A 60,948-nucleotide genomic window follows, 5' to 3' on the forward strand; every position below is an offset into this window, starting at 1 on the left:
TTCTAGCTTCTCGCCTTCTGGTTACAAAGTGGCTGCTGTACCACCAAACATCATGTCTTCAGTCCAGGGAGGGAAAAGGGGTTAGAGAGAGGGAAAAAATGAATTCTCCAGTCAAAACTTTGTCTTTTCACTTGGGAAGAGGAGCCCTTCCCAGCAGACTTCCCCACGGGAAGGTGGAAACCAATGTGCTAGAGACCAATGGCACCAAAATGGAAGCCTTATCATCTTATTCATACATCCCACACTCTTGCCTGATAAAATCTTTGACAGTCAAATTGATTTAGGCTATTATAAGGGGGTTGTTCCTTTCCCATCTCCACCTGCAGCTGGGGCAGGACAGGGTGTCCCCCCGACAGTGCCCCAAGCCTGTAGCACCCATGAGAAAGTTCTCATCACTGTCTCCTTATCCAATTAGGGGCAGATTCACTTGCTGGGAGCTGCATCTGTCAGTAAGCAGGCAGGAGACAGTTAGAACCTAAATCAGGACCACTGGGGTTGGCGGGTTGCTACACAGTAACAGTAACCAGCTTACTGCCCATCCCACCGGATTCCACAGGCCATTTCTGTGCTCCTGGCGGCTGCTGTCACTTGCAGATTTCTGATATCTCCCAAACCTTTCTCAAGAGGCTCCTCCATGTGGATGGGAAGGATGGTGGGAGGTTTCTGAGTGCTAGGGTCCCACCTCAGGCCCTCCAGGTGCAAACTGGGTCACATCTCCCTTTCCTCCAGACCCCAATGGCTTCTCATAACCTTGAGAATAAAACTCAAACTCTTTACCTTGACCTACAAGTAGGGTGACCTGTTATCCGAACATTATTATTAGTAGCACCCCTTTCGGTCTCAAATGTGTCTTAGTCTGGATGATAAATTATGTGGTCACCTTATCAAGCAGTAGGCTCTGCACGTTCCCTGTCTTTGTCCCCAGGCTCCTCTCCTCCGCTCCCTCTGGCTCACACACCTCCCTCCAGCCAGGCAGAGGGTTCACTGAAGGGGCCAATGCCTCAGGACCCCACCGGGAACACACTGTCCCTGCTCCCTCTCTAGCCTAGTTCTATTCAGCTCTCAGGTCTCATTTCAGTGTTCCTTTTTCAGAGGTGTCTTCCTTTACTTATCCCCCAGGAACCTTAATTCTATTATACCAATGCTGTTATTTTTCTTTATTGATAGAATCATCCATTTGAATGACATGTTTGTTTAATATCTGTTTCCTCACTAGACTGTAAGCAGAGACCCCTGCATCTCCAAACCCTAGCAGAGGCTGTTGACCCACAACTGTCAAATGAATGAATGAATGAATGAATACATGATGTTTCTCCCAAATGCATACCTCCACCAGGTTCACTGCGATCGTCTGCAGTGAGAAGTAATTCTGGCACAACTGGAGCTTCCCAGCAACATAACACATCACTCTGAGCTGCCCGTCACAGGAGGAGCTTAAACAAAGGCCATCATAGAGTGAGAGATACTGCACTGTAAGGCTTTCCCTGCACCTGGTTCTCATACCCCCTCAGGCAGGATATCAGCCAGATTGCCGCCAACTCCACAGCGCTATCTACAATGCCTCAGTGAACATGTCCATGCCCCTTATGGATCTGTGAGAAAATTTCCCTGGAATACAGATTTCTCAGGTCATTAGGGATTTTTTACCTAATATACTTAATTGGATTAAATCCCCCCCACCCCTTTTCTTGGTCTGTACAAGTTCTAGAATTTTAGGGCCAATTATCTGTCCTGACAAGTGGGGCCTTAAACCAAATTTAATTTGATTTTAAAAATACACCTTTCTTCTATTCCAAGTATCACGGAAACTTTGCCACCTGCTATGGACACAGCTTTACGTGCTACTGTCCACCCTTAGAAAAAAAGGCCTCAGAATGAGCTGGATGCTGTGGAGGTGGCCTGGGCAATGTCAGCCCTTGCTTACCTCCTGGCATGAGTGACAAGAGCAAAAGAGGAAAAGCAGAGAGTTCTGGGAAAGGCCGGATGGCCTGGAAGTGTGATGGTACTGGCTCTCCTGGAGGCCCATGGAAAAATTCACAGTGCAAAACACCAGGTCGTGCTCCTCCAAGGCCTGGCCTGGGCTGGGCTGATAGCAACAACCAGACCCATCCTATGCCCAGAGAGACCAGCACTCGAGCCAGGAACCACAGAAGGGTCAGCCTGGGGCCTATGGGATTTCTGTGTAAGGGAAAGGAGAGACAGGGCCCCTAGATCAGCCCCAGCTGACTCAACACAGGAAAACCATTCTGCTCCTCACCCCGTCTTCCCAACCTGACTACAAAAGGCAACGTCTGCTGGCCTCATCTTCAGGCTGTACCCAGGCCAGCGCAGGCCGAATGGACTCTGGTGTGGGACATCCAGAAATTTGGCAGAGTGATTGTATGAGCAGCCTGGAGTTTCACCTGAGCAGACAAAAGGAGGGACCCTGTTCCAGGGGGCCAGCCACAGACAGCTTCCCAGACTCCAGCAGAATGCATTCAGACGTGCAGACAGACGTGCAGACAGATGTGCAGTCAGGGATAGCAGATACATAGCTACGGGTACAGAGATGCTCACCCTTTCATATAAACTGACCCTTCTTCTTCCAGCCAACCCCATAACACACCTCAGACTCCTCCAGAACTGCTAGCCTCCCGGTTTGACGGCACTATTGCTAAAAGCCAAAGGGCACTGAGCGCCCTCCACTTCCAGCCAAGATAGAACAACAGGGAATGGATTTACCCTCCCACGTGAAACAACTAAAACACTGTACAAAGTATATGAGACAATTTTCGAGCCACTGAACATACAGCAACCGAGATGGGAAATCAGCGAGGTGAGCCATGCACTTTCCCCAGATCGCTGCCTTGAGAGAGTTTCCAGGATACCACAAAGGGAGGAGGAATCCCAGACAGAGCTTAGTTAATATGATGAGTTAAGGAGATGGAGCTAAGATGGTCTCTGAGGAAACCCGGGCACCTGGCATTTGCAGGATAGAGCCCTGGAGAGGAGAGGGTTGCACAGAGAGACAACCCAAGAGATGAGCACTCCCCCTCAGGTACTCAGCAGAGTACTGAGCAGTGCGTGGTGTATAAGGATGCTACCCGAGGCCAGGGAAAGAACTACCAGAAAAGATTAGAAGGCCAAGAATATTTTTGGTTTCCAATAGGCATTGGGTACTTAGACGGGTCTAGTCTCAGCAGTGAGACAAGATTAGCCCTAGATTAACACTACTCTGGTTCTACCTATCAAATATTAAAAGCAAGACTCAGAATGATCAAACTGTTTCCAAATAACATAATGGCATCTAGAACAAAGCTCAAGAAGACTTATAAGAACACAAAGCACGCGAGAAAGTAAAATTCAAAATGTCTGGCATCGGGCTTCCCTGATGGCGCAGTGGTTGAGAGTCCGCCTACCAATGCAGGGAACACGGGTTCGTGCCCCGGTCCGGGAAGGTCCCACATGCTGCGGAGCGCCTGGGCCCGTGAGCCATGGCCGCTGAGCCTGCGCGTCCGGAGCCTCTGCTCCGCAACTGGAGAGGCCACAACAGTGAGAGGCCCGCGTACCGCAAAAAAAAAAAAAAAAAGTCTGGCATCCATCAAAAGTTACCACACATGCAAAAAAGTAGGAAAGTGCAACTGATGAAGATAAAAATCAATCAGTAAAACCTGGAAATGATGCAGATATTAGAAGTAGCAGACAAGAGCACTAAAACAGTTATTATAACTGTATCCATATATTCAAAAGCTAGAGGAAAGAGCAAACATGTTGAGAAGAGACACAGAAGACATAAAAAAAGACCCAAATCAACTCTAGAGAAATAAAATTGAACTAATCCTCAATAAACTGTGGAAAAACTCAAGCAGCCTTATATATATATATATATATATATATATATACACACACACACATATATATGTATATGTACACATACATACATATAATATATATTATGTGAATATGTATATGAATATTATATGAATATTATATGAATATATCCCTAAAGGAAAGGAGAAGGGAAAGAAGAAATAATGGCCAAAATTCTTCATCAACTTACTAAAGCTTACTCAAGAAGAAACAGATATCCTGAATATTCCTATATCTATTATAGATACGTATTGAACTGGCATTTGTAGTTATAAACTTCCCAGGCACAGAGACTGCACTGGTGAATTCTTTTTTTTTTTTTTAAAATAGATCTTTATTGGCGTATAATTGCTTCACAATACTGTGTTAGTTTCTGTTGTACAACAAAGCGAATCAGCCATATGCATACACATGTCCCCATATCCCCTCCCTCTTGAGCCTCCCTCCCACCCTCCCTATCCCACGTCTCTAGGTCATCACAAAGCACGGAGCTGATCTCCCTGTGCTATGCTGCTGCTTCCCACTAGCTAACTATTTTACTTTCGGTTTCACTGGTGAATTCTACCAAACATTTAAGTAAGAAATAATACCAATTCTACACACTCTTCCAGACAACTGAAGAGGACAGAATACTTCTGAACTCATTCTATGAAGCTAGCATTACTCTGATACCAAAGACATTACTAAAAAAGAAAACGATTGACTAATATCCCTTATAAAACTTGATACAAAAATTCTTAACAAAATTTTAGCAAATTGGATCCATCAATACGTAATATTGATCCATCAATATGTAAAGATAAACCCGGGAAGGGTTTATCCCAAGGATGCAAGGTTGATTTAACATCCAAAAATCAATTAATGTGATACACCACATTAACAGAAAGAAGGGGCTAAAAACCAGTTGATTATCTCAATAGATGCAGAAAAAGAATTTGACAAAATCCAACACCCACTCATGATGAAAATTCTCAAGAAACCAGAAACAGAAGGAAACATCTTTGATTTGATAAAGGGCACTATGGAAAGTTCACAGCCAGCATCATAATTAACGGTGAGAGGCTGAATGCTTTTCCCTTAAGATCAGGAACAAGGTAAGGATGTTAGATTATGTCACTCCAATTCAACATTGTACTAGAGATTCTAGACAATCCAATAAGGCAAGGAAAGATTTCTAAGAAGACATCTTGGAAAAGAAGAAGCAAATTGTCTTTATTTGTATATGACGCGATAATCTATATAGGAAATCCCTTGGAATCTACAAAAACCTACTACAACTAATAGGTAAGTTTACCAATATTACAGGATACAAGATCAATTTCAAAAAAAAAATTGTGTTTCTATATACTAGCAATAAACAATTGGAAATTAAAATTGAAAAATATCATTTACAATAGCAGCAAAAATATGAACTACCTAGGGATAAATCTAACAAAAGATGTGTAAGCCCTGTGTACTAGAAACTACAAACCACTACTGAAAGAAAAATAAACAAGATCCAAATAAATATAGAGAAATACCATGTTCATAGGTCAGAGATGGTTAGGATGTCGCTTCTCCGCAAATTGATGTACAGAATCAAAGCAATCCCAATCAAAATCCTTGCAGGCTTTTTTCTAGAAATTGACAAGCTGATTCTAAAATCCATATGGAAATACAAAGACTTAGAGTAGCCCAGAAAACTTGGAAAAAGAACAAAGTTGGAGGTCTAACACTACCTGATTTCAAGACCTATTATAAAGCTACAGTTATCAAGATAGTGTGATGGTGACATCAAGGTAGACAAATAAATCAATGGAACAGAAAAAGATCCACAATAAGTGAATAATTAATCTTCAACAAAGATGTAAATGTAACTTAGTGGAGAAAAGATAGTCTTTTCAACAAATGATGCTGAAACAACTGAATATATGTAAAAAATGAAATTATTTTACATTTTTTTACATATATGTAAAAAATGAAATTCAATCAATACCTCAAACCATGTGCAAAAAATCAGATCAATTAACACCCATCCTTCTGAAACTATTTCAAAAAATTGCAAAGGAAGGAACACTTCCAAACTCATTCCATGAGGTCACCATCACCCTGATACCAAAACCAGACAAAGATACCACAAAAAAAGAACATTACAGGCCAATATCACTGATGAACATAGACGCAAAAATCCTCAACAAAATACTAGCAAACCAAATCCAACAATACATTAAAAGGATCATACACCATGATCAAGGAGGATTTATCCCAGGGATGCAAGGATTTTTCTGTATCTGCAAATCAATCAGTGTGATATATCACATTAACAAATGAAAGAATAAAAACCATATGATCATCTCAATAGGTGCAGAAAAAGCTTTTGATAAAATTCAACATCAATTTATGACAAAAAAAAAAAAAACTCTCCAGGCTCTTCCTAGAATAATTCATATGCACACATTTTTCATCTACAGACCTCAGATTAAGAGCTTATGTTGGATGGGATGAATTGGGAAGTTGGGATTGACATATACGCACTATTGATACTATGTATAAAATAGATAACTAATGAGAACATACTGTATAGCACAGGGAAATCTACTCAATGTTTTGTGGTGACCTAAATGGGAAACAAATCCAAAAAAGAGGGGATATATGTATATGTATAGCTGATTCACTTTGCTGTACACTAGAAACTAACACCACATTGTAAATCAACTATATTTCGATTAAAAAAAAAAAAGAACTTATGTTGGACGCATTAAGGGAATCCATGAAAAAAAAAAAAAACAAAACCTCTCCAGGAAGTGGGCATAGAGGGAACCTACCTCAACATAATAAAGACCATATAGGACAAACCCACAGCTAACATCATACTCAACAGTGAAAAGCTGAAAGCATTTCCTCTAAGTTCAGGAACAAGACAAGGATGTCTACTCTCACCACTATTATTCAACATAGTTTTGGATGTCCTAGCCATAGCAATCAGAGAAGAAAAAGAAATAAAAGGAATACAAATGGAAAAAGAAGAAGTAAGACGGTCACTGTTTGCAGATGACATGATACTATACACAGAAAATCCTAAAAATGTTGCCAGAAAACTACTAGAGTTCATCAGTGAATCTGGTAAAGTTGCAGGATACAAAATTAATATACAGAAATCTGTTGCATTTCTATACACTAACAATGGAAGGTCAGAAAAAGAAATTAAGGAAACAATCCCATTTACCATCACATCAAAAAGAATAAAATACCTAGGAATAAACCTACCTAAGGAGGCAAAAGACCTGTACTCCGAAAACTATAAGACACTGATGAAAGAAATCAAAAGTGACGCAAACAAATGGAAAGAGATACCGTGTTATTGGATTGGAAGAATCAATATCGTCAAAATGACTATACTATCCAAAGCAATCTATGGATTTAATCCTGTTCCTATCAAATTACCAATTGTATTCTTCACAGAACTAGAACAAAAAAATTTTTAATTTGTATGGAAACATGAAAGACCCCAAATAGCCAAAGCAATCTTGAGAAAGCAGACCAGAGCTGCAGGAATCAGGCTCCCTGACTGCAGACTATACTACAAAGCTACAGTCATCAAAACAGTATTGTACTGGCACAAAAACAGAAATATAGATCAATGGAACAGGATAGAAAGCCCAGAAATAAAGCCACACACATATGGTCAATTAATCTACAACAAAGGAGAAAAGAATATAACATGGACAAAAGACAGTCTCTTCAATAAGTGCTGCTGGGAAAACTGGATAGCTACATGTAAAAGAATGAAAATAGAACATTCTCTAACACCATAACAAAAATAAACTCAAAATGGATTAAAGACCTAAATGTAAGACTGGATACTATAAAACTCCTAGAGGAAAACATAAGCAGAACACTCTTTGACATAAATAGCAGCATTATCTTTTTGGATCTGTCTCCTAGAGTAATGGAAATGAAAACAAAAATAAACAAATGGGACCTAGTTTAACTTAAAAGCTTTTGCACAGAAAAGGAAACCATACACAAAATGAAAAGACAACCCACAAAATGGGAGAAAATATTTGCAAACAATGCAACTGACAAGGGATTAATCTCCAAAATATACAAACAGCTCATGCAGTTCAATTAAAAAAAAAAAACAATCAAAAAATGGGCAGAAGATCTAAAAAGACATTTCTCCAAAGAAGACATACAGATGGCCAAAAGGCACATGAAAGGATGCTCAACATCACTAATTATCAGAGAAATGCAAATCAAAACTGCAATGAGGTACCACTTCACACCAGTCAGAATGGCCATCATCAGAAAGTCTACAAATAACAAATGCTAGACAGGATGTGGAGAAAAAGGAACACACACACATTGTTGGTGGGAATGTAAATTAGTACAACCACTATGGAGAACAGTATGGAGGTTCTTTTAAAAAATCAAAAATAGAACTACCATATGATTCTGCAATCCTACTCCTAGGCATATATCTGGAGAAAACCATATTTCGAAAAGATACATGCACCCCAATGCTCACTGCAGTGCTATTTACAATAACCAAGACATGGATGCAACCTAAATGTCCTTCGACAGAGGAATGGATAAAGAAGATGTGGTACATATATACAATGGAATATTACACAGCCATAAAAAAGAATGAAATAATGCCATTTGCAGCAACATGGGTGGACCTGTAGATTATCATACTAAGTGAAGTAAGCCAGACAAAGACAAATATCATACAATATTGCTTATATGTGGAATCTAAAAAAAGGATACAAGTGAACTTATTTACAAAACAGAAGTAGACTCACAGACATAGAAAACCAACTTGCAGTTACTAATAGGGAAGAAGGGAGAGGGATAAATTAGGAGTTTGGGATTAAAATATACACACTACCATATATAAAATAGATAACCAACAAGGACCTACTGTATAACACAGGGAACTATACTCAATATCTTGTAATGACCTATAATGGAAAAGAATGTAAAAAAAGAATATATATACTTACGTATACATATGTAAAAAAATTAGATCAAAATAGATCATGACTTACATGTAAAATCTAAAACTATAAAAATTCTAGTGGGGGAGGGTGTCCACGCTGGGCTCACTGCCCACTGACCAGCAGGGCGGAAGCTGTCAGGGAAGGACGTGGAGAGCCACGGTCACCCGCGCTCAGGTTCAGCAGTCGCTGCCTCCCACCTCCGGGAGTCGGGATCCAGAGGGAGACAGTCTGACCCTGTCCACCCGTGGATGGATGGCTGCCAAAAAGAAAAAAAAAAAGACATTAACACATCCCCTCACCCAGGCTGGCAGTTCCAGGGGATATTTGCAAAACGTATGGCCTTTTTACTTTACTTCCTCGTCTCTAACTCCTTTCTGTGCTATAAAAGAAACTGGCATCCAAACCCCGATAAGGTGGTTTATCAGAGACACTAGTCTGCCATCTTCTCGGTCTGCCGGTACTGACTTCTTTTCTCTCTTATTCTCTACCTTGCTAAGGAGAGATGAGAAACTAGGGCTTCCTGTACAGTGTGAATTCCAGAGAATCCTGGAGTTTTCCATAAATACACTCCTCCAAGGCTATCAAGTGATATGTTTTGCTTTCCAGTTTGGTGTGATCGTGATGAAATGCCTACTGTTTTGTTTTATTACATCACCTACTCCATTCCTTCCCTAAAATGTGACAATTAAAAGGTGGAGCCCCAAAGAAAAAAAAAATTCTAGAAATTTTTGTCACTTTGGGTAGGCAAAAATTTCTTAGATATGACATTGAAAGCATATACATAAAGAAAAAAATAATAAATAGGACTTCAACAAAGTTAAATTTTTCTACTCTTCAAAAGATACTGTTAAGAGAATAAAAAGACAAGTCATAGATTGGGAGAAATGTTTACAAATCACATATGATAGAGGTCTTATATCCAGAACATACAAAGAACTCTCAAAACTCAATAAGAAAACAAACAGCCTAATAAAAAAATAATCAGCAAAAGATTTGAACACTTTCCCAAAGAAGTGAAAAATAATGAGAAATGAGAAATAATGGTCAATAGGGAAATGCAAATTAAAACCACAATGAGACACCACTACACACCTATTAAAATAGTTCAAATAAAAAAGATTTGTCATACCAAGTGTTGGTGAGGATATGAAGGAACAGGAACTCTCGTACATTGCTACTAGGAATGTAAATTGGTATGACCACTTTGGAAAACAGTTTGACAGTCTCTTTAGAAAGTTAAATATACACCTAGCATATCCAGCCCACTCCCAGATATCTGCCCAAGAGAAATGAAAGCATAGGTCCATATAAAGACTTGTAGACAAACATTTATAGCAGCTTTATTTGTAATAGTCAAACCTGGAAAATAGTCAAATATCCATCAACAAATGAATGGACAAACAAGTGCTGTGTTAAAAGAACAAAGTACCAAAGAGATATATACCCATGTTCATTGCAGCATTACTCACAATAGCAAAAAGGCAGAAGCAACCCAAGTGTCCATTGATGGATGAATGGATAAAAAAAAATGTGGTATATACATGCAATGGAATATTATTCAGCCTTTAAAAAGGAAGGAAATTCTGATGTGTGCTACAACATGGATAAACACTGGGGACATTATGCTAAGTAAAATAAATCAGTCACACACACACACACACACACACACACAATACTGTATGATTCCATTGATATGAGGTACAAAGAGCTGTCAGATTCACAGAGACAGAGTGTAGAATGGTAGTTGCAGGGGCTGGGGAGACGGGTGAATGGAGAGGTACTGTTTAGTGGGGACTGAGTTTCAGTTTTGCAAGATAAAGAGTTCCGTCGATAGATGGTGGTGATGGTTGCACATCAGTGTGAATGTACTTAACACTATTGAACTGTACACTTAAAAATGACTAAGATGGTAAATTTTATGTGTATTTTACCACAATTAAAATTTAACTTTTTTTTCAGTGCCAAGAAAAGGAAGAGATTCCTTATACCTTGAAAGAATCCTAGAAAGCTTCCTGGAGGAAATGTCATTTGAGTTAGACCCAGGAAGGAGAGTAGGATTTACCTAGAAAGGAGGAATTGGCCATCCCAGGCAAAGGACAGCTCAAACAAAGGAAGGGGGGCTGGAGTGGGCTGAAGGGTGTGGGGTCAGAGAGCCAGCAGCCAGGAACCTGGGGTTGGAGGGATGAGGTTGAAAAGTAAGACGGGACCCACCCCACGAGGGCCTCCCAGCCTCTGTTAGAGAAGAGAGACATTTGTAAACATCAGCTCTGAACAAGCCAGACCCACAGCACCATGGCTCCATCAAGACGGCCATTCGGAAGGAAAAGACTTGGGGTCGGCTCTGGATAGTCGTCGAAAAATAAACATGTCCCTGGACATTCAGGAAACGCTCTGCGAGGCTGTGTCCAGGCAGGGCTGTTTGCTTATTTGTGACTTTCCTGCTTTCCATCACCCTGTCAGCGGCCACCCTGCCCCCATCCTGACCCTGACACCCGGCTGGCCGGGCCTCCGCCATTGGCTTCAGAAGAAAACTGGTCCCTAGGAGGGGAAGGAAGGCAGGAGGGGCAGCAGGAGCGCACGTGTAGGGTCAGCAGTAAGTGTGTGTGTCAGAGTGCATTTGCACACAAACTGGTAGCACCGTGAGTGGCACAATGTGTGTGTGTACATGCATATGTGTCACACCAGAGTAGATGGGGGCCTGGGTGAAGCAGTGTGGACTCTAGGCCCAGATGGGCTGGGTTCAAATCCAACTCAGGCAAGTGACTTAGTCTCTTTGTGCCTCAGTTTCTACATCTGTTAAATGGGAAAAATAATATTACCTACCTTACAAGGTTGTGGTAATGACTGAAACCAATTCATGAGTGAAAAGCACTTGATCAAATGGTGCCAGTACACAGGAAGTACCTAATAAGTGCTAGCAAGTATTATTCAAAAATAGACGTGTGTGTGTGTGTGTGTGTGTGTGTGTGTGTGTGCGCGCGCGCGCGCGCACCAGTGCGTGTCGATATGGGTTCTGAGTATGGAAACGTGTGCAGCTTTGCAGTGAATGGGCATGAGTGCCCTTGAGGGCGCACATGCTAGGATTCGGGGAAAAGCAGCCACACCCAGTCAGGGGCTGGTCCCCTGGGTACTGCTTCCCAGCCTGGCCCCCAGCTCTGAAGAGCCTGGAACCAGCCTCCCCATGGAGGCAAGCAAGGCCTTTGGGCAGCTCCCTTCTCCACAGCCCCCGTGCCCTGGGGAGCAGCTCCCACGCTGGGCTGCCTTCTTCCTGCCTTGAGCTGCTCAAGCCTCCTTTGTCTTTCCACTTCCTCAGGCTGCAGGAGTGAGGGTATTTTTTTTCTATCAAAGGCCACTGGCCCTAAAAAGGAATCAAGCAAGGGTCAGCTACAAAGTCAACTTAATCTGGGGGCTGTTTTTCCTTAAAAATACCGAAGGATCTCAACTCTTCTGCTTTTTAAATCAAGAACAATAAGTAGCACCAATTCTAAAAAGAAAAGTCCTCAACTTTATATTATATGAAATTGCTTTATAAAGGGTAAATCACTTTACAGATGTGAGGAATTCTTCTCTTTTAGAGGCACAGCACAACCCACCAGCGCAGTGGAGGAACTAGTAAGAGGGGGAAGAGAGACAGAGAAGAAAACCCCTGATCCTGGCTGGAGCTGAGAAGTTCAACCGGGATGAGAACTTCAGATCTAGCCTTCAGCGTGAATCTAACCAGTGTTGGTCTAACCACGGCTATCTGTTCTTGAACTGCTCTAACTCTCAAACCTTTAGAGGCTAAATTCTAGATGGAAACAGTGGGCTTTGGAATCAGGCTGGCCTGGATTCAAATCCCAGCTCTGCTGTCACCAATAGAGCCACCACGTTAAACACCATGTGTCGGCAATTGTGTAACCCAGGGACCTACTTACCAGGTTTGTGAGTTGGGTTGTAGTGGGATAAAGGCTGACCCCCAAAAGGATATGTCTATGTCCTTTCTGAGCACCTGAGAGTATTCCCTTATATGGCAAAAGATGCAACTAAGTTAAGGACCTTAAAAAGAGGAGCTTATCCTGTATTATCCAGGTGGGCCCTAAATCCAATGCCGAGTGCCCTTATGAGAGAGCAGCAGAGGGAGATTCGAGACAGACACGAAGAGGTGATGTGAAGATGGAGGCTGAGATTTGGAGATGGAATAGTGATAGTTCTTTCCTCCTAGAATTTTTTTTGAGGATTAAATAATGAAATGACCATACAGCTAGCTGTGGAACTTGGGGATCCTGTTGTAAGATTTGGGGTGGCAATATTAACCCCTCAGTTGTGCCCCAGGAGACACAGAGTGAGCAAGATACAGGATCAGCAACACAGTGAGAATTTGGAGATTTATGTCTGCCTTGGAGGTCTCAAAAGCTAATTCTCTGCTGTCCCCACCTCCTGGCAACAGTCTAAAGCTACCCAGTTTCCTTGTCTCTAATTATCCACCAATATCTATTCTCCCTCTTCTTCCTTTTAGTAGCAGCAACTGCTCTCCAGCTAGAGACTTCATTTCCCAGACTCCCTTGCAGCAAAGCCTGACCCTCTAAGTTCTGGCCAATGGGAAGGGACAGGAACTGATGTGTGTCATCAGAAGGAAGCTGCTTGCCCCTCCTCCTTCTTCCCATCCTGAAATCTACAAGGTAGATTGGTAGAGTCTCTTTCACAGCCAGGCAGATGAGGACAACTTCTAGACATATGCTGTCTGACCCTGGAGCCATTAGCCACATGAGCCTAAAGTAATTTAAATTTATTAATTAAGATCAAATAAAATTTAAAGGTCAGTTCCTCAGTCGCTCTAATCACGTTCAAGTGTTCAATATACACATGTGGCCAGTAGCTACTGTACTGGACAGCACAGGTAAAGAACATCTCCATCATCACCAAAAATTCTACTGGACAGCACTGTCATGGAGGATACAGAGCAACAAGACAGAAGGAACCTGGGTCCTTGGACAACTCTGAGGAGCAGAGTCACCCTGCAGCCTCCCCTGCTCCAACTGCCTATCATCTTACATTTTTACAAGAGAGAAATAAATGCTCTATCTTTATCTGTCAGTACAGGCAAACCAACATCCTAATACATACTTCTTAAAAAATCAATCCTTTTTCTATTTAAGTCAGCAGAGGTAGTTTCTGTTGCTTGCAACCAAGAATGTTGACTGTTGCCAAAATGAGTAAAATAAGAAATGTAAAAGAGGGGCTGTTGATGTGGTCTGGGGGAGCACTGAGGGCTTTCTTGAGAAAGTGCTATTTATGCTGAGACCTCGGCCACTTGCTCTGTCCGCACTAATGGGACCACATTGAGCTCTTTGAGTCATGCAGTGCCCAAGCCAAAATGGTACACAGGATGTAAGAGAGGATGCTCCTCTCCACAAACGTACCTAGGTTTATTCACCCACAGGAAATGGCTGATCCCAATTCTGAGGCAGGGAATGGACAAGATGAGCCATATCATATCAGCCAGGGAGGACTCTTCAAAGACCACTACGGTGGCGTCAAAAGGACTCGGGAGCCAACTGAAGTGTTCCCATTGGACAAAGATGGGACAAGTAAGACATCAATAATAAAACTAACTGCAGTGGATTGAAATTCACCAAATATGTTTAAATCTATGAGTTCATAATGATACTGAAAGCAAACAAACAAACTCAGGAGAATGATAGGAAACTAACTCGTTCTTTTCAAGACTGGTAGATAAAAGGATAAATCCAGCTTTATCCTGCCTTTCCTATATGAATTGTACCACTGGGAAACCAAATAGTAGATGAGGAGAAGTTTCTCTTTGCAACAAATGCAGAAAGAATAATGATAATTTTTGCAGCCCCTTATGAATTTATGGACCTAGACATTGAGTATCACAAAAAGAAAGACAACCAGATACTATGTGTCTCCTGATGGAATAACATACCACCACCGACATAGCCTTGCCAAAAACAGAAAAAAACAAACAAACAAAAAAACTGAACCTGATCAAACCTCGAGACCCAACTTTCAGTTTACAGGAAATTCAGAGTCCAGAGGAGCTTGCTAAACATACAATGGGAAAATTCAGCCTGTGAGAAACTTTTCTGAACAAAAATCCAGTTTCTTCAACAAACCAACTTCAAGAAAAAAAAAAAAAAAAAGAGGAGGAACTTATGGATTAAAAAAAGACTCAGATGGGGCTTCCCTGCTGGCACAGTGGTTGGGAGTCCGCCTGCGAATGCAGGGGCCACAGGTTCGAGCCCTGGTCCGGGAAGATCCCACATGCCGTGGAGCAACTAAGCCCGTGCACCACAACTATTTATCCTGCGCTCTAGAGCCCATGAGCCACAACTACTGAGCCCACATGCCACAACTACTGAAGCCCATGCGCCTAGAGTCCATGCTTCTCAACAAGAGAAGCCACCACAATGAGAAACCCACGCACTGCAACAAAGAGTAGCCCCCACTCGCTGCAACTAGAGAAAGCCTGTGCACAGCAACCAAGACCCAACACAGCCATAAATAAATAAATAAATAAATTTATTAAAATATATATATATCAACTAATCACAATGTGTGGCCTTATTTAGATCCTGACTCAGACAAACTAAAACTTTTAAAAATAAGACATTAATGGAGCATTTGGAAATCTGGATAATAACTGGATATTTGATGATCTTAAGGAATTACTATTAATTCTTTTAGGTATAATAATGTTATTTTCAGATGAAATATGATGTGTGGGATTTGCTTCAATATAAGCTGGAAAGGGCAGAAGTGAACGGGGATGTGACTGAAAAAAAAAAATGGCCATGAGTTGATAATTGTTGATGTCGGATGATGGGTACGCAGGAGTTCATTATACTATTCTCTTTTGGGATATTTAAAACGTTCCATTTGACATTTTCTTAATGAATCCTTTGGTATCTTCATCTGTTTGAAATTTTCTAAAAGTATATTAAAAAAAATAATTTGCTACACACAAAATCCCAGGACACAAACCAGAACAACTGGACTGAGGCAGATTTTCATCTCTGCTGCCTTCTCTGCCCCACGCAGAGCCACCAGCCAGCCCACCGGTCCCAAGCCTGTCCCATGATGATTTTTATCTCAGGGACCTCAATAGCCTTCCCTGCCACTGGGTCTTTTTGGTGTTGTTTTAATAATTACTTTATTGAGATACAACTCACACATCCCACAATTCATCCGTTGTAAGTGTTCAATTCAATGGTTTTTGGTCAAGTCACAAAAATGTACAACCATTGCCAAGTTAGTTTCAGAACATTCACAGCATTTCACGTACACGCTCCCAGAGCTCTGAATACCTTCAAGTCTTGGTCCTTCCTCTCCCAGAAGGTTTCTGCAACTTTCATGCCAGTTTTCCTGCCATGATGCCAGTTCTCTGTCTCATTTATCCCCCGACACACACACAGTAAGTGTCACGTCACTGGCCGCCCCACCACAGAATGGTGGCCTTCCAAGCCCAGGCTCAGCATGAGAAGAGACCTGGAGGCATGAAGCTGCGAGCACTTAGGGTCAACAGGAGACCTGAAGTCATTCAGAGGTGAAAGAGGAAGCAGAGGATGGAGAAATCCAGGCGGGGCTGAGGAGACTGCACCCGAGTGGACCCCTAGCACTGCACGGGATGCAGGTGCCCCTGCCCAGAAGGAGGGGCGCCTCCCCCTCTGCCCTCCTCCCAGGCGGAAAAGCCATCACCACCCCTTTCCTGTCCTCCCGCCCTACTCCTGAGGCCTGCAAATCACACGAGCCACTAAGCCCGTCCAGTCACACCTTTCAAAGCAGTAGTTTCCTTTATTCAAAGACAAGAGACGTTTCCACTGGGAGCAGACAGGCCAGGAGCCCTTTCTCCTTCCTGTTCTCCCTTCCCAGGGAATCAATCTTCTTAAACCTTATTCTCCCAGAGACCATCTGGATGAAAACTGCTCAGGAAATTCAGTCGGGTACTAAGCCCAGTGCTCTCATCCATCTTGCCCTGTCACAGCCCAGCACTTCGGCCTTAAAGAATCCTTACAGCTCGGGCTGCCATGGGCCTCCTGGCCACAGGAGCAAGCCCTGCCTGCACGCAGAGCCACACCTTCCAGACATCTCAGGAACTGTAAACCACCTTGCAGTTTTCTCCAGCTCTCACCCTCTCTCTGGACCCTTGGTCCCACTCTGCAGTGCCACCCAATTGTAATGTCCAGAGAAGTAATGTGGTACAGCGGGAAAAGTTCACAGAGGCACAGGGCTGGAAGCTTTCTCTGCTGTGTGATTTCGGCCAAGTGACCTGACCTCTCTGAGTCTCAGTATTCCCATCAGTAAAACTATGGTTAATAACGCCCACCTTGGGGAACTGTGGTAGGGTTCAAATGAGATAATGGACTTTAAAATCACTTTCCTCCTCATTTATTCTGCTCTGGCTTTCTTGCTTTTTTCCCAGACTCTCCAACCATCCTCCCACCTCAGGGCCTTTGCCCTTGCTATTCTCTAGAACTGGAAAGTCTCTTCCTGAATATCTATATGCATAGCTCACTTCCTTCCGGTCTCAGCTCAAAATGTTACCACAGGGCTTCCCTGGTGGCACAGTGGTTAAGAATCTGCCTGCCAATGCAGGGGACATGGGTTCGAGCCCTGGTCCAGGAGGATCCCACATGCCACGGAGCAATTAATCCCGTGAGCCACACCTACTGAGCCTGCGCCCTAGAGCCCACGAGCCACAACTACGAGCCCGCGTACTGCAACTACTGAAGCCCGCACACCTAGAGCCCATGGTCTGCAACAAGAGAAGCCACCGCAACGAGAAGCCCACACACTGCAAGGAAGAGTAGCTCCCGCTCACCGCAACTAGAGAAAGCCCCTGCGCCGCAACGGAGACCCAACGCAGCCAAAAATAAATAAATAAATAAAATTACATATTAAAAAAATGTTACCGGGCTTCCCTGGTGGCGCAGTGGTTGAGAGTCCGCCTGCCGATGCAGGGGACAGGGGTTCGTGCCCCGGTTTGGGGGGATCCCGCATGCCGCGGAGCGGCTGGGCCCGTGGGCCATGGCCGCTGAGCCTGCGCGTCCGGAGTCTGTGCTCCGCAACGGGAGAGGCCACAACAGTGAGAGGCCCGCACACCGCAAAAAAAAAAAAAAAAAAAAAAAAGTTACCATGTCAGAGAGGTCTTCCTAAACCAGCCTATCTAAAACAGACACCAGGGAAGTGGGTAGGGCGAGGGCGGCCCACCCGACCCCCGGCTCATGGTCCTGTTCTCCCCACAGTTCACCATGGATGACGATATTGCTGCACTCCTGGTCGACAACGGCTCTGGCATGTGCAAGGCCAGCTTCGCGGGCGACGACGCTCCCCGGACTGTCTTCCCCTCCATCGTGGGGGAACCCCGGCACCAGGGCATGATGGTGAGCATGAGCCAGAAGGACTCCTATGTGATGAGGCCCAGAGCAAGAGAGGCATCCTGACCCTCAAGTACACCACCGAGCAGGGCATCGTCACCAACTGGGAGGACACGGAGAAGATACGGCACCACACCTTCTACAAAGAGCTGCGTGTGGCCCCCGAGGAGCACCCCGTGCTCCTGACTGAGGCCCCCCTGAACCTCAAGGCCAACCGTGAGAAGATGGCCCAGATCATGTTCAAGACCTTCAACACCCCAGCCATGTACGTGGCCATCCAGGCTGTGCTATCCCTGTACACCTCTGGCCGCACCACTGGCATCGTGATGGACTCCAGTGACAGGGTCACCCACACGGTGCCCATCTACTAGGGGTACGCCCTCCCCCACGCCATCCTGCATCTGGACCTGGCTGGCGGGGACCTGATGCACTACCTCATGAAGATCCTCACGGAGCATGGCTACAGCTTCACCAACACGGCCGAGCGGGAAATCGTTCATGACATCAAGGAGAAGTTGTGCTACATCGCCCTGGACTTCAAGCAGGAGATGGCCACCGCGGCTTCCAGCTCCTCCCTGGAGAACAGCTGCGAGCTGCCCGATGGGCAGGTCATCACCATTGGCAATGGGCGGTTCCACTGCCCTGAGGGTCTCTTCCAGCCTTCCTTCCTGGGCATGGAATCCTGTGACATCCACGAAACTACCTTCAATTCCATCATGAAGTGTGACGTCGACATCTGCAAGGACCTCTATGCCAACACGGTGCTGTCTGGCGGGACCACCACATACCCAGGCATCGCCGACAGGATGCAGAAGGAGGTCACCGCCCTGGCTCCCAGCACAATGAAGATCAAGATCACTATTGCCCCTGAGTGCGAGTACTCCGTGTGGATCGGCGGCCCCATCCTGGCCTCGCTGTCCACCTTCCAGCAGATGTGGATCAGCAAGCAGGAGTACACTGAGTCTGGCGCCTCCATCGTCCACCGCAAATGCTTCCAGGTGGGCTGTTAGTTGCGTTACACCCTTTTCTTGACAAAACCTAACTCGTGCAGAAAACGAGATGAGACTGGCATGGCTTTATCTGGTGTGGTTTTTTTGGTCTTTTTTGATTTGTGTGTGTGTGTGTGTGTGTGTGTGTGTGTGTGCGCGCGCTTGACTCAGGATTTAAAAACTGGAACAGTGAAGGTGGCAGCAGTTGGTTGGATGGAGCATCCCCAAAGTTCTACAAGGTAGCCGAGGGCTTTTTGCGGAACGCAGGCCTCTCACTGTTGTGGCCTCTCCCGTTGCGGAGCACAGGCTCCGGACACGCAGGCTCAGCGGCCATGGCTCACGGGCCCAGCCGCTCCGTGCTATGTGGGATCTTCCCGGACCTGGGCATGAACCCCGTGTCCCGTGCATCGGCAAGCAGACTCTCAAGCACTGAGCCACCAGGGAAGCCCTCATTAGGCATTTCTATTCTCACTTTACAGAGAAGGAAAGAAGTTCAGAGAGGGTAGTAACCAGCCCAAAGCCACCCAGCTGGGAAGAATCAGATCGAAACTGGACCCAAATCTGCTGGTTGTAAAGCCCTATTTTAACCACCATCTAGAGGATGCACGTAAGCCCCCAGCATGCAGCCAGGCACACAGATTCCCAATTTGTGAATTTTCTTCTTCTTCCTTGAGCTTCAGGTCTAGAGACAGATGAGCCCAGCTATGGGGGCTGAAGGGACAGGAAGCCAGGTGGCCCTTGGGCTGGGCTGAAGCAGCAGCAACAGCCCTCACCTCACTCCCGGCCAAGCACAAGCAGCCCGGGCTGGCTTCCTGCTCCCCACAGTTTGCAAGAAACCCCTTCCGAACACCTCCTCCCCGGCCCGGGCAGGCTGGGGTCATCCTTGCAGAGGAAGTTCAGCCAGGTCAGGCCTACCCCTTTCCCACAGCCCCTCCATGGCTTTTCCACTCACCTCTGGGCTGAGAATCCCCCAAGGCCCCCCACCCAGGGCCTGTGGGGTTATGCTGCCATTGGCGTTGCTCCCTTGATAGGGGACAGCCTAATTCATGTCTGACCCACGCCAATAAATCAGGGAGGGGTGCAGGGGTGGGGACATTCATAAATCTATATCAAACAGCCCCCAAATTATGACAGATGACATGGCAGTCATAAAATTGCACAAGCAAAACTCACCAAGTCATTAATTTCATGGCCGTAGAAAATAAACAGACACATTTTTTCGCGGCCCTAATAAATTTTTAAAAACTCAAAGAATGGTCCATCTGCTTCGAATAATTTTTAATTTCCTATTCTGTCTCATTCCCATTAGCTATTCCACTGAGATATTTGCTAAATTCTTTCATTTACCTCCTCCCATCTGTATTCAATTACCCTATTCCCAAATAGAGTGAGTTTTTGTTTCTCCTAAGCACGGGACAAAATACCCCTGCCTGTACCTTAAAGCAAATGTTATGTGTGTTTTATTATCTGTTAGACCGTACGAGTCATTCTAACTCGATTGCCTGTGCGGAAAGTCTTGGAGAGCAATCTGATTTTGATGTTTTCTGGCTTGGGTGGAAAACACCTGCCCGATTCTCAAAGCTAATCTATTAACGTGGTAAATGCTGTAGCAGATGTTCCTGAGTGAGCGAGGGGCCGCAATGGGCTGTGACCAGACCCAGAGTATCGGGCACAGAGTGGAGATCAGAGGCCAGCAACACCACTGGGGGCCGAGCTGTCACATTTTCCGGCCGGCCCCCAGGCTCTGGCTGCCTGGTGACTCCCTACCGCCTCCCAGGGCTCTCAGCAGCCACTCGAGATGGAAGGACATTTCAAGGTCATCTGGTCCACCCCCAGCAGGCCCGTGTTTTTTTTTTAGGCCCATGTTTTTTATAGAAGGAAGACTAAGGCCCAGAGAGGAGGTGTGATTGCCCAAAGTCACACAGCATACTGAAAAAGGAGAACATCCTTAGCGTCTCTAGTGGGTGCAAGGAGCTGAGACGGGAAGAGGAGGGGAATTCTGTGAGCAACTTTCCCACCAGTGCCTTCCACCTGAGGAAACAACATCACTTAGGTCTTTTCTGTCTATCAGTCTTCGCAAGTCATCTTTCCTCATCCTGCAGGAGCAGTGACAGATGCAGAGAGTAGGAAGTGAACTGAGGGGCTAAAGCCTTGCTCGGGGGTGGGTTGGTTTCAACACAGTGGAACCTGCAAAGCCCCAGGAACGTGGAAGTCCAGGCCAAGCTGCAGATCTGGGAAGGAGCTGGGGTCTCCAAAGCCTCACACAGCATAATCCAGGTAGCTGCACTATGGGGGCCCACATCCCTGCAGCCCTCATTATTTCCACGCATGCTGGTGGCTTCTTACCATGGGTAGTTTCTCTGCTGCCTGAGAGCTTTCTCTGGCCTAGGATTCGGGAGACCCTCAGGACAGGCCAGAAGTGCAGGGATTTGACACCTTCAGAAGCAGCCTTAACGATGATTGGGAGTTGGTGTATATATCCCCCCCACCTTCTCCCCTCTTGGATGGGACAATTCTGAGACAAATCTATACCAGTGATTCTCAACCAGGTACAATTTTGCACCCCCAGGGGACATGGAGCAATATCTGGAGACATTTTGGTTGGATGGTTGCTACTGGCATCTGGTAGAGGCCAGGAGGCTGCTGAACATCCAACAACACCCAGGACAGCACCCCACAACCAATAATTATTCAGTCCAAAATGTCAATAGTACTGAGGTTGAGAAACCCTGTTCTCTACGCTCTCACAGAGGTCCTCAATGGGATTGAGCCCCAGATGCCCATAGCAATGACCTGCTCATTTAGACACACACTCCTGACTTCTCTCCCCTCCTTGGACACCTTCCTCACTCCCCTTCCAGAACTTCCTGACACCACCTCCCACAAAACTACTTTCACGTGAATCCTCGCCTCAAGGTCTGCTTCTTGGGGGACCCAACCTAAGATCATCCATTACTACAGTCATGAGGACAACCTTGGAAAGGTCTTGAAGAGTTGGGTTCCTATTTCAGTCATTTACACACTTACTGCACACATTCAGTCCCAGGGATACCCACACTGAACGTAGCTTCTTGAGGACACGTACATGGGGGCACACCAGACCAGCTTGGTCAGGAACGTCCTTTGGCCTTACTCTCGTGGACCAGCTGATTGGAGATACGCTCACTTCGCAAAGAGATGTGAGACTTGAATACAGATTCAATGCAATCCCTGTCAGAATCCCAGCTACTTCTTTGTAAAACTGGCAGGCTGATTCTAAAATTTACATGGAATTACAAGGGACCAGGAATAGCCAAAACAATCTTGAAAAAGAAGAATGAAGTAGGATGACTCACACTTCCCGATTTCAAAATTTGCTACAAAGCAACAGTAATCAAGATAGTGTGGTACTGGCACTAGGATAGATATATAGATCAGTGAACTAAAATTGAAAGTACAGATATACCCATATATCTATGGTCAACTGACTTTTGACAAGGGTGTAAAGACCATTCAATGGAGAAAAGATAGTCTTTTCAACAAATGATGCCAGGACAACTGGATATCCACATGCAAAAGAATGAAGTTGAACCCCACCTCACACCATACACAAAAATTAACTCAAAATGGATCAAAGACCTAAATGTAAGAGTTAAAACTATAAAACTCTTACAAGAAAACATAGGGTTAAATCTTCATGATCTTGGATTTGGCAAAGTATTCTTAGATATGACCCTAAAAGCATGAGAAAAAAGAGAAAAAAAAATGATAAATTGAACTTAAAATTGAAAACTTTGGTGCTTCTATGGACACCATCAATAAAGTGAAAAGACAACCCACAGAATGGGAAAAAAATATTTTGAAGTCATATATCTGATAAGGGACTTACATTATTAGGTATCCATGAATTTAGAACTACTATTTTCTCCTGATAAATTTAAATTTCATACATTGACCCTCTATATCTCTAATGATGCCTTTTTGCCTTAAATTCTATTTTGTGTGATAGTAATATAACTATGCTAATTTTCTTTTGGTTAGCATTTTTCTGATTTTTTTTCACTGTTTTACTTACAATTTTTTATCGCTTTTAGACGTGTCTCATGTAAGCAGCATTTGGCTATTCTTTTTTCAATCCAATCTGAGAGTATATAATTTTAACTGGAGAGTTCAGTCTATTTATATTTATAGAGCTTACAAAATATATTTGACTTTATTTCTAGGATCTTGTTTTTGTTTTGTTTTTATTTTAATTTGTCCTGCTTCCTAAGGATTTATTTTCATCTTCTTTGTTGCATTGTTTTGAAGTTTTTTACTCATCCCATTTCTCCCCCTTCTACTGTGTAGAGGATAGGTATTCTATTATTTTTTTTTATTGGTGACTTAGTATTTTGAAATTATTACCTAACTTAACTTAGTCTAAAGTTAATCAATATCTTACCCTTCTCCTGAACAATGCAAAGTGCTTTGAAAGCTTTAATTCCATTTATTATACTTACGGTCCAGGATTTTAGTTCCATCTCCTGTTTAAACCCACAGAATAGACATTGTTTTGGACAATCAGTGTGTTTGTTTAGATTTACCCATATTTTTATTATTTTCTCAATTCATCATCACTTCTGGTATCTGAGATGTTTTTCCTCAGATCATTTTTCTTCTCAAGCTCATTCTTCAGAAACTCCTTGAATGGGGGTCTGTTGTTTATAAATTCTCTCAGTTATAGTAAACGGACATACCTTTTATTGAGTTTCATTTTATTGTGCTTCGTTACTGTGTTTTTTTTACAAATTGAAGGTTTGTGTCAACCCTGCATCAAGCAAGTCTATCTGCGCCATTTTTCCAACAGCATTTGCTCACTTCATTGCTCTGTGTCACATTTTGGTAATTCTCACAATATTTTAAACTTTTTCACTGTTATTATATTTGCTATGGTTATCTGTGATCAGTGATCTCTGATGTTACTACTACAACTCATTGGAAGGCTCAGAAGATGGTTAGCATTTTTTAGCAATAAATATTTTTAAATTAACAAATTTAATAAATTATGTACACTTTTTTGACATAATGCTATTACACACTTGACAGAACATAGTATAGTGTAAACATAACTTTTTTTTTTTTTTTTTTTTTTTGGCCACGACACACAACTTGTGGGATCTTAGTTGCCCAACCAGCGATTGAACCTGGGCCCTCATCAGTGAAAGTGCCGAGTCCTAACCACTGGACCGCCAGGGAATTCCCAAAACATAACTTTTATATGCACTGGGAAACAAAAATCTTTCTGTGACTTTCTTTAATGCAATATTCGCTTTATCGTAGTGGCCTGGAACTGAACCTGCAACATCTCCAAGGTATGCCTGTAAGTGAAAATGTCCTTATTTCTACCCTTATTCTTATTTTTTGCATTTTTATTGAGATATGATTCACATACTATAAAATTCACCCTTTGAAAGTGTACAATTCAGTGGTTTTAGTGTACTTATAAGATTTAACAAACATCGCCACCATCTAATTCCAGAACTTATCATCACCCAAAAAGAAAGCCCATGCCCGTTAGCTGTCACTCCACATTCCCCTCCAGCCTCTGGCAACCACGAATCTACCTTCCATCTCTATCGATATGCCTATGTTTTCAAGGTTCATCCATGTTGTTGCATGGATCAGAACTTCATTCCTTTTTATGGCAAGTAACACTCTACTGTATGGATATACCACATTTTGTTTATCCATTCATAAGTTGGTGGATATTTAGGTTGTTTCCACTTTTTCACTATTATAAATAATGCTGCAATAAACATTTGTGTACAAGTTTTTGTATGAATATACGTTTTCAATTTTCTTTAGCACATACTTAGGATCTACATTTATCCTTAAAAGATAAATTATCTTTTAAGAAATTATTTCAGGGCTTCCCTGGTGGCGCAGTGGTTAAGAGTCCGCCTGCCGATGCAGGGGACGCGGGTTCGTGCCCCGGTCCGGGAAGATCCCACATGCCGCAGAGCGGCTGGGCCTGTGAGCCATGGCCGCTGAGCCTGCGCGTCTGGAGCCTGTGCTCCGCAACGGGAGAGGCCACAACAGTGAGAGGCCCGCGTACAGCAAAAAAAAAAAAGAAATTATTTCAGTCTTATTAGGGGCTGGGGTATACAGTCCCTAGTTGGTGTGAATTTTAAAAGCCCTTTAAAGTCATCATTATTCTGTTTTTCATTGTTACTATTCATACTATTATAACTAGTCACCATTAGTCTAATTTCTTCTAATTAGAGAAGTTGTGAACAACGAAGTTTTTTCCTGTTGGGTATTTTTAAGATCTTCTACTTCTCTTTTATTTTTTTCTATTTGTCTTTGATATTCTTTAATTTGATTATGACGTATCTGTGTATGGACTTCTTTTTATTTACCCTTTTTGGGATTCACTGGAATTCCTGAATCTGAAGATTCATATTTTTTAATAATCATAGAAAATTCTCAGCTGCTATCTCTTTGAATAATACCTCTCCCATTATTCCTATAATCACTTTCCAAATATCTGATTAGACATATATTAGAGCTTTTCACTGCACTCTCCATGTCTCTTAACCTCTTCTTCATAGTTTCATTTTTCTTTCTGTACTGCATTATGTATAATTTTTCAAATCTATCTTCCTGTTTACTAATTCCCTCTCCAGCAGTGTCTATTCTATTTAACTGTTCCATTGAGTTTTAAATTTTGTATGTGATATATTTAAATTCCTAGAACCTCTGTCTGGTTCTTTTTCAAATCTTCCTGGTCATGTTTATCATCCCTTGCTTCATCCTTGTCTTTCTTGTGCCACAGAAGCTCAAGGTGTGGAAGTTGTAGGCTGCCCAACAAGGTAGAAGTCCTCAGGGTGTCCAGCAGTCTTTACTTCCCTGGACTGATGTTTCCAATTTGTTCCTGGCCTCTTATGATTCCCTTATTTGCTTACAGGCTCTTCCATTAACAGAAAAGAATTTCAAATTTCAAAAATATTTTTTTCTAGCATCCTTAGATGTTCTGTAGCTGATATATTTATACACCTTTCATCATCATATAGATTTTAAGTCCCTTTTTTCCTTTTCCAACATCCATGCTTTCAGAGACTAACTATTAAGCACCTACTATGTGCCAAGAACTGTGCTGGGGATTCAGGAGAGAACAAGACATAGCCTGTCCCTGCTCTTAGGGTTGCTTCCAGTCTATGGAGAAACCAGACACTTAACCAGGCAACTGTAGCCCACAGTTAATCAGTGCTCTGACAGGGTAGGTGTTAGTAAACAAGGCCATGCTGAGATATATGGAGGCCAGGAACACTCTAATAATCATATTGATTCTCTTTAAGTAAATATTCAACATTTATTTAAGGGGGAGGAATACAAAGCAAAACTCAAGCTCTTTTCCCACATTAGAAGGCTTTAGCGAAGCTGTCTGTTTTTACTCAAGCACATGTTGTTGCTGGAACATCCATCTTTTGTGGGGAGGATCCAGACTCGACCCCAAGCTACTTAGAAAATCAATTATCCCAACCACATACAGTAGCCTCCTAGAAGTATGTTCTGGTAAATTACATTTCCACTGATGTTTTAGTTGCTTCCCTAGCCATCCTTTAATTCTCATGTTCTGAGTAACTACTGCTACATAACGAATCACTTCAAAATAGCAGCTTAAAATGATAACGATATGTCATGGGTTGAATTATGTCCCCCCAAAAGATATGTTAAAGTCTTCACCCTCGGTACTTCAGAATGTCATCTTATTTGAGAAATAGGGTCATTGCAGATGTAATTAGTCAAGATGAGATAATAGAGTACAGGTGCCCCTAATTAAATGTGACGGTGTCCTTTATAAGAAGAGGGAGATTTGGACACAGAGACACAGCAAGAACACAATGCGAAGATGGAGGCAGAGGCCAGGGTGATGCACCTACAGGCCAAGGAAAGCCAAGCACTGCCTACAACCACCAGAAGCTAGGAGAAACACAGGGAACAGATTCTCCCTCAGAGCCCTCACAAGGAACAAGCCAATACCTCGATTTTGGACCCTAGCCTCCAGAACTCTGAGAGAATAAATTTTTGTTGTTTTGCCCAGTTTGTGGCCATTTGGTACCTAGGCAGCCCTAGGAAACCCATATATGATCTTGTCTTCCACTCATGAATCCGGAGGTCGCCTGGACTGCAGGCAGCTCTCACTCTGGGTCTGTCATGCATTGCAGGCATTTGGTGGCTGAGACTAGGGTCATCTCAAAGGCTTCCTTATGCACATGTCTGATATCTGGGGCATGGGAGACTCAAACAGCTGGGGATGGATGAGTTGGGGCCCCTCAGGCATCTCTCTCACTCTTTGTGATCCCTGCACAAGGCGGCTTCCGCAGAGATGGACTTCTCACAGGGCAGCTGACAGCTCCCAGAGCAAGTTTCCAAGAGAACCTGGGAGATGCTACCTGGCCTTTTCTAACCAGCCTCAGAAGTCAGAGAACATCGCTTCCATCACATTCTGTTCAAGGAGGCTCGCCCCAGTTCAGGGCGAGGGGACACAGACCCCACCTCCTGATGAGAGGAGGGTCTAAGGATTCAGTCACATTTTTAAGCCACTGCACCAGCTCAGTCAGGGGCACATCAGGCCTGGGGGAGACAGCACTGTCTGCCTCCCTGACAGGCATGAGGAGTTAGCCAGGTGAGCAGGGCATGAGCCAGGGAGAGGAGCCACCCCTCCTGCCCCAGCCCGGAGCTCCCAGCTGATGCTGGAGTACCGCTGCCTTCATCCTGCTCACAGCCTCCAGGCCTGGTGGAGCCCAGGGCTCCCTCATTCAGCTGAGGCTCCCCGCCAGGCCCTGGAGGTCAGACTCTGCCCAGAGAGCACCCAAGGCAAAGGCGATCCCTGGGCTCCTTGCTGCCCACCACCCACAGGTGCTTTGTTTTCCTGACAGAGATCCTTCATTTTTTTTTTTTATGAATACTTTGGTTTTTGAGTTTTATTTTTTTTACAGTAGGTTCTTATTAGTTATCTTATACATATTAGTGTATACATGTCGATCCCAATCTCCCAATTCATCCCCCCTCCGCCCCGCCACTCAGAGATCCTTCTTTTCATCCTTAGTCTGGGGCCATTTCTGTCCCTGCCATCCTCACTAATCTGGGGCAGACAGGAGGCCCCTCAGAGAGGGCTCCCCACACACACATCAACCCCCGAGGTTTGGGAGCTCAGTCTCGGGGTCTGGAACAGTGACTCTCTCCCCAGCTAACCCCAGCTGTGGCTCCCCAGTTCCCTTCCTTCTGACGGCTCCTTAAAAATCTTCCCCCACCCCACCCTCTTGGTCAGGAGACAAATGTGTTCCTCGTATTGCTGTTAGTCCAGGAGGCCACTTTCCCGTCAAGCAAAATACCCAGCCTTCTGATGACTTGAAAGCACCTAGTCTGGGACACACATACACATACACACTAACGCTGCTCCCCTTTCTCCAAAAGGCCACTGATCTCCAGAAGAGGTGAGACAAAGGTTCACCTGAGGTCACATCATCTTCCCTCCACCTTCAGAGCCGCAACCAAACCGTCAGACCAGTCTGGGTGGGGCAGAAGCACCCACTGGCGGAGCGCCTGCTCCGGGTCCGTGCTGAGCCATCCGTCCCTGCCGACCGCCCTGCGAGGCAGGTGCCCCAGTCTACTCCATTACACAGTGAAGAGGCTGCAGCTGCGGCATGGGGGCGGGGGCAGGGTGATGGACTAGCTTGTGTCTGACTTGAGGTTCACTGTCACGTTTACCTCAACGTTTATCTCTAAAACCTGTCCTCCTTCTCTTCTCCCTTCCTCTCGCCCTCCTCCTCCTCGACTTCTGCCTCTCTCTCCCTCTCCTTCCATCCCTCTGTCTGTCTACTTCTGTCTGCGTTCTCTCTCTCTTTCACTGTAACCCACACACAGGAGTCTAGGGCTGCTTAGAGGCCAGAATCACTCCAAAATGGCCTGAGCCTTCCACTCGTCCTTGGTACCAGAATATGGCCACACTTGTTTGGAAAACTCCATGAAGGAATGGACAGTGGCTACCTGTCCAAATACGAAGAAGGGAAGGGAAATATTAATAATAAGCACCTCTTCAGGTGATAGATTCAGGTGACCCAAGGATCCCACCTTAAGAGAGTCTGCCCTGCAGCATGATCATCTAACGTGAAACTCATTCTCATCTCAGATGCTTTTGCATTTTGAAAAAGCCTTCAGAGAAAAGTTCCCAATGGTAGGACTCAAGGGTAGTCCCCAATAGTGGCCTTTTTGCACCACATCAGCCGGTCATTGGCTACAGTCTGCCCAAGTCAGGGAAGGCAGGGTGGGCCGGCCTTCCAGGGGACGCCTGTCGTTTGGCTGAGGGCTCGTCTCCAGCAAAGGGGCAGCTGGGAGTCATTAGCAGCAATCCTCCAGCAGCTGGGGGATGGGGAAACTAGCAAGTTAGAAGGTAAACAAGCAGGTCTCCTCCTCAGAGCCCGGAGGCATCCCCAGCATTCTCAGCCACAGAACACAGTGTGCAGGAGCAGAGGCCCGTCCCTGCCACAACCTCAGTTTCCCGGTTCGTAAAATGGGTATGCAGGACCAAGGGGTCCTTTCCAGCTCTGCATGTCCAAGCTTCTGTGATTCCAGTTCCACCTCGCCCCAAAGTTCCAACCAGGCAGTCCCCTTCAGGTGATGGATTCAGGTGACCCAAGGATCCCACCTTGAGAGAGTCTGCCCTGCAGTGTGATCACCTAACGTGAAACTCATTCTCATCTCAGATGATTTTGCATTTTGAAAAAGCCTTCAGAGAAAAGTCCCCGATGGTAGGACTCCATGCACGTGTGGCGCTAGTTAAGAAAGCAGAAGGCTTCCTGGCACCTCAGGTCATATCACAGACCTTCAGAGCTGGAAGGGACCTGAGAGAGGCTCCCTCAACCCCAGCCATACAAAAGGGGAAACTGAGGCTCAGGGTGGAGAAGTGATTTCCTCACCATCACACAGCAGAGCCAGCGGCAAGAATTCCCGGCCCTGAGCCTTTCTTAGTGCTCTGGGAGGAGTCCTCAGAAAGGAGGGCTCAGACCAGGAAACGCAGCTGCCTCAGGAGGGTTCTCCAGAAGCAGAACCTGAGTCAGAGATTCCCATTCAGATGATTTATGGGGTGGGGGGGAGGCCCTGGGGAGAAAGGGAGTGAGGGAAGCAGGATAGGGAAGGGGTAAAAGCTAAGCCAGAACACGGTTTCAGCTGGGGTCAAGCCGCAGTCCCACCAAGGATATTGGACCCCTAATAGCATCACAGAGTTTGTCCTACCTTGAGGCTTGGGGTGGCCTTTTGCACCACATCAGCCGGTCGTCAGCCATCGTCTGCCCAGGTCGGGAAAGGAAGGCAGGGTGGGCCGGCCTTCCGGGGGATGCCTCTCGTTTGGCTGAGGGCTCGTCTCCAGCGAAGGGGCAGCTGGGAGTCATTAGCAGCAACCCTTCAGCAGCTGGGGGACGGGGAAAACAGCAGGTTAGAAGGAAAACAAGCAGGGCTCCTCCCCGGAGTCCCCAGGCATCCCCGGTGTCCCCAGCCACAGAATACAGTGTGCAGGAGCAGAGGCCCATCCCTGCCACAGCCTCAGCTTCCCGGTTCATAAAATGGGTATGCAGGACCAAGGGGTCCTTTCCAGCCCCGCATGTCCAAGCTTCTGTGATTCCAGTTCCACCTCGCCCCAAAGTCCCAACCAGGCAGTCCCCCTACCCCCAGGCTCCCCACTAGGCAAAGCAGTTTAAGACTCAGTGAGACCAAAGTAGGGTCTCCATTCAGTCAAGCCTGAACCCCACGAGGCAAGTAAAGGCAACAGTTTCTTGGCACGTGTACGTCTCCAGCCTGCAGAGCAGGCCTAGGGAGTCAGTATTTCTTGACATGTAAGTACCGAGACCACACTGGGTTGTCAGTAAATTCATTATCCCATTACGCAGAACTGAATTATTCAGCGCTCTTGAGGCCGCCTCAGGAACGTGCCCCAGCACAGTCAATGCGGCATTAGAGGGATGGATGGAGTCAGGCCCAGGGCATCGTTGGTGCCGGGGTGATGGATCTGGGCCCGGACAGGCTGCCAGGGCTTGCAGGCACAAGGCTGCCTGGCTGGCAGGACCTGGGCACTGGGTGTTCCTGGGGTCTGTAGAGGGGGTTATGCACGTATCCACAGTCCTCCTCACCCTTTAAGAAATCAGCAGAGTATATCTTTGGAGCCCACCTGCTCCAAAGGGCCCAGGGACAGAAGATCCAGGCTCCACCTCTTCCTGGCTGTGTGACCGCCAGAAGGTCATTCACCTCTCTGAGCTTCAGTTTCTTTATCTGTAAAAAACACAGTGATGATGCTGAACGTTCCCAGTATCCATTCTCCCTTTTAAAGATAGAACTGATTTTTTCATTGAACATATAACCCTCTAGAATAAAGACTATTTCCAGGCCAAAGTGTGGTCACGTGACTAAGTGCTGCTCAAAGGGATGCAAGTAGAATATCTTACGAAACTTTCAAGAAGTGTCCTTAAAGGAACGAGGTTAGTTCTATTTTGTCCCTTTCTGCTTCCTAAAAACTGGGTTGAAGGTGTGATGGCTGGAACTCAAGCAGTCATCCTGTTTAATGAGAAGACACCACATGATGAGGATGGCAACACAGCAGAGGAGAAGCCTGAGTCTCAGTTGACCCTGGAGGCTCTGTATAACCTCCAAGTTACATCTGTATAAAATAGAAACCAACTTCTTTTTTGGACTTTTCTGTCTCTCACAGCCAAACTCAACCTTACCTTGTTGGGCAAGTCCAAGGGTGAAATGAGTTATTACAGGAAAAGTGGCCACCTCAGTAGGTATTTCCTCTAGGATATGTCAGTGGTTAAGAACTATAAGCCCTGAAACCAGAGAAGCTGGGTTCAAATCCCAACTTTACCACTTATAAGCTGTGCAAATTTAGGAATGTTGCTTAACCTCTCTGTGCTGCAGCTTCTTCACCTGTAAAATGGGGATAAAAATGGTACCTTTCCCCTTACAAGGTGTATGTGAAGATTAAGTGAGTTAATATGAAGTTTAACTGACACACAGTAATTGCTATACTGACACAGTAATTGAAGTGACTGACACACAGTAATTGCTATATAAATATCAGCCGTTAGTATTTCATTTTTGTAGATCTAGGGGGATTCCCTATGTAACTCAGAGACCTGGGTCCCTGTAACATCTCCCAAAGCTCATCTCAGTCTAGATTTTCCCCTCAAAGTGGCTGTGCTCTCAGGGTAGCAACGCCAGAGGTGTTCTGAGTTTCAACCATGACATGAACAGTTTTGCTTGGGGTGGGCGGCAAAGTCTGGGATCCTTGTTTGGAGCCCACAAGAGGGATTGCTCTTTGGAATCCAGGTGAAGTTCTTACTCAGGAAGCGAGAAAGAGAAACAAAAGCCTGAGATGGGCTGTGTACCCTGGGCAGGTGTCTCTCCTCTCTGGGCCTCTGGGGAGTGGATTAAACCAGAGGTTACAGCTCATGCACCAGCAGCTCAAAGACCAGTGTGGAATATGAGGGAACCTCTTTGGGTTTGAGGCAGCAGGGAGCGGTGGGGACTGGGGCAAGGGCACATGACCCGTGGGGGATGGGGGGGGAACCACACAGCACCAGCCAACCTGCCCTGCAGCAAAATGGGCCCAGTGGGGGCTTCCCTGGTGGCGCAGTGGTTGAGAGTCCGCCGCCAATGCAGGGGACACAGGTTCGTGCCCTGGTCCGGGAAGATCCCACACGCGGCGGAGCGGCTGGGCCCGTGAGCCATGGCCGCTGAGCCTGCGCGTCCGGAGCCTGTGCTCCGCAACGGGAGAGGCCACAACAGTGAGAGGCCCGTGTACCGCAAAAAAAAAAAAAAAAAAGAAATGGGCCCAGTGTTGTCAAACCTGCTGCTCTTTCAAAAGAAATGGAAATCAAATCTGAATTCTTTGCGAAATTTTCTGATTGTTTAGTGTTGGCTCCATTCAAATAAACAAAATACTGATCGAGGCAAACAAAATATGTCCCCAGGCCAGCTCAGGGGCCACCAGAAGTAGACAAGCACTGAGAAGTCTCCAATGCAATGCAATCGGAATCCTTGAGTTCCAGGCTCCATGTCCTGGTGTCTCGGGGGAAAATGGGCATATGCTGAGTGTGGGGATAAAAGAAAGGGGCTTGTCCTCCCCGGGGAGGTAGGCGCCCTGGGCTGAACCCAGGGAAGGTGAGCCTGACCCCTTGCTCCCTCCCCGCTCGGTTCAGGATGGCAGTGAGATGGACAGAGGCAGGAGGTTGCCCTGCGACCTCAGGTGACACTCTGACTCCCAGAGCTCCAAGTTCCTCCTCTGAGAAACAGACTGGGGAATCTTCAGCTCAGGCACAAGGCAGGGGCCCTGGCCCTCCTGCCCCTGCTGAGGCCCTGCCCTGTGGGGATCTCTGCACCCATGGCTTTGGGGACACCCAGGGGCCCTTGGGATCTGTGTGTAGATTGAACGGCTGATCTTGACTCTTCTCTCCCTGACCCATAATAGGGCTACACAGCCACACCCTTTGCCACGTGAGCTCACAGGGCCACCCCGTAGAGAGGGCAGAGTACACATACTTGCCCCCTATGCAGAGCTTGGCCGAGTGATTTGTTGGGGCCGCTGGAACGTGAGCAGACCTGACTGAGGCAGAGGCTTTCAAAGCACCTGTGTGGTTGGCCTCTTGCTCCCATGCTGTCCCCTGGGAAAGAGCACCCCCAGGTAGCTGCTGGTCTCAGAATGATCTGGACCCACAACCCCAAGCAGAAATAGCCCAGCTGATCCACTGACCCAGCAGTGAGAAAAGTAGGTGGTTATTTTGGAAGTTGCTGAGACTTGGGGCTGCCACACAGCAATGTTGCAGCAGAAACCTGACCGCTATGCTGGGAGGTCGTGGGCTTCCCCAACCTGGACCCAGCTTGCTGCACAGAAGCTCCCACCCTGTCTGGTCATCCACTGTCCCAGCAGCCCCTGCACCCCGGCTCTGATGCAAATAGAGAGACTCTCCTTGGAGTGGGGAGACCCCAGGCTTTGTGCCATACAGAACTGGAGACAGTCCCCACATCCTGCCTATGAGACCCCAGATGTCCCCTGTCTGTAAAGGGGGGGTGATCATGCCTGCCTCACCAGGGACTGGGGAGGCTTGACGAGACACAAGTCTGCAGCAGGGCAAGGGTGGGGTGCACGGTACTGGCATTTCCACTTGTCAGGCGTGGGAGGGATAGGGCATCTCCTGGGAGAAAACTGACCCCTGAGGAAAACGAGGCCTTACCTTTGGAGAGCGTGATTTTGAGTTCAGTGTGGAATCTGTCACTCAACCTGAAAAAAAGCAAAAGGGGTTATCTCAGCACCAACTCTCAATCACCCCTGGGCACAGACCACACTGCTAGAGTGCCTGTATCAGTTAGGAATGCTATGAACTTCAAATAAAGAATAAATAGCTAATCATTGCTTAAACACAAAGGGCTCCATTTTCTCACATAACAAGGAGGCTAGAGGTAAACAGTTGCTGGGAGTGGTTTAATGTCTAGATAATGTCTTCAAGGACCATCATCATCCTCACTGTTTTTTTTTTTTTAATTCTTAACCTTGTTGCCTCAGGGCCACAAGATGGCTGCTAAAGTTCCAAGCATTTCACCTTTACACAACCCTATTCAGGGTAAGAAAAGGCTAAGCAAGAAGAGGGGATTTCTTATTATCAGGGAATAAAAAGTCCTGAGAAGCACCTCTTTTTCCCTGGCAAGATATCCCTGGATATCTTGAAAAAGGGACTGGGGTGGGGAGGGGGGTTGTGACAGCCTGAGAGGGATCACAGTCCATCCCCCAGAGCTGGGCACATTGTCGCCTGAACAATATTGGGCTCCTGTTGGCAAAGCAGAAGGAGGGGGTTGGCTCTGCAGTGGATGGTAACACTGTGTGCTGGAGGTGGGAGAATCGGTCCCACAGAGGCAGCACTCCTAACTGCAAATCTAGAAGCTGCTTTGTGGCAAACAGCAGACTTCACTTTGCTGCAAATAACAGAATCCACTTTGTTGCAAATAGCCAAGTCTACTCTGTGGCAAACAGCTGACTCTGGGAGGGCCAGAGCGTGGGTGCGACACAGCATCACTCTCCTTCCAACCATGGACTCACATGCCGCATCAGGTCTGGTACCTGCAGGGGAGGCTGGGACGTGTGTGTTTGTCTTCTTTTGGGGAAGGAAGGATTCACAATGTAGGCCAGTGTCTCAAGGAGGAGAGAGAAGAGATGCAGGGGAACTTTCTTTGCTATTTCTCAAAAGGACGCCCATGAAGTCTTGACCATTTGACGGCTCCTGAGTGTCAGCTGAGGTGTCTGGCAAAAGCGATGATGCCCAGGAGTGGCTTTGACAGTGGCACCCTGCCCATCCCATCAAGAAGAAACGAGCAGGGCTTCCCTGGTGGCGCTGTGGTTAAGAATTTGAAAGCCTCTGCCAGCCAATTCAGGGAACACGGGTTCGAGCCCTGGTCCGGGAAGATCCCACATTCCGTGGAGCAACTAAGCCCGTGTGCCACAACTACTGAGCACGTGCACCACAACTACTGAAGCCCACGCACCTAGAGCCCGTGCTCCTCAACAAGAGAAGCCACCGCGATGAGAAGCCCATGCACCGCAACGAAGAGTAGGCCCCGCTCACTGCAATCAGAGAAAGCCCACGCGGCAGCAACGAAGACCCAGCAGAGCCAAAAATAAAAACAAATAAATAAATTTATTAAAAAAAAAAAAGAAGAAGAAGAAAAAAGGAGCAGGTGACACCATGAAACACACATCTAAGTCATCCACTGGGGAATCCCAGAGACACCCAAATGCCAGGACCTGAGTTGAACCAGAGAAATCGGATCACAGGTAAATCTCTGGCGCATGGTGGAAGCCTCTCAAGAGAACTCGATGAACTTCCAGGGGATATAGGAGCTCTGGACTTGGGCCAGTGGTGAGATGACAAACTCTTACGTGAAGCTGAGACAGGGACAGGTTCACACCTGGCTCTGCCACTTATATGTCACCTGACATCTGGGAACCTCAGTTTGCACATCTGGAAAACGGGGGCAATGCTAGCTTCTTGAGAGGGTGGCTGTGAGGAACATGCCCACTGCCCATTCTGTCTATGCAGTAGCAGGGAATCCTCTGTATTTAAATACCTAATGTGACTTCCCTGGTGGTCCAGTGGTTAAGACTCCTCGTTCCCAATGCAGGGGGCCCAGGCTCAATCCCTGGTCGGGGAACTAAGATCCCGCACGCCGCGTGGCGCGGCCAAAAATAAAAACAAACCAAAAACCTCACAGCGTGGTTCTCAAAGAGGGGGGACGGGAACTTGGCAGGGTTATCTTCATCCTGACAACCACACTGAGAGGCTGCAGTTTGTGGCAGAATTTGACCACTCTCCCATGATCTCTACCACCAGTGTTACTCTCTCGGTCATCAACTCAGGTGGCAAGGGGAACTTTGCAGACAGAACTAAGGTCACTAACCAGCTCACCTTGAAATGGAGAGATTATCCTGGATTAGCCGGGTGGGTCCCCTGGAATCACGTGAGCCTTGAAAAGCAGAAAAGGAAGGCAGAGTGATCTGAAACACCAGAAGTATTCGAGGTGCCTTCTACCTGGTGAGACCCTGAGCGGAGGATCAGCCAGGCCTGGCCTGACTCCTGACCTACAGAACCACGAGATTAAAAAATGGCATTGTTTTAAGCCGCTCAGCATGTGGTGGTTCATTACACAGCACAGAACACTAAGACAGAAGGATCATCCCCATTTTTCTAGCTGAGAAACTCGGAGCTCACACAGCCACAAAGTGAGTGGTGGACCAATGTTTGAACCCAAGTCCCTCAGACTCCGGAGCCCATGCTGTCACTTCCCATTCGGCCTGTCCAGATGAGGAAACTGAGGCATGAGAGGCCAGGGCACTGCCAGTGCCAGCTCCACAGCATCTCAGCACAGAGGAGGCGGGAGCCGTGGCCCCTGTCCTCCCCCGCTCATCTGAGGGGCCCCAGAAGCTCCTGATTCACGGTCTGTCTGTATCAGCCCACTCGGCCCACCACGGCCCCCGGAGCCACTAGAGTCACAGCATTGCCCCCCGAAGTCTTAGGTGAAAAGCTCGGCAGACCTCACCCAGATGTGGTCAGACTCCAGGCTGCAAGTTTGTCTGTGGAGACAGGAGGCCTAAAGGAGGCAAGCCCTGGACAGAGGCTCACAGGCACCTCTGAGAGAACCACAGCTGCCGGGGAAGAGCCCACAAGTGCAGGAAGGGGACTGAAGGGCCCAAAGGTAGGAGGAGGATTCCTGGGGCAGGGCCTGGGGACTGGGGGTGATCAGCCAGCCAGTGAGGCCTCTCGGGCCCCAACAGACTCCACTCTTATGTCCTAACTTCTCTGACCCATGCTCCAAATCAGAAGAAACAGTTGTCCTATGGGCCAGGTCAGACACAAAGATCAAAGATGTATTCAGTTTTGCTGACATGGAGCGTAAAAAAAAAAAAAAAAAAGTCTAACCCAAGTGTTTTAAATTGTGAGATTTCACATTAAAAGCCAGATTTCCAACCTCTTTTGAAAAATCAGAAGCTCCAGCCACAATATGCTCTTCTTCCCACATGGCCACATGAGTGGGAGCTGAGGGGCCGCCACACCTGATGGGGCATCAGTTCTGGAACACCACAGTCCCCACTGCTCCCTACCGCCCTCCCCTCACCTGCCTGCCTGACCCCTGAAGATATCTAAATTCTAATCCTTTAGGCCCAACTTGACTCCATAACCTTACTCTTCTGCCCCTACCCCGCCCAGTCCTGGGGGGATCCTGGGGGAAGGCGCCCAGCCTGTGTGATGTTAGCAGGGCTGGGAGAAGTAGGGGTTGGGGGTATTAGGTTAGTAACTCAGGGGCCTCTACCAGATCCATTTTTGTGAACAGCTGTTTCCAGTGACCCAGTCTGGCTAAGAATTTGGCAGGGGTCAAACCCCCTGACTTCCTGGTGTCGACCCAACAGCACGTATGGGCATGCATCCTCTCTGCCCTCATGACCAGCAGGTGCCTTGGTGCCTAATGGGGCAGCTGCACTTGGCCAAAAGGGCAATTGAGAGAGGCAGAAATGATCCTCCCCCACCCCTGGAGACAGCTGCCCACATCCACGTGGCCCTCTGGGGAGGCCCAGCTTCCACCGCCGCCACTCGGGCCACCTCCAAGGAAAAGAACCCAAACCTACTTTGTCTTCAGCCCCCTGGTCTTCTAGGAAAAGGCCCTGTAACAGATTCGGAGGCGACACTTTGCTCCCTTCATTGCGAACTGAGACACCGGCGCTGTAATGGAAGAGACAAGAAATGAGTAGCGAATGGGGGAGGGAGGTGGAAAAATTAAATTTTGCGTGATCAGCAAGGTTTCAAACAATCGCTCGCCAACTGAAGTGGGTGCCACGTCTATAAGTCATTCTGTTTTATAGACCATTAGGATCTCCAGAGAGAACCTGCATGGAGACCACTGCTTTTTGTTGAAATTAAAATGTCAGAGAAAAAGAAATAGAACAAAACAGGGAATCTGCAATTAATTACCAGGCCATAAAAATTCAATAATCAGGAGGCAGAGCAGCCGCAGGCCCAGAGGTATCAGAGCCAGCGTAACAAGAATGGAATACATTAATCTTTTCAAATTAGTTTTTTAATCTGAGGGGGATATATGGTGACATGCCTCCCCTCCCCGCCCGCCTCCCACCTCCACGGGCTCCGGCCTGAAGCCAGGTGGGGGGAGGGAGGTTCTGGTGTGAGCTGGGGGCCTGCCCAAACCCAGACCCCCAGACAGGAAAGAGAACGCCAGTTTGCAGCCCCGGCTGAGCCCAGCGCCCCAGTGCCGCCTGGCCTGGTGGAAGGGTCTCAGCAGAGGAACCATGAAAGCACTTCTGGTTTCCCCCGGGTCAGAAGAGCTCATTGTGTGTCCACGCTCCTGCGTGGCCTCCCGCGGGCCCAGAGCTTCCGCAGCTCCGGTCAGTCCCGGGCTCTGAGCTCCGGGCTTCTTTAGTTCGCCCTGTCTTCAGTCTCAGCCAAACTGCTCCCTCACCAACCTCCCCCAACAAGCCTGTCCCTGAGCCTTGCTGGGGCTGAGCCTCGCCTAGAAAGCCCCCGGTGGGGCTCCAGTCTGCCCAGTGTGGTTGCTGAAGGCTGGTGTCAGGGGACAGCCACGGAGCAACGGCCGATGGAATCTGGCTCCTTTTAAATGTAACAGCTATAGCCCACTAAGTCCCAGACCCTGTGTGAATCCTTCACCTGGATTTTCTCATTTCATCTCCCAAGAGGTCAGGACTGTTAAGAACCCCATTTTACAGAAGAGAAAATTGTGAAGCCGGGACACACAAGTTCCCTGTGCCCTGTGGTCTCTGAGCCCAGCTTCACTAACACAAGCCAGGACAGCTTCTTTCGCCTCGCCCCATTCGGCACACAGTCAGTGTTCCCATCACTGTTCACTGGATAGCATCCCTGAGGAACAGCCCTGCAAGGGGACTTCACCTGCCCTCTGATCTTTCCTCCCCAAGATATCTTCAACTTATGATAACAGCAGCTGCCACTTCTTGAGCAGCTACTGTGTGCCAGGCTATGGGATCTGGTGCCATTAATAGTAGGACAGTGGTCCCAGTTTTACACAAAGGAAACTGAGGCTCAGAGACTGATGGGCCCAAGATCTCACACCCAAGCCTAGCTGGTACCCAAGAGCATGATTCTAACTAAGGGTGTTGTCTCAGCACCCCATCAACCAGATCTGACCCAGGGCTCCCAAACCCCAACTCCCCCAAACATACATTCCTTCAACTTGACATCCTTGGTGACCTCCCCCAAGAGGCCCTCCCTGATCCTCTCGGTCCCTCCCAGGGTTCCTTTAATTTCTATCATTTTTACCTGTTAGTATCCTGTTATACCGACGTTCTACTCGCCCACCCATATGCCCCTGGGGGTTCTCAGCAAAAATGGTAGCGATGAGGAAGCAGCATAGCCGCCGGCACAGTTCCGAAAGCGGCCACTAGATGACGACTGACCCACTTGGGCGGGGCTTGCAGTAAGGCCATGAGGCCGCCAGATGGTGGTCGAGGCCGCGGCTCCGAGGGCACTGCCCGGGCAAGTTGGAGCCGCGAGGGCCCGCGGGTCCCAGGGCGGTCCCAGTAGCCCTAGCGCAAGTGACCTGGACGCCGCTGCCTCCTGCCCGAACCATGACCCAGCCCGTGCCCCGGCTCTCTGTGCCCGCCGCGCTGGCCCTAGGCTCGGCCGCGCTGGCCGCTGCCTTCGCCAGCGGCCTCTTCCTGGGTGAGTAGGGCCGGGCCTTCGGCATCCTCGGCAGAGGCCCCGCGGGCGGGCGGACGCAGGAGCAGAGCCCGTGAACCCGCGAGGCTGGCTGCGGCTGAGGCTCACCCCTGGCGCCCTGGAGCCCCAGGCCCTGACCCAGCACCACCCCTCCCCGGCAGGGAGATGGTTCCCTCCATGGCGATCCCGGCGAGAGAAGCGCCTGCTGCCCCCTGAGGACAGCCCCCTGTGGCAGTATCTGCTGAGCCGCTCCATGCGGGAGCACCCGGCGCTGCGGAGCCTGCGGCTGGTCAGCAGGGCCGGAAGCGGGAACGGGCGCCCACCTCGGGCCGGGAGGGACCCACGTGGCTGCGTGACCTTGGGCTGGTCGGTGGCCCCCGTCCGCGCAGGCCGGGCATGGTTGGGCGTTCCATGAAGGTCCGCCCCTGGGCCACGCCCACAGCCACGCCTCTGGGGGCTCTAAACCTGGGGCTCAGCGGGGTGACTGGCAGGGCTAGTGCGACCCTCTCCTCCCCGCAAGCAGCTGACCTTGGAGCAGCCGCAGGGGGATTCCATGATGACCTGTGAGCAGGCCCAGCTCTTGGCCAACCTGGCTCGCCTCATCAAGGCTAAGAAGGCACTGGACCTTGGTAGGGCACGCGGCTGGCGTCACTGGGGGCCGGAGTCACCGGGCCGTCGCCCCACTCTGGCCTGAGCCTGTCCGTGTCCACGTCCTCAGGCACTTTCACAGGCTACTCGGCCCTAGCGCTGGCCCTAGCGCTGCCCCCGGCCGGGCGCGTGGTGACCTGCGAGGTGGACGCAGGGCCCCCGGAGCTGGGACGTCCCCTGTGGAGGCAGGTGAGTGCCCCACACACCTGAGGCCTTCGTCGGGACCCTGGAGCCCGGCCACTCCCAGCTCCGGGAGAAAGGACATGCTGACTCTGACCCCGCTCCTCTCGCACGCAGGCCGAGGTGGAGCACAAGATCGAACTTCGGTTGAAACCCGCTCTGGAGACCCTGGGTGAGCAACGGAGCGGAAAGGGCCTTGGCGCCATTTCCCAAATGGGACCACCCGGCGCGAGGTAGTGACCCGGTCCAACGGGCGGGCTTAGGCAATGACAGCCCCCACCCCCCCGCCACCCGGTACGCAGCCACATGCAGAGTGGCAGGCAGGGGCCCTCAAGTACCTGAATGGTCACAGCGCCTGGGCCGGCCTGGGCGGGGTCTTCCGGCCGCTGGGGCCTGCGGACTCAGCTGCATCTGCCCCTCCCTCCCCCGCAAGATGAGCTCCTGGCAGCGGGCGAGGCCGGCACCTTCGACTTGGCCGTGGTGGATGCGGACAAGGAGAACTGCACCGCCTACTACGAACGGTGCCTGCAGCTGCTGCGACCCGGAGGTGTCCTCGCTGTGCTCAGTGTAAGGGACAGCCCCGGGAGAGAAGAAAGACCCTCTTGAGCTGGGTCCGTCTTTTCCTTGGGCTCCTCCTCGCCCCCCTGCCCCAGAGCCCCGCCTAGTACAATCACGTAAGCTCCTGCCCCCAGGTGTTCGAATTGAGTCCCCAGGTTTTCCACTTTCCCCTGCTCAGGTCCTGGGTCTCCAGCTCTCACCCCGCCTCCTGCTCAGGCACCCCCCCCCCGGCCCCGCCCCTCCGCAGGTCCTGTGGCGTGGAGAGGTGTTGCAGCCTAAACCGCAGGACAAGGCGGCCCAGTGTGTGCGAAACCTGAATGAGCGCATTCTGCGGGACGCCAGGGTCCACATCAGCCTCCTGCCCCTGGGCGACGGCCTCACCTTAGCCTTCAAGATCTAGGGCTGGCCCCTACCGAGTGGCCTCAAGGGAGGGGCCCTGGGACCCCCAGCCATTGACACCGAGTTTTAAATCTGACAATAAAGTGAGGCCTGGGACACGACAATCTTCTGAGCCTCCGTATGTGCTGAAGTGGGGTAGGGAGTGAAGGCCCCGCACTGGCTACATCTTCAACAAAAGGGAGCCTTGAGGCCACAGATGTTCATCCCCTCCCTGGCACACTCCTGAGGACACTCTGGCACCAGGGCTGTAGCCTGACCACAGGAGCTTCCAGCTGACTGGAAGCAGGATTATCAAAAGTTTTAATTGGGGCTTCCCTGGTGGCGCAGTGGTTGAGAGTCCGCCTGCCAATGCAGGGGACCCGGGTTCATGCCCCGGTCCGGTAAGGTCCCACATGCCACGGAGCAGCTGGGCCCGTGAGCCATGGCCGCTGAGCCTGCGCGTCTGGAGCCTGTGCTCCGCAACGGGAGAGGCCACAACAGTGAGAGGCCCGCGTACCGCAAAAAAAAAAAGTTTTAATTGACCTGCCCACATGCAGTTGGTCAGAAACCCCAGCTCCTTGTGGAGATTTGCCTCCACAGGACCTGAGGGCTGGCAACCTGGTAGAGCCCCTGTGGTCTCCCTCTGACACCTCTTCCTAAGAAGGGCAAATGACTAAAGTTCCTGTTCAGTGCAGCTGGAACCGGTGGAGACCAATCTGGGATCTGATGGCAGGAAAAGGGCCTTGCTCCATGTAAGTGTTGTAGGTTACGCCAATTCTGCTGGCCGTTTGCCCAGTTGTCACAGAACTGTCAGCTTGGCCTCACCTCTGCAGTGGAGGCCCTGGTCAACATCACCTGAGACCAGGCCACTTGACTTAGGCCTGAGGACCTCAAGGTTGACTGGAGTATGTATCCTCTCCTCCCCATGAAGTCCATGAAGAACATGAGACACTGAGTGGGATCACTGGCCAGAGGTGTGAAGCAGACAGGCCAATAGGTAGGAGGCAATTTTTAACAAGTTCCCCAGAGGAAGATGAAGAGGAAGTTAAGCTTTCCAACACAAACATCTATGAGCCTATGAGCCCAGGTGGAGAGGGAGCCAGGTGCTTCACTCTGTGGTTTAAACCTCCACAATCCATAGGAAGATCTTATCTCCACACCACAAATGAAGATCAGGCTCAGATATGAAGTGTCCTTTCCACCAACACTGCCTCAGGCCTCAGGCAGAAATGGCATCAGCCTAGAATTAGGTTTTGCCACCATCTGTTAGGCCTGGGTGGTGGAACTGAACCTGGAGGCTGCTGATTAATAAATTAATCATCTATTAATTTCTAACATATCAAGGCCACAGGAGCCCCATGAGCCCACAGCTGGCAACTTTCATAACCCTACAGTATTTGGGATATATACTTGCATTTCAGACAACCCTCAGGAACCTGGCTGTAAACTATCCTTCTCTCTCCTACTTATAAAAGTATATAAGAAGCACATGGGTGAATAGGTCCATTTTACTCTTAAGTATCCTGAAAACACAAGAGCTGCTTTCATACCTAGCTTGCAGACAGCCTTTCCTGTTTTTCTTCTTACCTAGCAATAGGTCCTGCCTGATTCAAACAAACTGGTTCAAATTCCAACTTACTGCCATTAAGTTATGTGTCTTATTCCATGGGCCATTCCAGCCAGTCCCTTAGGACAAACAGATCAGAAGGGGCCTTTGTGCCCCCCATTCCACCTGTATGGAAAGCTTGTTTGGGTTGCTAATCTCTCATCAGATTCTTCTTGACCTGGAAATTTTCAGCATGTATCACTTTTTGGGTAATAAGTAAGTACTACATTTTCTTATCTGTTCTGACTTCAAACTATACCACAGATCTAGTATTATGAATTTGTTCAACAAAACCCTTCTCTAACCTTTGATGGTATCTTTCTAACACTTCTGCCATCAAAATTCCTCTTTCCTACTTTTCCAACCAAATCATCTATTAATTTCTATCATTCAGCTCAAGTCCAGATTAAGGCCAATGGCCACATAGCCTGAAGGCACTCTGGTCACAAACTTAGGCCCAAGCTTCTCAGTGCCTGCCTGAAAAGAAACGAGTAACGACCTCTCACTGGGGCCCATACACTTGCATTCTACAGACCCTCTGGGTATTGACACTGTCTGTCTACGCCTTACTCCCTTTCCCTACACCTCGTCCCATCCTACCTAACTAGGGCCTGGATCATTTCCAAAGCAATAACCCAAAGGGGTGTGGTGGGTGTATACAACCTTCAGCACCATCCCTTCATTTCTCTTTTTTCAGCACTTGCTAACTCTTCCTGGAGTTCATGATGATCCAATGTAATTTTTCAAATTTACAAACTGAAGATATGAAGGCATATATCTTCTTACTTTATTGTAGTCTAAAAATCTCATGGAGTTACTCTCGGGTCAGAGGACTCTGTGGCACAGATTCATGAAAAGAGCAAAATAAATGCTCACTGGAAAAATAAAGTACTAGCTAGAAACAAGGAAGATTTGACCCTAGCTGCCAAGTTTTTAACTCTGCAAATACTTAAGAGTCATTAATTATGTATACTTGTTTTATTCATAATTTGTAATGTTTTGGGATACCAAAAGTAATTCTAATGATGGTTGAAATTAACAAAAAATTTTAACCTCATCTTAAAACATCCACTGATCCATCTCATTCAATGGCAATATTCAATGTTAAAAGAAACATAAAAACAAACATGCACACAATTGCACAGTTTTCATAAAGGTCTATTTCATTATTGGTGGGTAGCGCATTTAACAGTTAAATACATTTAAATAATGTATAGGTGACTGCACGACTGCAGCATTGGTAACTAGATAGATAACCAATTCAACTAGAAACCAGCTAACAAGTAACTGCCTAAATATTTAAAATACAGCTCTTGTTTAGATCATCCTTTGTTTTGATCACCTTCTTGGGTGGGGGTGGGGGGGAAGCCTGCTGGTCACACTGGAAATATATTAAGGCCAAATCTTCTGATGTCCATTCCCAGAGGTTTCTTTCAGCTGGATTAAGCCTCCAGCTCCAGGGCAAGCCCAAGTTTGTGGCCTCCAGCATTAATGCTCTTCCCATCTACCAGAGCAGACAGTGTAAGCTTCACACCTGTAAACAAAAGCAGACAACTATCAAGTGCCTGAAACACCTCATGGGAGTCTGCAGTCACGCCACAACCTGTCACTTTTCCTCAGCTTGTCAGATGACCTACTAGTGCCAGCCACCAGAGGGCGCTTGGGAGTATCTGAGACACCAGACAATTCATTTGCACATCCACAGTAAGGAAGGAATGAAGTCCCAGAGCATAAGAACTTCATAATAAAGCTCAAACAGCTCTGGAAAATACAATCATGTTCAATACACTATCCAGACTAAATGACAACCATAACTGGATCCTGGAAAGGAAAAGCTACAATTAAGAGACACTTAGGACAAGTGCAGAAATCCAAATATATACTATATATTAGGTATAATTTCAAACTGTTAATTCCCTTAGCTGTGAAAACAGTATTATAGTTATGATGTCTTTATAATGATGCAGTTAAAAATGTCTTACTCTCATGATATGTATGCTAGGGCTGATGTGTCTATGTGCTTGGAAAACATTTAAATAATTCATAAGGATATGTGGGGAAAAAAGAAAAGAAGGATTATGTATAGAGACATGGAGAGATAATAAAAACAAAATAAATGTTAGTAATTGGTCAACGTGGGGAAGGTATGAGTGTTCGTGGTACCATTCTTTTCTTTAGGTTTCAAAACAGTCAAAAAGTCTGGGGAAAAAGTTCGAAGTGCTTTAGAACCTTGCTCTTCAACTGGTGGTTCAAGAACCAGCAACACTGGCATCACCTAAGAGCTTGTTAGAAAGTCAGAACCCCTCGCCCCAGACCTATGTATTTTAATAAGATTCCCAAGGTGATTCATGCACACACTGGTATTTGAGAAGTACTGCTCCAGAAAACACAGCAAGGCTCAAAAATACTATGTAAAGTAAATGAGACTATAGAGACCAAACAACCAAAGCAATGAGTGAACTATGACTGGAGAAATAAAAATTACTACAAGACATTTCAGGTACAAGTGAGGAAAGTAAATAGAGAACGGATATTAAGTAATAATATGGAATCACTGTTAACTTTCTCAGGTGTGATAACAGTATTGTGGTTATGCAGGACAATGTTCTTATTCTGAGGAGATGCATGCTGAAGCATTTAGGGAAATGTCATGATAGCTGCAATTCCCAAACAGCCCACCATAAAAAAAAAAGGAAAGGAATAAAAAACTGTGGCAAAAGGTAAATGTGTTCACTGTACTTTCTGTCAATTCTTCTGTATGCTTGAAAGGTTTGGAAAAGAAGCAGCTGAATCTTGAGAAAGACAAACGAGTTGGAGGAATCAGGCTCCCCAACTTCAAACTATACCACAAACCTACAGTAATCAAGACAGTATGGTACTGGCACAAAAACAGAAATATAGATCAATGGTACAGGATAGAATGCCCAAAGATAAACCCACGCACATACTGACACCTAATTTATGACAAAGGAGGCAAGAACATACAGTGGAGAAAAGACAGCCTCTTCAATAAGTGGTGCTGGGAAAACTGGACAGCTACATGTAAAAGAATGAAGTTAGAACACTACCTAACACCATACACAAAAATAAACTCCAAATGGATTAAAGACTTGAATGTAAGACCAGACACTATAAAACTTTTAGAGGAAAAACACTCTTTGACATAAACCACAGCAAGATCTTTTTTGACCCACCTCCTAGAGTAACAGAAATAAAAACAAAAAGAAACAAATGGGACTTAATTAAACTTTTTGTGCAGCAAAGGAAACCATAAACAGGACAAAAAGACAACCCTCAGAATGGGAGAACATATCTGCAATTGAAACAACAAAGGATTAACCTCAAAATATACAAACAGCTCATGGAGCTTAATATCAAAAAAACAAACAATCCAGTTAAAAAATGAGCAGAAGAGGAGCGCTTCCCTGGTGGCGCAGTGGTTGAGAGTCCGCCTGCTGATGCAGGGGACACGGGTTCGTGCCCCAGTCTGGGAAGATCCCACATGCCATGGAGCGGCTGGGCCCGTGAGCCATGGCCGCTGAGCCTGCGCGTCCGGAGCCTGTGCTCCGTAACGGGAGAGGCCACAACAGTGAGAGGCCCGCGTACGGCAAAAAAAAAAAAAAAAATGAGCAGAAGACCTAAATAGACATTTCACAAGGAAGACATACAGATGGCCAAGAGGCACATGAAAAGATGCTCAACACCAGTAATTATTAGAGAAAAGCAAGTCAAAACTGCAATGAGGTATCACCTCACACTGGTCAGAATGGCCATTATCAAAAGCTAAAAACAATCAATGCTGGAAAGGGTGTGGTGAAAAGGGAACCCTCTTGCACTGTTGGTGGGAATGTAAATTGATACAACCACTATGGAGGACAGTATGGAGGTTCCTTAAAAAACTAAAAATAGAACTACCATATGACCCAGCAATCCCACTACTGGGCATATACCCTGAGAAAACCAGACACATGCACCCCAATGTTCACTGCAAGCACCATTTACAATAGCCAGGACATAGAACCAACCTAGATGTCCATCGACAGATGAATGGATGAAGAAGATGTGGCACATATATACAATGGAATATTACTCAGTCATAAAAAGAAACGAAATTGAGTTATTTGCAGTGAGGTAGATGGACCTAGAGTCTGTCATACAGAGTGAAGTAAGTCAGAAAGAGAAAAACAAATACCATATGCTAAAGCATACATATGGAATCTTAAAAAAAAAGAAAAAATGGTACTGATGAATCTGGTTGCAGGGCAGGAATAAAGAGGTAGACATAAGAGAACGGACTTGATGACATGGGGTGGGAGGGCGAAGCTGGGACGAAGTGAGAGAAGTTTCAACATATATACACTACCAAATGTAAAACAGTTGGCTGGTGGGAAGCAGCAGCATAGCACAGGGAGATCGGCTCAGTGCTCTGTGATGACCTGGAGGAGTGGGATAGGAAGGATGGGAGGGAGGCTCAAGAGGGAGGGGATATGGGGAGATATGTATGCATATGGCTGATTCGCTTTGTTGTGCAACAGAAACTAACATGGTATTATGAAGAAATTATACTCCAAGAAAGATCTATTTAAAAAAAAAATCTAACAGTCTGTTTTCTAAAGTGTCTGTAATATTTTATGTGCATGCCAGCACTGTATGAGGGCTCTAACTTCTCCCTATCTTCATCTACACTTGTTATTTTCTAATGATTTATTATATCGATTCTAGTGGGTAGCAGTGGTATTTCACTGTGGTTTTAATTTACAGTTACTTAATGACTAATGACACTGAGCACCTTTTCCTGTGCTAATTAGCTATTTGTATGTCTTCATATAAATGTCTTTGCAAGTCTTTTGCCATTTTTTGATTGGGTTGTTTGTCAGTTATTAATGAGTTTTAAGAGTTCTTTACATGTTATGGGTACAAGTCCTTTGTATGATTTGCAAACATTTTTCTCAGTCTATGGTATGTCTTCATTCTCTTAATACTGCCTTTTAAAGCATAAACTCAAAAGTTTCCATTTAAAAAATAAATAAATAAAAAGAAGCTGAGAAATGAAACTAATTTTGAAACCACTATCAGAACAATCCTTAATACTTACCAGGCCTCAGAGTCTGAGTGTAGCCCACTCCAATTAAACTAGAATTGTTGACTTTTGCCTAAGATAAAATGCAAAAACAAATGTAAGACAAATTTTTGAATGGAGGGACAAAGCCCCTGGGTGTTTCCCTATCATACAATTATGACACATTCACTTTTCCACAAGAGTTAATAAAATTTAATATTGTATTAAGCTAAGCGAAAACTAGGTGCCACTTAATCCTCATCCACTAAATTCAAATTGTCAGCAGGACACAAAACTCTTGCAATCTTTTGGGATGTGTCCACAGACCCCAAACTGTCCATATAGCACAAAAGCCTAAGCACTCTCATAAAAACTGTCCTTAAAAAACAAAAACAAAACAAAAAAAAAACTGTCCTTGTTGAGTCTAATCTAGCACATAAGACCATACCAGAATGTGGGTAATGGAAGTTCACCAGGCTCACTAACTACATGACATTGACACACACACCACCCTCAAAGTATGGCATGTGTATGTATAGTTTAATTTTGTGACTACGACACTACTTTCAGGGGTATTCCTAAAGAATTTAAACCATGCATGTTCTAAATCTCCAAATGACAAGCACTTCCTCTGAAGAAAGAGACTGACTACAACTCCTTCACCTCACTTTCTCACACCTCTCATTAATGCCCTTGAGTCTTGGCTGTATATAACTAGACGGTGCTTAAGAAGGCGTTCCAAAGGGGCATCATTTACCAATCCAGACCCCTTCCCTCCTTGTACAATTCTAATATTTTAGGATTTTAGTCACAGACTTTCAAGGGCTGGAAGGAATCCTGGAGAGGAAGACATGGTCAGGAGAAGCTTCGAGCTCCATTCTCTCCCACTACTGACATCACTTAAGCCATACCAGAGGCCTAAGGCTGTAAATAGGGGCATCTCACCCTGCTCTCCATGGCCTAGGTTGCCTAGTCAGGTAACTTTGCTCTTCAGCATTTTGAGTGCTATGGTAATAAAAAGGTAACAAACAGCCTCTGGGATCAAAACAGACTTGGGGGATTCCCTGGTGGCGCAGTGGTTGAGAGTCCGCCTGCCGATGCAGGGGACACGGGTTCGTGCCCCGGTCCGGGAAGATCCCACATGCCGCGGAGCAGCTGGGCCCGTGAGCCATGGCCGCTGAGCCTGCGCGTCCGGAGCCTGTGCTCCGTAACGGGAGAGGCCACAACAGTGAGAGGCCCGCGTACCGCAAAAAAAAAAAAAAAAAAAAAACAGACTTGGAAATGATTTGATGTCTACACTCTTTTGTAATGTATATCAAAACAGCCCAATTGAGAGAGAAATGATCCAACTATACAGGCAAAAGTCACAGAAACAAAACTTGTATTCACTTGGCACTACAGCCAAGTCTTCATGAGCCACCAATGACCATGTGAGTTATTTGTCTAAGGAAGAAATGCCCCACTAGCAACCATCTTTTGCCAAACAAATTAAGAGCCCCAAACAATAAAATAGCTCCTACTATTTTAGGAGTCAACCATGAAACTAATGGAGCATTATGCAATGCTTCCTGGGTGATGCTTGATTAGGGTAACAGCAGCACTACTTAGGCGGACCATGCTAAATATTCAATAGTTTTCCAAACTAATCCCCAGAAGTCACTCACTGGCACACAGGTCCCAAGCTGCCTTCCCATTTTAGACTGTGAGAGAGCTGCATCTTCTGCTGGCATTAAACCTGTGATGGTGCCATAGACATATATTTGAAGAGAATAGCAATGTAGCTACCGCAGCACAGTGTGCTGTGTGAATCCTGAGGATTTTACTGCTACAGTGTAGTCAGAAATAGAGAAGGGAAAAATAAATCACTGCCTTGCCAACAGGAAAAGCATTCCGGGTGCTTCTCATTCTCTCTGATTACAACTCTGCTAAGCTAAAACAAGAATGGGGCTAAAACTTAACTGCCTAAATTATCAAAACATATCGTCCTCAGGAATGAAGATGACTTTATGTAACAGAAATAACTCTCACGGAAGGTTTAACTCTTTCATTCTAGTACATACGGTGCCTGACCTGTAAGCAACTAACACACAGGAAGAGCTGCTGATCTGCCTGAAACTGGAGCCAGCGCTCTATACCCTCAGACACTGTACTCCCCCCTACCACAATCCACTATGACTGAAGGAAGAAATAGCAGATAGAGTATAAGGACAGGACTAGGGTGGCCATGCAACCCAACCAACCCACAGTAGAGGGGAGGGAGTTCCTGGGATGCAGGACTTTCAGTGCTAAAGTTGGGATAGTCCCAGGCAAAGCAGGATGAGCTACCTAGTCACCCTAGACAGAAGGGAAATCAAAAGACATGCAAGTCCAGTCCTGGCCCTACCTCTCTTTCCTTCCTTCCCTAGCTGTGGTCTACGTCATTCCTCTCTCCAAGCTTTGGTTTCTTCACTTGCAAAACAGCATGTGTACCACTGGCTGCTCAGATCAAATCTGAAGATATTTTGTAAACCATTAAAGACAAACACAAAGTAACAAAGTACTATTACCTTCCAACCAGAATGCGAACTGCCCAGGGCCCAAAATACTGGCTTCCCTGGGCTTGGACAGGCTTGGCCCTCATAGTTATTATCTACACTACTTCAACAACTTTTGAAGTTAATTTAAACAAACTCCTGTGGCCTGGATAGCAAACATCTCTGTCTCAACAAAAAAAAGCAGCATTCCCGAGTTCTAGTCCCAATCTGTGTGTAAACTGGGAATTGTGTGAACCACAGTTCAAATATTCAACACAATCCAATATACCCAAAGATTAAGTCCCACAACCAAAATCCCATTCTAAGCCCACAGCAGTACTCACAGAAATGGAAGCAGTGGGATCCAACTGATATTTAGCTGCAATGCCAAAGCGAGTACAGTTGGTTCCTGATGTCCAAGCAAGGTTTACTGAAGTGTCAAGATCTTCACATACTTTCTGATAAATTGATCCTCCAAATTCTGTCCCATCATTGCTATAAGATATTTTAAATTAGTCAACCTAGACTAGACAATGTAATAATGTCTAAGGCACAAGGCCGATACTGTAGCATTACATTTAAATAAAAGCCACTGCTTACATGGGTCTCTAGTGTTCCACTGAAAACTTTAGTTTTACAAGGTCTTTTCGGGGCTTCCCTGGTGGCGCAGTGGTTAAGAATCCATCTGCCAATGCAAGGGACATGGGTTCGAGCCCCGGTCCAGGAAGATCCCACATGCTGCGGAGCAGCCAAGCCCATACGCCACAACTACTGAGCCTGCACTCTAGAGCCCACACACCTAGAGCCTGTGCGCCGCGAAAGGAGAAGCCACCGCGATGAGAAGCTCGCGCACTGAAATGAAGAGCAGCCCCCGCTCACCGCAATTAGAGAAAGCCCACGTACAGCAACGGAGACCCAACACAGCCAAAACTAAATAAATAAAAAAATTTTTTTTAATGTCATCAAAGGACTTTTCCCAACTTATGTCCAAAAACAGGGATTGGTCAAATCAATCATGGTATATCTATAAAAATTATCATGCAGCCACTAACCATCACTAAGAATACATAATGCTATAGGAAAATGATCAAAATGTATTAAGGTGGGGGAGGTTAAAAACAGCCTTTTTGGTATGTATTTTATATACACACATATAAAAAGATGAAACACCAAAGCATTAACAATTAACAAAAGTTATATGTCTAGACGGTGGGATTATGAAACATTTTTGTTTTCTTCTTTGTACTTCTGTTATATACCAATGCATCATTTTTATAAGGGAAAAAATTCTTTTTAAGTCCTTTCTACATATACATTTAATTTGGGTTAGGTAAAAACTCTATACATTTTAGGTAATCCTATCAAATGAGCACCTCACACATCACAGACAATGAAGTCAAATGAATGCACATAGAGTTTGGCAATGTCTTAGCCTTTTTTTTTTGGCCATACCATGCAGCTTGTGGAATCTCAGTTCCCTGACCGGGGACAGAACCCAGGCCACGGCAGTGAAAGCTCCAAATCCTAACCACTAGACCACCAAGGAACTCCCATCTTAGCCTCTTCTAAAAATCCAAAGCACATCAAGCCTCATGTGAAATGAACATTTACTCTCTCAGCACCAAAACTCAGACTAATGGTTTTTACTGTACACTTCTGAAGGGCATTCTAGAAATGCCCAAGGATGATCTTTTTATGTTAAGAAAATTCCTTTAGGTTGTACTCAGATTCACAGGAGATGACAGGAGACATCAATACCACTTTGAGGTCCTACATCATAATATCCCACAAAAGAAATACTCACACATTAGTGTGTAGCTGGAAGTCCCCAGTCCTGTAGCCCACTGCAAAGTTATTTCTTGTCAGCTTTGATTTGGCACTGTCAAAGGTCATCTGGTACCCAGCAAGCCAGCCCTCATAACAAAAGACTGCTGAACCGTGGATTGCAGGTCCAGCAAAATCAAAGTCAACATCACAACCAAGGTTCATACATTCCCTCTTGTAAGAAGACTTGATTTTACCACTTTTCTTTCTGGAAAAAGAACAAACTGTCTTAAAACTGATGTCAGTGGGAAAGATTTACAGACATAACTTCTGCATAGAGGGCACAAAACAGATTTAAATGAACCTCACTGTAACTGGGGAGTACAGGCACACTTCATTGTTTTACTGCAGTTCACTTTACTGTGTTTCCCTCCCCCCCGCACCTGTTTGTAGCAGGGTTTGTAGCAATTGAGGGTTTGTAGCAATCCTGCACCAAGCAGATCTGTTTGCGTGTTTTTTTCCAACAGCATTTGTTCACTTTGTGTTGCTGTTGTCACATTTTGGTAGTTCTCATAATATTTCAAACTTTATTATTATTATTTTATTTGTTAACAGTGATCTGTGGTCACTGATCTTCTGATGTTACTACTACGACTTGGTGAAGGCTCAGATGATCGTTGGTATATTTTAGAAATAAAGTATTTTTTAATTAAGGTATGTACATTGTTTTTTTCCCCAACATAATGCTACTGCACACTTAACAGACAACAGTATAGTGTAAACATAACTTTTATATGCACTGGGAAACCAAAAAATCCGTATGAGTCGCTTTTTTACAATATTCACTTTATTGCAGTGGTTTGGAACCAAACCTGCAATATCTCCAAGGTATGCCTGTATAAGAGATAGCAAGATAATCATAAGAGGTAAAAAAAAAAACATGGCTCAATGAACTAAAAGGCACAAGGGGCGACTGGACCACCACCACCATAGGAAGACTGCTTTGCAGAACTGGTTATCAGTCACAAAAGCCTATAAAAAACATGTTAGGTACCCAAGTTAGTGTCACAATAAGAGGCAAATATTTGAAGGCAAGTCAACAACCATACTGCTCATGCTCCAAAGGCAGAAACAGAAATTCACCACCACAAGGCACCTGAATGTGCACCTTTCTTAAATATACCAAAGAAGAATGCTTTTCAATTTAAAGCAGATAAAAATGCCATGCTTACCCCGTGTTTGGTGAAAAGGTGGTATCAAATGTCAGTTTCAAACCTTGACAAATCTATTTCGAGAGAAAAAGAATTTGTTTTCAGCTTTATTTCTTTTTTGAAATACAAAAATAAAATAATTAATACTACAGCACATTTTCAAATGTTACCTGGTCTTCAATAGCGATTTCTGTTCCCAGAGTATTATCAGTGTTCCACTTTTCTGTGAAAGTCAGACCATACTCACACCATTTATATTTGGTCTCCAAGGTCCCGGTAACTTTACCAGTGTCTGTATTAGATGAACCAGATGTTGAGAATTCCTAAGAAGACAAGACAAACTTCAGGAACTTTCTCGTAAGCCTAGAAGAATCCACCTCCTAATTTACACACACACACACACACACACACACACACACACACACACACACACACACACAAAACCCCACTGAAACACAATAATTTCACTAATCCTCTTTTTTCTAGCTTCCCAAACACTCCTACCCTCTGCTGCTGAGTATATACAACAGTGACAAATTAGCCTGTAAGTTACTGACTACATCTTACTACTGCTGACATTTCCAACCAATGGATCAAAAGTTACTTGTATCTGATTCTCAAGTGAACAACAAACTATACGACTTTTAAGGAAACTTCTGCTAAGGTGATTTTATTTGGGATTCAAAAAAAATCAGTGGGGGAGGATGGATGTTTTAGTACTGCTTCCAATCTGCCTGATATTGAATGAGACACTAAATAGGTCAGTATGGCTAATCACAGACCCCCTTCATTAAAATCTGAGTTTATACACAATTTACTATGAAATGGTTCCTGAAAATCCTTAAAAGGAAAGCACCCCACTGTAAGAATCTATGCCACAAAAGATTTTTTTTTTTTAATTCTTTGGTAACCTCAATATTCTGTTTCTGACATAAAGAGTCTTCATCAGGTTTAATGCCTTCCCAACCATCTTTACATTCTCATTAAAAAAAAAAAACGGGGAGGGAAATTATAGGAGATATACTCTATAACTGATTTATATCATGCATAATATAAACTATACTCTGTACAACAGATGATATTAGTAGAAAAAACAACCTATGCAGTGATCAATTTGAAATGTACTATATAATCTTATGTTTGTAGCAAATATAAATAACTTGCCAATCCCTAATTGCACATCAACTGAAAAGGAAGGCATAATATGGAGAGGGCTTATCTGAAATTCAAAATCTGCTACAGATAATCCAGAAATCTAACCTTTCAGAGCTTAGTATACAGGCAAGCAACTGAAATCTTCCAAGATAAAATGTTAAAAATGCCCTTTGAGGGTTCTGATCTGACTGCTAATGATGGTTATACTCTTAAGGTCATTGGAAAGCCAAATTTAAAGATGGCTGATCTGAACTAATAAAGAAAAGCCTTCGACCTGAAATTGTGATACCTGCAGAATGAGGAAATACCAAAAACTCTATCAAAAGGAGAAAAGACCAATCATCCTTCACTTAGAAAACAGAGCATTTGTGTAACTATCGCTCTGCCGTGAAACAGACTCAATTCTTTAGGTCTTACATACAATCTCCTGAAATTAGATGCTTTCAGTAACAGAAATTTCAAGTCAAAGCTTGGCACTCATGCCCATACTAAAAAGCACCAAATTGTGTTAGGGAAGAACACTGGATATGAAATTAGGAGTCCTGACATCCAGTTCTGCCTGGCATTTACTAAATGAGTAACACTGAGGAAGACACTTTTCTGGGTCTCAGTTACCTCAACTGTAATAACAAAACTTACTTCTGGAGGATTAAATTGGACTAAGACTTTGAAAGCTTTGCACATTTTCACATGCTCTACACAACAGGAATGCATTACTAAAACAATATAATATATATGGAGCCTGTTCTAACAGATAATTGAAATGCAAATGTGTATGAGTAGCTATTTTTAGTCCTGAGTGACAATGATTAATGATTCTTAAGGCCCCACCCACTGCCACACATCAGCCCACAGACTGAGCCAGCTTATATACATGCCAAGTACATGCCAAGGAGTCCTCAAGACACAAAACCAAGAAGATCACACTGTGATCTGGGACCAGAAATGGGTCAGATGATACCACTGGTGGAGCTTATACCCTCCCTTTCACTCCTCACCAAGATATTTAGGCTTCTACCTTCTGCAGTGGCCCAGACATCGTTGCAGTTCAGGTGAGAAATGTGACTGCGACTATTTGGGGCCAGGGACATATTACAAGATCAGTACCATGTTTTTGAATTACATACATTAAATGTAAATTAAAATATACCATATCTAATCAAGCTCTTATATATCCTTCATGTTCTTAAGCTTAATTTTATAAAATTCCTATCCACAATAAGCCTTTCCTTTCCAACAAAGATTTTGATTTATCAAACAATCTAGTACTAGATATACTGCTCTGACTGTTCCCTACTTTAAAGTTTATTTTGTCTCTCCAGCCAGCAAGCAAGCTTTTTAAACACAAGAATTGAGTCTTCTACTTTTAGAAAGCCTTTTGTGTTTCAGCAAATACACAGCAAGTGGTTTATAAGGGGCAATAGGTTAAGAGAGGGAACACAAAACAAACACTAAGTCACTGCTCTGTAACCTGTTACCTTGAGCAAGTAAGTCACTCAACCACACTAAATACTCAGGCTTCCTTTCAGACCAAAGAAACCAAAAAACAGATGCGACCAATATAAAACCCCAGAAATCCAAGTCTAGGCATTGAGAAACTACAAAATGATTAAATAAATACCAGTTATATGCACTAAGGGAGTTAACAACTGTAGGAAGAATTTATCAAAATAACCAATAATATTCAATATGCACACACTATACCCATCCCCAAAACAATCCCCAAACAAAAACTTTTAGAAGAAAAAAATTACACAAAATTAAATTTTACTTTACTCTCTTTGAGGGAGTTTGTTAGGCAAGATCAAGACATCCAAATATCAAAATAGTAACCTCTTTAAAAATACTCAAATTTAGGACTCTCTAAATTCACAAAATACAAGTGGAAATCTTCCCCAAGGCGGGCTGCTAGAATATGACCATTACATAAACGATTAGTACACTCAAATTAAGTTACTGAATATTTTTATGCCCAGAACTCTTAATGTTTTCCACAGGCATTAAAAGAAGGGGGTTACAAAAAAGTATAACAGGTTCCCTGCCTTTAAGCTTGCAACCTTACTAAGTAAACAGAATCCCACATGACCAGTGTCTTTCCTGAGTTCCTTGAGCATACAAAGTAATATGGCAAAAGACCACATGAAAATCAGAAATCATATCCAAAGCCAAAACAATCAAGATAAAATTCCCTTAAAACGAAATTATCTTTTGCCCCTTCTTTAAGATGAAATGTATAGACATCTTTCAGTTATGACTATCTTATGGGTTGAAAAATTGTATAAAGGCTCGTCAGAACTTATCAAATAACTAACACTCACCACGCCACTGCATGACTTTGTTTTCACATCCAATTTCACCAACCCAAAACCTTCAAGTAGAGAGCAAAAAAGAACAAAATGATCTTTTTGTATAAAAGATGCATACCAACAGCTGACTACATTTAAAAAAACAAAAACCAGAAACATTTCACATATTCAGAGGGGGATAAAAATGTGTGTTGATATACAATATTTAAATGAAAACAAATTAAATTATTCTATGTAAACTAACATGTAAAGGACAGAACATCTCTATGAAGCTCTCCTAGTATGTTGGCGTGTATTTGGCACCCATCCTCAAAAACAGCTTCCAAATCATCTTATCAAAACATTTATTAAAACATGCTTTTCAAACCTAAACATCAGATCAGAAAATCTATTCAACTTAAAGATCAGAATAGTCAATAGTTTATTATGATACAGGCATTTAGAACATTTATCTCAAAGGCATACCTCGCTTTGGAATTAATAATCTGAACAACTGGGGAAATAATCTAAAGGATAGGGAGGGTGGGGTGTGGAACAAAATCTTTTAACAAAACCCAAATTTATTTGCAGAAACCCATAACCCTTTATGAGTCACCACCATAAAAGCAAAAGCAGTAAAACATCGTAATTCTAGTCAACCAAGGCCTAAACTACATCCGAAGGAAATGAAAGCACAATTGTTTTTTTTCTTAAAGGCAAATTCCCTAAACTAAAGTATGAAAAAAAGGAGGAAATTGGGATGGAGGGAGGAAATGTGGGATGGAGGGAAATGTGGATTGTTACAGTACTCTTTTAAAAGAAATGTTATCTTAAATGTAGCTAACAGAAGAATTACTGCAGCAAAATATTTACAATCTGAAGAAATTACTAATTCACTAAGCAATCCAAACACACATTTTCGCTTCAGATCTAAAATTTTTAAAACAGTTCTTACCAAATCCTTTGTTGAATATATCTCTGGCAGCTTTGCCAAGGTCAGCATATGATGGAGGAATACACATTGCTGGTGGGAAGAAACATTCCAGTGTTAACGTCCCTGTTCTCCCAGTCTGTCCAAGAACTAGCTTATGACCCACTGCTACCTTTAAAACCAAGCAGTCCAACTTAGTTTTGATACCACTAGAATCTATAATAACACTGTAGTCTAGTATGATCCATGAAGGAGGTATCAGCACCAAAGGCTTATTTCTAAAATAATCACAGTTAAGTGTTTATACAAACTTGGAAAATTCCCTACAAAATATATAAAAATATTTTCTATTCCTAAATTTACACAGTGCCTGTAGCCTCACTTCCTAGGATGAGACTAGTACAAAGAATCAAACACATACACACGTATATATCTGTACATACAGATATACCTGCCAAAATTCACTGGAATGTGATTTAACCAAATGAGATAAGATTAAAAACTAAGACAAGTCCCTCTCCCCCCTATTCAACCTTTAGTATCCTCACGGAGATCAAAACCAATATTGCGAAATAGAAAGAGAAAGATAGGTCATACTTCTGAAACTTAAATATTGAAACATAAAAAAAAAAAAATACAGCCATTTATGTTTCACTCAAGCGCCTACATCAACTAAGTATCAAATGCACTTTAAACATATTAGTATGACACTCAAGTCCTCGGCCCACGCTGTGAGGCTTAAGGGCAAGCAATCTGAGGTCGTTACACCAGCTCATTCATCCTACATAGCACGTCCACGCCCTTAGGAGCACATGTAATGAATGACCTTGCGCCCTCACACGGGGGGTTACTACTTCCTCTAAAAACGTGACCGATCCAATCCTGCAAAAGCTGAACCCGATAATTAATAACTTTCTGCTTCTCAGTTCGTCAAAGCTGAACGTGAATGCGTCCACAGACCAGCTCCCCAGGCCTAGTCAGTCCCGCTATCCGAGATCCAACCACCCAGCCCCTCCTCCGCAAAGCCAGGGAAGTCAGACGGTGGAATGGCTACCGAAAGGGGCGAACTTCCAAGCCCTTGAAGACAGAGGGGGAAAGAAGCTGCGGTTTTCTGGTCGGGAGGCTTCGGCTGCCCAGACACCGCCGCCCCATCCCGCAGAGATCGCTCTACTTACGCCGCGGGCAGGTCTGTCCGGAGGTCGCCATGGCGAGGCCGCGAGGAGAGGTGATCTGAGGGAGGGACAAGAAGTGCGGTCAGCGGGGCTCAGAGGCGAATCAAGGGACCAGAAGGGGGTCTCAGACAGAGGGGAGAGGGGCCGCAGGGCAGCGCGGCCATCTTAGGGAGTCGGGGCCGACCCCGAGTCCGCCTCAGGCGTCCTGCTTGGCCACCGGGGCCTAGGCCCCAAGGTCCGAGTGAGGCGGGCGCGGCGGTACCTGGTGGTCTCCTGGGGGGAGGAGGAAGGCACCGCTGCCGCTCCGCTAGCAGCTGAGGCCGCTCGGCTAGCTCTGCGTCCCGCTGCAGCTGCCGCGGCTGGAGGGCGAAGTGAAGGAGACACCGTTCCGCCCGCCGCAACCCTGTCCTCCCCCCGCCAGGACCCTGCCGCTGCCCCTGGGGCTGCCCACCGCGCCTGTCCCCGCAGCGCCGCCCGCTGCTCACTCCAACCTGCTCCGAGATGGCCACGTGTTCCGAGAGCACCGCTGCCCACGGGGTGTGCTCCCTCGGTCCCTCGGCAGGGGCAGGAAAAGCAGAAGCTGCCGGACCTCAAGTCAGGCAGCTACGAGGACAGCCCCTGAGGCGAGGGGGCGGGGAACGGCGGAGGCAGCGTGGAGGGGAACGCGCGGGCGAGGGATGGGGCAGAGGCCCCGCGCGCGCTCATCACGGGCGGGGCGGGGCTTCAGGCGCGTGCCTGCGCGGGGCTCAGCGCGACTGGGCGCGACTGAGCGCGCCGCCGCGCACCCCGGGTCAAGTACTTCTCTCCAACTCCCTTCGGAGAGTTTCGTACACCCTGTGCTTGGCACACCCTGCAGAGCCAATCCCCAGTCTAGGAGGGAGTCAGCTGAGCGTTACCCCTTCTACACTGAGCAAGTGCAGCGTGCGCTTCTGAAAGACTGTCTCTCTCTCCTGGCCCAGGGAGAAACGAGTGGGGCACAGAGACGCACCTCCCGCCCCTTGCGCACTCCCTCCTTCGTCCGCCTCCCACCA

At 45.9% G+C, this 60,948-nt stretch overlaps 3 protein-coding genes and 1 long non-coding RNA gene across 4 annotated transcripts; 2 read left to right on the forward strand and 2 right to left on the reverse strand.

Annotated features, from left to right (window-relative positions):
- The first annotated feature begins 18,082 nt into the window (after positions 1 to 18,082).
- Positions 18,083 to 19,218, forward strand: LOC115856409 (actin, cytoplasmic 1-like). The gene is given in 3 exon segments (XM_070043847.1): positions 18,083 to 18,239; positions 18,242 to 18,531; positions 18,580 to 19,218. Coding segments are annotated over 3 exon segments (1,086 nt in total).
- An 11,298-nt stretch (positions 19,219 to 30,516) lies between these two features.
- On the reverse strand, positions 30,517 to 38,476 carry LOC115856412 (uncharacterized). The gene is made up of 5 exons (XR_004040822.2): positions 38,381 to 38,476; positions 36,666 to 36,723; positions 34,443 to 34,489; positions 31,344 to 31,482; positions 30,517 to 30,628 (listed from the first exon to the last, which is right to left on the reverse strand). It is a non-coding gene; the product is annotated as an uncharacterized lncRNA (long non-coding RNA).
- A 1,737-nt stretch (positions 38,477 to 40,213) lies between these two features.
- Positions 40,214 to 48,131, forward strand: COMTD1 (catechol-O-methyltransferase domain containing 1). Its single transcript, XM_030862700.2, has 7 exons — positions 40,214 to 40,460; positions 40,619 to 40,746; positions 40,981 to 41,086; positions 41,176 to 41,294; positions 41,403 to 41,457; positions 41,719 to 41,852; positions 42,091 to 48,131. Exons 1-7 carry the CDS (start codon positions 40,367 to 40,369, stop codon positions 42,241 to 42,243), a joined length of 789 nt encoding a protein of 262 aa, XP_030718560.1. The 5' UTR covers positions 40,214 to 40,366; the 3' UTR covers positions 42,244 to 48,131.
- VDAC2 (voltage dependent anion channel 2) lies at positions 44,791 to 60,344 on the reverse strand. The gene is given in 11 exon segments (XM_030862697.3): positions 44,791 to 45,298; positions 45,300 to 45,361; positions 48,923 to 48,980; positions 51,744 to 51,894; positions 53,204 to 53,431; positions 54,396 to 54,448; positions 54,545 to 54,697; positions 57,848 to 57,897; positions 58,770 to 58,838; positions 59,921 to 59,975; positions 60,180 to 60,344. Coding segments are annotated over 10 exon segments (1,035 nt in total). The 5' UTR covers positions 59,952 to 59,975; positions 60,180 to 60,344; the 3' UTR covers positions 44,791 to 45,118.
- Between the last annotated feature and the right edge of the window lie 604 nt (positions 60,345 to 60,948).

This window comes from Globicephala melas, chromosome 16 (genome assembly GCF_963455315.2).
Source record: "Globicephala melas chromosome 16, mGloMel1.2, whole genome shotgun sequence".
Taxonomy (NCBI): domain Eukaryota; kingdom Metazoa; phylum Chordata; class Mammalia; order Artiodactyla; family Delphinidae; genus Globicephala; species Globicephala melas.

What these genes read in the sequence shown, in the direction of transcription:
- COMTD1 (XM_030862700.2), top strand. Translation starts at nt 40,367, where the DNA reads ATGACCCAGCCCGTGCCCCGGCTCTCTGTGCCCGCCGCGCTGGCCCTA. An exon ending in CGCTGCGGAGCCTGCGGCTG is followed by an intron (nt 40,747 to 40,980) that starts GTCAGCAGGGCC and finishes CCCCGCAAGCAG; the next exon opens with CTGACCTTGGAGCAGCCGCA. An exon ending in GTGTCCTCGCTGTGCTCAGT is followed by an intron (nt 41,853 to 42,090) that starts GTAAGGGACAGC and finishes GCCCCTCCGCAG; the next exon opens with GTCCTGTGGCGTGGAGAGGT.